The sequence below is a fragment of the Quercus robur genome, chromosome 8 (assembly GCF_932294415.1).
Source record: "Quercus robur chromosome 8, dhQueRobu3.1, whole genome shotgun sequence".
NCBI classification, from domain to species: domain Eukaryota; kingdom Viridiplantae; phylum Streptophyta; class Magnoliopsida; order Fagales; family Fagaceae; genus Quercus; species Quercus robur.
In genome coordinates, this window is record NC_065541.1 from 54,060,437 (window position 1) to 54,132,175 (window position 71,739).

Here is a 71,739-nt window from a genome sequence, read left to right on the forward strand (position 1 = left end):
TTCCACTTTTTGTGTTCTTGCTACTTGTTAGTTCTCTTTCCTCATTTAGAATTCCCGTGCTCTGAGCCCACCAAATTGATGCTCATCTCAAAATATCTTTTTGATGACATGGCTTTTGTACTAATTCGAGATCATTTGATAATGCTTTGATCACGATTAGATCATTATTTAATCATGTGATAGGAGGAAATATGTCATTATTGTACTTTGATAATATTGTTTTGTTACTCCTTTAATAATCTGGTCATAGATAGTCATAATCTTGTTCTTAGGCTTTGGCATCCAAGAAAAAGATCAATCTTGTTCGGAGGATTTGTATAATTTATAGGTCTCCCACAAATTTTAACCAACATTATCCTATTATACAGCTTGCATATATATATATATATATACACTATTTTTCTTTTTCTTTTTTTGAGACTATTTTTTGTTGTTGTTTCTCCTTTTTGTAGTCATATTAACTATTGTAGATTATTTATTTATTTTTTTTAAATCTTCTTAAGCCGACAAAAATACTGTTAGTTTTCAATCACCATTTTTTTTTGGCACGACTTAAAAAAAAAAAACCTATTATTATGGACTTGTGTAATGAAATCATCAACAGTTTTTAATATAAAATGTCAGAAAAGTAAAGTATATGTAATTAAACTACATATAATTGGAACCCACCACCAATTAAAAAAAAAAAAAAAAAAGAAGAAGAAGAAGATGAACTAATTAAAGCTTTCCATCTAAGCTGTTGGGAAATTTTTTGTATCTATAGTATTGCTAAAGAAAAAAGTTGAGTGATAAAAGTTGTAACATAAAAATTGTCTTTCTAAACATTCTCTAACTTTAATTACTCTTGTCATTTATTCTTCTCCTGAAAAATTATTAGGTAATTCTAGAATATAGTAACGTGAACCATCGCGTACCCTTGGTGCGGTGGTCACTTCAGAAGTATATATAAATATTTGTGAGGTGTGAGAGGTAAGGGTCGGAGTTCAAGTCTCCAGGAGAGAACTTTACATACATATACACTTAGATTAGGTTAGAATAAAAATTCTATCTTGTATAAAATATATATATATATATATTAACATGATGCTTTCATTTATTCTCCTCCCGAAAAAATTATTAGATAATTCTAGAATACAGTAACATGATGCTTTCTTCTTTTATATTTATGATAGTTCATATCATGAATTTAATTAGTGAGATCGGCTATAAGTATAAGAGAATAAGTATCACGTTATCATATTCTAAAAGTACTTTACTTTCTTCCCATCCACAATTTTTTTCTTTTTCTTTTCTCTCTTAGGGGAATTTTGACAAGCATGCCCCCATAAATCTAATATATATGAAGGCGATAGCTGGTTTCATACAATAAAACAAGTAGTTTCCATGGCTGTTTAATTACTGAGCTTCCCCTTGAACGGCCTTGGCTTTTCTCTCCTCTCGCGGCGCCGCCCCCCCCCCCCCCCCCCCCCCCTAAAAAACCTTCCTTTTTTAAACTCTCTTTTCCTCTTTCCTCCTCCACTACCCCTCTCTCTCAACCAAAATAGTTATCCAATTCTTGGATCATAAACTTGTTGCACTTCAAACATGCCATTAATGCTTCCTAGTAAGCTTCCCTCACCAGCAAACGAAACAAATAATGAAAATGATAAAAAAAAAGCTCTGGTTTTTGATTCATCGGTTCTTCAATATGAATCCAACATACCATCACATTTCATATGGCCTGACCATGAAAAACCATGCGCTGAGTTGCCAGAACTTCTAGTTCCCCCTATAGACTTGAAGGCCTTCCTCTCTGGAGACCCACTAGCAGTCTCAAATGCTTCTCGGCTAGTCAATGAGGCATGCAAGAAGCACGGGTTCTTTCTAGTTACAAATCATGGCGTAGATTCAAGTCTATTACTTAAAGCACACGAGTACACGGACAACTTTTTTGGCATAAAACTCTCAGAAAAGCAAAGAGCTCAAAGAAAGCATGGTGAACACTGTGGTTACGCTAGTAGCTTTACTGGCAGGTTCTCCTCCAAGCTTCCATGGAAGGAGACACTTTCTTTCCGATATTGTGACAGTGATCACTCCTCCAAAATTGTCCAAGACTATTTATTGAATGTGATGGGAGAAGATTTCAGACAGTTCGGGTAAGGAAAAAAAAAAAAAAAGAATTATATTATATAGAATACAAGAACATGTTTGATTCGTTATCAAAAATGTTTTCTCGATTTCAATTATGGTTTTCATTTCCCAGGAAAAGTGAAAAGCATCTTGCACTTTTCTTGGACCCATTTTCACATCATGAGTTTTCATGACTTTTTTTTTTTTACTCTAATTACAACTAAATACATTTTCTACGTATCTATTATCCCATGAGTTTTCCTCATCTATGGGAACAAGCAGAGGGGTACAGATGATTTTTATTCGGTTAATTAAGTTATGTACCTATTTTGCTTTTTCGTTAAACTATCGGTTTGTTTTGTTTTAGGAGGGTGTACCAGGAATATTGTGAAGCCATGAGTACTCTATCTCTGGAGATCATGGAGCTTCTGGGAATGAGTCTTGGAGTTGGCCAAAAGTACTTCAGAGAATACTTTGAAGGACATGATTCAATAATGAGATTAAACTATTACCCACTATGCCAAAAGCCAGATCTAACCCTAGGAACGGGTCCACATTGCGATCCCACATCTTTAACAGTCCTTCACGAAGATCAAGTTGGCGGACTTCAAGTGTTCGTAGATGACAAATGGCACTATATTGGTCCCAACCCAGATGCTTTTGTTGTCAACATTGGTGACACATTTATGGTGAGATTATCAAGTTAATTTTTGAAGTTAAATTACATATAGTTTGCATGTTCCATGAAAAATTAAATTTTGTGATGCCTGTGTTTTGCATGCATCAAGAACAAGTTGTGAGTTAATAGGAGCGAATCAAGAGAACAGCGATGGTAAAAAGTTTGGGTATATAAAGTCGCTCTTAGTTGACTACTTTTGATTATGTGATTCATGTTCCCTAGCCTTTCATTTTTAATAAAAAATTCTCCACCTAAGGGCCAGTTTGTACGTACCACATACTTTTTTTTTTTTTTTGGGCTACAGTACAACCACAAACTTTCATAACCGAAAGGTTATAAATATCATTTTGTTCCAAAATAGATTAGATGCTTCTTGTTTTTTTTTTTCTGGATTGTCCCAATATATATGCATTTCTAAAAATGAAAGGATTTATCTATTTATCTTTTCACATTATCATCAAATATAGATGCACCCTTTTTTACCCACCTAAGGGTATTTTAGGAAGATTGTTATTTATAAAAACAGGTAAAAATTCTCATATATATATATATATATATATGTGTGTGTGTGTGTAAAAAAAAAATGTATGAAAGATGTGAAATAAATTGTGTGAGAAAATCATTACCGATCTTATAATTTCTATTAAAAAATAAAATGACAATCTATGTGTATTGCAACTTTGAGCCTTGACAACTTAAAAGTTGAGATAGAGAGTAATAAAGGTTAAATGTGCAAACTTTCAGGCCCTTTCAAATGGGATTTACAAGAGTTGCTTGCACAGAGCAGTGGTAAACAACAGAAGTGTTAGGAAATCTCTTGCGTTCTTTTTATGCCCAAGGAGGGACCGAGTTGTGACTCCACCAGGAAGCTTGGTCAATGCTGAAAATCCAAGAGCATATCCAGACTTTACATGGCCGACTTTTCTCGAATTCACGCAGAAACATTACCGGGCCGACATGAAAACCCTTGATGCTTTCTCAAACTGGCTTCAACAGAATCATCATCACAAGGGTATCCAAGAAAACACAAAATGATAATTTTGAACTGTCCGTTACCCATTATGCTGACATGAATGGGCAGAGAGTGAGAAGTGAAGGATTTGGTGTTTTTTGGTGGGACTGTGAGGAAAAAGGTAACAGAAACTCCAAAAAGGAGGCCTTTCTTTATAATTAGCTTCTAGTGTGGTAGTGTTGGAAAGAATCATCAATCATGTATTGTGAATTAAGCAAATTATAGGAATAAAGAGCTTATAATGGGCTCCACATGCATGTTAAATTTTCGTTGTGTCAAAACAACTACGTATATGTGTATGTTAAATGCGACCTAATAGGTGCATTTTTGTTGTATTACAATTTCCTTCACTTCATGCTAATTAAAATCTAACAAATTGTACGGATATAGTTCCTTTTAAGGGCATTTTTGCAATTCAATTTATGTATATTTTATTTTTTTAGTCTCTTGTACAGAGAGAATTAAAGTTAAAAATCTTCATTCCCACTTATTATAACTATTGAATAATAATAATAAAATCTCTCAAAAAGAACATTAGGGCTACCTTTTCAACCCATGAAAGGATAAGCCCGTTTCATTTGCATGGACTTAATTAATTTAATACAACAAAATATGTTCAAGTGAGATATATATATATATATATATATATTGTGTTAGCATATTTGACTTTGAAATTTGCATAACTTTCCATTTTCCGTACAAAAGAAAAGGGAATAAATAAAAAGGTGCTTCAAGAACCAACAGGGGACTATTATTTGTTCTTCCAACCACAGTCACTTATCTTCACAGCTAAGATAATTTCCATCAAGGCCACAATGAAATTCTTATTTGATTAAATTAAGAGGAAAACAAAAATTGGTAATAATGGACCTGCAAGTACTAGTTTAATAAGAAAAGACAGGCTCTATTGATGTAAATACAACTCAACATTTATACATTCGAATATGATTATATACAACCTTTATGCAACACTATTGGTCTTCTTCATGCACTTACCTCAAGTTGCTATTCTGCTTTGATTGTGAGGGGGATAAATGTGCCATCAACTTGCAGCTAAAATTTATCCAAAAAAACACTTAAAACGAAAGTCTTTATTTACTAACTTGCAGCTTCAGTTAGTTTCAATCAAAAGAAACTAATTATTATTAATTTATAATAAATGAATATAATATATATTAGTGGATGTCTTATATTGTGAGGTTTTAATAAACTGTACATAAAAATTTGAAAATTTAAAACTAATCAAATAAGCCAACTGATACATAGATTAATGCTTAGTTTAGCTTAAAAAAATTTAAGATAATTTATCTACTTATAATAGACACACATCCTCAGAAGTAGCCCTTTATGATTATTAATTGGATGAAACCTTGTAAAAGTAACCCTTAAATTTTTAGTTGAATTTTGTCTTCTGGCTAAGAGAGAGAGAGAGAGATGCTATGTTTTGAAAGCAAACTGGCTTTTTCTACAAATAAAGTTGCTTGAAGATTAAATGGTCCAAAATCCAAATCAATCAACATCATAAACAGAAATCTTCAACTGTGTAAAAACTAAAAACTTCACGTTTCATCTTTTCACGTGGAAATAAAAGCTTATGAGTTCATTGCTATTCTTGATCAAATTAAATATTGTTTTCTAGTCCACCAACTTGGGTCCCCAAAGGCCCAAACTCAAATACAAGTTCCTTTTATAGACACTCTCCAACACTTCTTATAGTCAAATATTTTTCATGTTGTTATTAAAAGAATATATATATAAGAGTTTTTCCAGAATTATGATCAAGGTCTAAAAGCCTGTGTCTTAATATTTCAATTTTTGAAACGCTCAAATATCGACATAAACAATTGGATTTTAAGTTTAACTAGCAATATAGAGTTAAAACAATCAAGAACAAAAGTCAATTTGGTAGGTATGATTAGTACTCCAAATATATAGGAAGATCTCATATATGACAGATTGATAGTTAATTTTCATATTTGTTGATTGACTCCAATAGCAAGCTAGTTTTTCTGTTTCTGTTAAATTTATCATATATGCTCCTCATCTGTATACTATTTTTTTCACCTATACTATCTTTTGTATTCTGTCCTAAGTTTAATATAGTTTTCTTAGTTTGGTATGCACACGATGTTTGCCTTCTGTGGCTAATTAAAGATGAGATAGGCTATTACCGCGTACCCTTGGCTTCTGTGGCTAATTAAAGATAAGATAGGCTATTACCGCGTACCCTTGGCGTGATGGACTGATAGTCACTCTATAAGTACAAAGTTCTTGTGGAGTGTACGGAGCAAAGGTTAGAGTTCAAGTCTTTAGAAATAAGTTTCACACACATATACACTTAAATTAGGTTAGAGTAGAATTTCTATTTTGTATAAAAAAAAAGAAAAAAGAAAAAAGAAAAAAAAAGGAAGATGAGATAGACTTAGTCTGGCAGTGTCAACTTGCTGTACTACAATGCAATTTAACACAATTCTCAAGTGGAAGAGTATCTGACCAACCCTTCTGAAAAGAAATGGTGAAAGAGTGTAGATACGACACTAATTGTTTAATGAATGGTTACTTTCAATAATAAACTTGGCAGAGATCGGTCCAAAAAACTTGTGCGCACTGGACCCGTTAAGATATGGACATGAGATAACTTGTTCATATCTCAACTGATATAAAGCATTGGATACAAGAGGATTCCACAGTACACTTCTCAATAACATAAATATCCACGTCTTTGTCATGACTCATGCAGAATCATCATCAACTTACTATGAAATGATTGCCTTGTATTGGTTAAAGTTATCCTAATATAATATTGATGTCAAGAAGCAACGAAAAAAATAAGGGACTGTGGCACCTTGATTAATGGTCCCATCACTTGAGCTAATTAACATTTTATTTGTCTTAATTGGACAAGAAGCTGATTTGTTTTCAGAAAACAGTTCTAACAAGAATGCGACTACTATGACCATGAGAATATACTATAATATATGTTTGGCATTGCTTTATCACTCACATGAACCGCCAATCCACAAAAGTCACTGCAACTTCCATGTGTCTTTTTCATCCGACTAGGCAAACTTTGTTTCATTTAGAGAGAAAATGATGGATTTAGCCTATCACTAATTAGAGGCAGCTTCGTCAGTTTTCTCTCTGATAATGACCCAAATGTTAAAAACCAGGAAGTGATAACACCATGACTGAAAAGCAACATAAAAAATAAGTAAGAAGCGTCGTTCAAGAATTCACCTATATAACTTTGGACCTGCTCCGATCGTTTTAATTGAAAACCTTGTATAAAGATTTTTTTTTTTTTTTTTTGGGTGTATTTTCTAGTGTTTAATAGCATCATAAATTATTTTTAGAGATTGTGGGTTTTAGTTATCTCAACTAGTAAAGTTTTTTATGGTTATATAAGAGATTTGGAATTTATCAGGAGTGGACGCCATAAATTTAAACTCTCTAAAAAAAAATTATTTTCAGAGATTGTTTTCAACAATTTTTTTTTTCAAAAAACAACTTTATCTCATAGTAAACTAAATAAGGGAAATTATGAGATTGTTTTTCAATTCATTTAAGGTTATTACCAAACATAGGAAAATAAGACAGTTTTATAAGAAATATAATGACTCATAAAGATGTGCATGCTTTACATCATCGCTGGAACAAATAGAGTCATAAGATATTAAAATGTACATGCGTCACATAATTATGAATGAATTTCATAAAGGGCAAATATGTACATCAAATGCATAAGATTTTATTCTGAATGCCACAACAATTTCTTATTGCCTCGTGACATAATCAGAAATGGCTAAAGATAATCCGAACCGCTCGCATTGTGCATATATATTTAATCGATAGCGATTTTCACAAAGGTTTTATTTTTTATCCCTGAAACAGCAGAAAGACTAAACTACTCTAATGGCTGTCCAATTAGATTGGCACTGGCTTGATTCAACTCTTTTCTTCTATAGGACCAGGGTTTGATAGGAACTCTAATAATATTTAATTAGGTACGGTAATATAGTCTTTATTTGTTTGTTTGTTGGTTGGTTTGTTTGTTTGTTTGTTTTGTTTTTTTTTTTTTTTTTTTTTTTTTAATTTTTTATATATGAGAAAACATAGTCTTTATTTTATATTATATGATATATTCCCTATCAATGTATAAACAAAAGTGTACATACACTTCCCCCATAAAAAATAATATTAATAATAAAAAATTATTAAAAAAAAAAAAAAAAAGTGTACACACACACTTGCATGCCAAACAGCCAAAGGATCTCTTGACCTAGTGGACTGGCGCCTCCAGCTTCTCCCAAAGGAATTTGACTTCTCAGAGCAAATTAAAGTCGTATCTATATATCGGTACTTGAATTACTTGGCCTTTCGATCGTTTCATTAAGCAGAGTATATATGAAAGAGGACAAAACTCACTTTATAAAACTATATATAGATATAACATATGTTATGATAATAACAGTAACAATAACAATAATTACTTCTCTCGAAATTTAAAGGAATGAAACTTTTTCCCAAAATTTAAAGGGAATGACACTTTCCTTATTTGAGATTTGAAGAAATTCGACATATTAATTAGTCACTCAGTTAACAACAGTAACAGAATATTCCAAGTTAAAAAAAAAAAAAAAAAAAAAAAAAAAAAAAAAAAAAAAAAAATTGATCAAGCCCTAATTACCATGGTTAGTGAAAGCTTTTTGGATTAAATATATCAATTCCTTTTCTCCAAAATTCTATATTAAAAAAAAAAAAAAAAAAAAAAAAGAGAGAGAGAGAGAGAATGAAAATTTATTTTGCACAATCCCAGTACTAGTAGCAATTAGCAACTCCAAGCAGGTATATATGGTGAACTGCTTTGGGTTTAAAGTTGATACACTAGTGTAATTTTTTTTTTTTTGGTTTATTCCATTAGGAATTAAGGGGGTGTTTTATGCTTTTTTTTCCTGACTTATTTAATAAATTTGAGTGTTTTCTCTGATTTTTCTATTTTTTTCAAAAGCTTCATTCGGTTACTGTTCACCATAAATGCCTAGAGTTGCTTATTACTCGTGTTGTGCAAATAATTTACTAGTAGAAGTATTTTTTGTGGGTAAGTTTGTTGATAAGGAATGGTAATATTTAGCCCAAAAAACTCTTATGGGTCATATATAACTATAGGGCTTGGTCAAGGAATGTTTTCAAATTTTGGAATATTTAGTTATTAATTTACAATAGAATGATAAATTAATGCGTAGATTTTCTTCAAATCTCAAGGGAATGGAATGTTATTTCCCTTAAGTTTTGGAGCGAAGTATCATTCCTTCAAATATTATGGAAGATTTTTGTAATATATCTTAATAATAATAATAATAATAAATATTCTTTAATTTTCAAAGTTATAAAGAGTATTAAATTATTATATGTTACTCAAAACCAATTATAACTCACCCTTTTATAGGATTAAATGAATCCAACAATAAACAAATTCTATGTATAGTCTTTTTTACAATTCTCTTATTTGGAGTTTTTCTTAATATATTAAGTAAAAAAGATGGGTTCAAATTATACCTGGTGTAACTCTAAAGAGTAACATTTTTTTTAAAATCATTGAATTTAAGTAGATCCAACGGTCAAAAAAAGACCTTAATTAATGCTAATATTTTGATTAGGATCTTATTAATTATCCCTCATTTGTTATATTTTATATCTATCTCTAAACCCAAAAAAAGTGTTATATTTGACTCTCTCTCTACGTTTCTCTCACTGTCTATCATAGCAAACCTTGAAGCTTGTTCATCCACAGATTCTTCAATACCCTATGAAATTTCAGATAGAGATGTAGAGTTCTTATCACTCACAGGACCACTAACATAGCTTGTAGTCACTCCAAAATCAACACCAAAACTTCCAAAATTCAACTTGGTTATTTCAGATTCTCCATGGATTGTAAAATTGGTTGTTGCTGCCTGTATTCCTTAAATTGGTAAGTCAGTCCGTATGTAATCCAAGGTAGATGATTTTTATTCTTATTTGGGGCATGTGTACTTTTAAATAAGAGTTTGTTGATTTGGTTATCCAATTAATTTTAAAAAAATAATAATAATAAAAAAGAAAAAAGAAGAGTTTGCTGATTTGTAAGCTAAGTTATGGTTGTAATAATTATTTGATGTTTTCTGAACATTGTATATGTGTTTTGCTACTTGAAAACTATAGATTTTGTCATTTTTTGTCTCTATTGCCTAGTTGATTTTCTTATGAATGAATTATTGCCATTGTAGGCATGTGTTTTTGTCAATCTTCTTGTTGGAGGAGTTACATCTTCCACAACGTCAGCTTGTTATTCTTCCAAACCATATCCATGTCCCTGAGTTTGAAAGAACCAAGTTGATTTTTGGAAGTTTTGGTGCTGATTTTGGAGTGACTACAAGTTGTGTTAGTGGTCCTGAGAGTGACAAGAGCTCTACATCTCTATCTGAAATTTCACAGGGTATTAAAGAATCTGTGGATGAAGAGGCTTCAAGATTTGCTATGATAGACAGTGAGAGAAACGTTGAGAGAGAGAGAGTCAGAAGTAACACTTTTTTAGGGTTTAAAGATAGGTATAAAATATAATAAATGAGGGATAATTAATGAGATCTTAATCAAAATATTAGCATTAATGAGGGTCTTTTTTGACCGTTGGATCTATTTAAATCCAATGGTTTAAAAAATGTGTAACTTGAACCCATCTCTAATTAAAAATATGCATTTTATAAATACTTTTTCATGAAATTTATTGCACATTGTAAGGATTAGCGAATAGTAATAATAAAAGAGCAAGACTTAGGTACAGTATTTATGTGATGTTTCTTAAGTTCTCATCTTAAGATTTTGTCATGTGACTTTTTTCTCATGGGATGAAAATGTATTTTTTAGTTAAGTCCCCACATGATAAAATCTTGAAAGGAGAATCTAAAGAATAACACATAAAGTACTGTACATAAGTTTTGTCCATAATGAAAATAGAATCTTTTGAACTTTTCTTTAAATCCTCCTTATGATACCACATAGCCTTTTGAAGGCTCATATTTTCCACACCAATCATCACTATATATAAAATAGGCAGTAACTCGTGTATTGCATGAGAAACTTGAACAATTTTTTTTTTTTTTTTTTCATTTTATATTCGCTAAATATGGAATTTAATAACTATATTACTTATTAATTAGCATTTATTATAATTGGGTTTATATATCAAACTATCTATTCCACAATTTAAAGAAAGTATAATGTGAGAGGATTTTATTGAAGGGTGTAAGTATAGGAAGTTTTCTTGGTATCCTTATAGAATTTTAAACTTGTTATATGTCAGTTCACACACCAATCAGAACTTATTGTTGTATTAGACTAAAATGATTGAACACTAATATTTTTTTTATTTAATTGGTTTTTAGTTTTCAAAGATATATAAAGATTGTTGGAGGTAAACCCGTTAGAATTCACCAATATTCTGTTAGTTCTATTAGTCTAAAGCAACTCATCCTAAACATATACTAAAAACTCATCGCTAGCTAAATTATTTATTCTCTTATATTTATTTACAAGGCCATGTTCAAGTTACATACAGTATTACCCATTAGAATTCACCATTATTCTATTATTTCACCTCCATCACCTTGAACCTGAATTGGTTGAGAGAGAACCCACAACATATTTTAAAACCCTTGAACCAAAGTGGTATAATGCTAGCAAAAATTTTACCAAAAACAAAAATGAAAATAATATTAGCAAAATTACACTAAGGAGAACAGAATCTATCAAGCAGATGTAGGTATTATTTCTGCTAGAAAATTTAGTCACACTTCAAAATCAGTGGGTAATGCACGTCAGTAAATTATATAGAGATATATTTGTGTGTACATTTATCATTTTATGAATTATAAATTATTTTTTTTCCTACATATTAGTTAGAACTGTGCATGATGCACCTTGCTATGTTCTAATCATAGAAAGGTCCCATCTGTTCATGTTAAGAATTAGTCTCAAAATTGGTTGCGACACCTAACTACCCAAGCGTAGCATGTGAACCTAGAATTGTCACTCAAGTAAATAGTATATACATTATGGTGCAAAAAATATAAGATTCATAAACTCTCTGCATTTAGAAAATGTCTCACATCAATGCGTTCCTATAGAAAATGCCAAACCTCTTTCTATGATGAGAGTCACATTCAGTTCTAATCAAGTTGACAGCTGAACCATGTTAAGTATGAAGTATGAACAGATTAGTGTCGTGGGTATTCATATTTGCTTTTGTAAACAAAGGCTAAAAAGCCACAAGCTGCGTATCTAATTGAAACTGGTTTTCTATAAATTTCCCTTAACCCCGCAAAGTCAGATACTGCCAATATTGCAATAGTCTAAAGATGGAGAGCTTCCCACGTGGTACTCTCTTAATAAATTTCTCTTTATAATGATTAATGAACATAACCGTTCTAAGATTTTTTTTTTTTTTTTTTTTTTTTTTTTTTAGGGGGGTGGCAACTAGAAGTTATTAAAAGCCATACATTTGTCAATATGTGAACGAAACAAAACATCAAATTAATACGAACATATAACAAAATAAGATGTCTATGTAGTATCTAAAGAGCACCAAGTTTATAAATTTAAAACTATCCAAATTTATAAGCATTTAAAAATATTTTAGTTTTTCAAATTTATTAATAATTATATGATGGTTCTTTATCAAAATTTCAAAACTATCAGCACTGAAATTTGCAAAAAGCTACAAACCCTGGGCACCCATACCTACCAATATGAATCAACAAAAATGACTAACATATGCTAAATTTGCAATACATTGAAGTTTGAGATTCAAAACTTAATGAGAAATTCAAATTCATGTGAAGTCTAAACTACACCTTAGAGACTTGTTTTCATGACATATTGGCAAAAAATAAAACGCGAAAAAAAAGAGACTTAATTATCTAATGCATACTAGATATTTATTGCACTCTTTTAAAAAAAAAAAAAAATTATTACTTATCAATATAGATATTTATTGCACTCTTTTAAAAAAAAATTATTACTTGTCAAAATAACTATAACTACATATAATATAAATATATATTCAAAAATGTAAAAAGTTTACTCATATAGTAGAACATATATTTTTTTATAAAACGTGAGATGCATATATAAATTTTCTGGAAATGTAGATGTAAAAGAAAGATTAGTGAAGCCGTGAATTAATCCAAATACTGTAATTCTTTAGTTGTTTTTGTGGGATCCTCGGCAACAACCGGCCATTAACCTTTATCAAAAACCATGAATATATATATATATATATATATATATGAAATCATTGAAGATATTTTTTTAGTAGAAGATCGATAAATACATACCTATAACGTTGCTAGGTATGGTAGTTAGAAGAAGAGGATTTGTCTTGAGAATTTGGGGATGGTGAATTTGACCACACCAAGAAAAATGTATAAAAATTTCATTGGATAGAATTTAAAATTGTATTGAAATTAGATTTTTAATCAATTTAAGAATTATAAGAAAGGGCTAATTATTGATGGTGGTGGGAAGAAAAAGTTGATAAGAATTGTGGGAAGAGGAAGCCCGAAGAGAGGGAATCACCAAGTGGAATCCACCCGAGGGGCAATTGGGCCAAAGTTATTCATTAAATCAGGCTCAACTCAATCAGGACCATTAAGTCAGGGAAATAGAGGAGGACAATCCGCCCGAGGGGCCTGAAGAGCAGACACTTCTCGAGAGGCCAGAGGCAAGCCACCAAGGCCATAAGGTTGAAGGCCGAGGAGAGGATCCTAGTGAAGTATAAGTAAGGACAGGAGGAAAATTCCAAATCAAGCATCCAACACCTCCACATTCGATACACTATACTAACTCAGCTTACCACATTAATGGCAAAATGACCCTTGAATTGTGCCCCCATAGCCTACAGCCTACTCTACCACCACCTGCAAGGCAAGGATTAGACAGATATCTTAGGAAAGGTTGATAGCCCTCTAAATGGAAGGCTGAGATGCAATCCAAACAACTATATATAGGAAGGGAGGTCCTCCTTGAAGGAGGATCAAAAAAAGTTCAAAGAGAGAAAGTAATCATTGTGAAACCGAGAAGTGTATTTCTAAAGAACCCTTGCTTCTCAAATAGCCCAAGGAAGAACTTAAATAAGAATTTATCTCTCCCTGTTATATATAATTCTTTACAGAAATTGTTATCCTTGCCACTTTTTTTGCTCTAATTACAAAATTGTGGCTATAAGAACTTGACCAACCACTTTTACAAATTAGTTGTATTAGGCCTTCATCGTAACCCAGACTCATCCAAGTTGGGCCAGGTTGCTAGTTTTCCCCCTTATAGGAATAATAAAGGTGGGGGTTTATTAAAAAAACATTTAAAAGAAGAAGAGCTGCGTATTAAAACAAGTTGTCACATTTCTACGTATTACAGTAGTCGAAATAAAATAAAAAGGAACAAAAATCGATAAACTTCAGTTATAGATATAACCCTTAATAGAAAAAGAAAAAAAGTGATAGAAAAAAAATGTTGAAAATTTTCACAATGTGATATAGTAACCAAAATAAATTAAAATTAAAATAAAATAAAAAGCAAAGGAAAGGAAAAAAAAAAAGATAAAATTCATTAATAAATTAACCTTAATAGAAAAAAAAATGTTGATAATAACAACAATTAAGTTTGTGTCATTCTAAAAAATTGATAAGGCAATACAGGAAAGCTTGACAACTAAATAATAATTTGGCACTAATAGTTTTTAAGCCCAACTTTTATTATATAATATATGATATTTATCATTATTTGTAATTTCAATTTTTATTTTTATTTTTATTTATAGCTATATTTGTATTTTTTTTTTTTTTTTTTGTGTAAGCTATATTTGTAAATTTAATTCTACTATTGTTTATTATTTTTACTTTTATTTTCCTAGGGCTCTCAATTTCAACATGTAGTTTAAGAAAAACCAATTCACTTTTGCTCTCAATTTTACTTTGTGCTCGATTGTCTCATTTCTCTATGAGAATTGTAGTCCAACGGTTAGAAACGGGCCTTGGGAAATTAAATGAGAATTTGGATGTGGAAACAGGCCTGGGGCAGAGCCGCAGATAGAATGTTTTAACATTGGGTTTGGTCGAGTTCAACCTCATATGGGCTTTGTTTGGTTGAATCTGATTGGAGTTATTATAAATATGAATTGGGCTTCAGTTTAAATTGTCATTCTACTGCTAGTGCTTACCAAAGAGACATGACCAAAATAGAGCCTATATAGGCTATAATAACATTTAAGGGCCGAAGTACCTATTGACCGTAATAAAACTTACCAAAGTTCCTAATGCTTATTATTCTATTAGACTTAAGTGATAGTCTAATGATAATAATATTTTTTATTACATCCTAGTTATCCGTTTATGTATATATTATATCTCTTTCAATTGATTTTAGTCTTTCATCAATTTTTTTCTTTAAACTATTATACTTCTTGTCTGTTTTTCCTTTTACTTTTACTACACTATCACTATTGGTCTTTTCTTTTAAATTACCATTATTATTGTTTTTCCTACCTTTGTTGACTTTTCCTATCTCATCCTTTGTTTCAAGTTTCCTACGTAGAGATTCTTTAAAAGCACTATTTTCTTTTAACATGTCATTGCTTATAACTTTCCCTACATCTTCTTTTGTCTTTAACTTTCTACATATCTTTTCACTATTCTGTCTTCCAGTCATTTCTTTTGTTTTGTCTTGTACTATAGTATTAGTCTTTTCTTGTTCTATCTCTTCTTTTAACTTCCTACGTGGAGATTCTTCAAGAGTACCATTTTCTTTCTTTAACACTTCTTTTACTCTTTTTTCATTATTTGTCGTTATTATGCTTCTATATTATTGATGTGCTCTCTCCTGGGTAGTTAATGGTATCAGAGCCATGGATGGTAGGTATATGAGTTTTATTTCTTTGCAATTAAGAAGTTACTAAGAATTTTATTACTGCATAGCCACTACTTGGTCCTTGTTAGCGTTAGTTAGCCTAAAGACTCGTTGGCAAACCATAGTTTCGAGTTGGTCAGCCCGTGATGTTAAGCCGACGGACAGGCGTTGTTTGGGTGGTCCCGCAATGGAGTTTCCCGGGGAGGTGGTCCCGATAGCAAGGATACTAATGGTTAGTAATAGTTCCGCCAGTAATTACTAATTGCTTGGAAATAGAATAAATACATTTATCAGCTCATCATCTGTTTGCTTGTTCACACTTAGGTTAGGCACACACTAATTTGAAACATGGACTATGATGATATAGATTATGATGAAGGTTATAGCATGAAAGATATAGGTTATAATTGGTCAAATAGTGATATGGATTATGGTTCGAACCTGTAGGGGCCTTTTTTGTGTATTGCGTTGGGCTGGGCTGCCTCCTGCGGTAATGGGCCCGAATGTTTCTGAGTAAGGGAGTTGAGACCGGTTCAACTGTAACTCAACTTGGGCCAGTTTGTGCACAAACTATGCCTCATCTGCCAGGAGTATGCTTACGGCAAGTAGAATTGTTTCAGATGAGTTACGACAGGCAGACATAATAATAATAACAAAACAGAGTACTCTGACTATTTAATGAAAAATGTCCAAGTAATCCCTACTTATAAAACATAATTACAGTCGTGATAATGTCATTTACAAAGAAAGTAAAGGAGAAAGAAAGTAATATGAACTAATCAAGAATGGGCATAAAGTCAAGTTTAAGTTTGGTCCGCAAAAGCAAAACCAAAGAGGGGAGAACGCCTTCTCTCAATACAAATAATCTCCCAGAAAAAGATCCTACCGTAGGGATTAATGGTTTTGAGGGAGTCGGACCTGAATGGTTAATGCCCAAAAGGAATCCTTATTATGTTTTGGAAGAGAGCAGGATTTGAAGGGGGAGAGAGGGAAATCGACTTACTGGTGCATGCCCATTGTATTATCTCTCTTTTTTCCTCTATTTCCTCTCTCCTTTCCTCTGTTTTCTCTCTTATCTTTTTCTTTTCTTTCTCTTGTTTTCTTTTACTCTGCTTTCTTTTACTCCGTGAATACCCTCTATTTTTCCATCTCCTTTTCAGGGCACGGCAAGGGTTCTTTTATAGTGCCTGCCGTGACCAGATTTTACCACTTTGCCCCTTAACCGCATTTGTCTGGTCTGGGCGTACTTGCCGACCACCAAAGGGTTCGTCTGTGTGCCACTCACCCTTGCCAGACAAAGGCAGGTTTGTTTCATTCGTCAATCCACCGTAGCACTCTTACCTGCCACGGCGTAAATGCTTTCTCTCTCTTTCCCTCAAGGTATGCACCTAACGGTTCCCCCCTCAACCTTGCCTCTTTTGGGTGGTCTATCATCCCAGCAAGACGTACCTCCCAAAAGGGCTTGGACAGGAGCCACAAAATAGGTCTTTTCCCCTCTCCCCACCACCAAACCATACCCCCTTTACCTTTTACCTCTGGCCCATGACCCCATCACGTCTCATATTGGCTGGGTACAGGCTGGTGGTGCTTGGGCCTTGCGCGTGCTTTCCTTTTAGATATGTCCAAAAATCTGCCTACTGTTCATGCGTTTGCGGTGATCTGGAGGCTCGCTGTCCGTGTTTTTTGACCTCTTATTGGGCTTTTCTTTGTTTTCCCGCTCCATTCAAAAGCTGGACTTTGTCTGATGATGGGCCTTACATTTCTTTGGCCCACTCTTTGGTTTTCTTTATTTCTTGCAATGTTGTACTATTATTCCTGCCGTAATAACTTAATCCTGCTGGGTCTCTTTTGGGCCAGCTGTTTATTCCTTATCTCAGTGGCTTGACATGACCACTGTTTGCTTTTACTTATGGGCTTCTATGTCCCTTTGGGTTTTCCTTTGGGCATCCACGGTCCGTTTACTTTCTTTGGGCTTCCTCAGCCCATTTGCTAATTCCACACTCCCATGAGTTTTTTACTAATTTCATTGGGCTTCCCTGATCCAATAACCTTATTATCATCTTTGGGGTTTATGGGCCTGCCATAAACCCCTTACTTTCTTAGTTTACATTACATTGGGTCTGCGGCGGCCCTTTCTCGCTTTTCTACCTCATACACTGCCCATGAGATGCTATTTCTTTCTTTCCGGGCTTCTTTGAGCTCACTTGCCTCTTCAAGACCCACTTGTTTATTTCTTGGGCATGTGATCCATTATTCCTACCGTTTGGGCCTAATGGTTTTGTTGCCTACTTTGTCAATTCTTCATTGCCCTTATTATTGGGCTTTCTTTCTCACAAATGGCCCTCATTAGAACCTATGTCAAACAAAAATTTACCATTCGACAATATATTTGTCCTTAGGAAAGTAACTTATGAACAAAAATTGTATAATATTATAAGATAGATAATCGAAATATGTGAATTATATAGAAAGGAAAATTCTAGCCTTCAGCACCTAAGGGCATAGAATCATCTCTTCCGAGAGTCTTTTTAATAGGTTTCAGGGATTATGTTAGGGTGCAATTACATCCCCAACAATCCTTAACTCATAATAAAACATTCAAAATCAAAATGTCTACTCATGAAATAATCTCTCCTAATACGTTCTGCATCAATTTCTTCTTACTTTCTTTCCAAATACGTGATCTAATTGAAATAGATTTTTAGGAACATCAAGCTCATTCTCAAACACATCCGAACCAGCACCTCCAACCTATCATTGTACTAGATTAAAGCCATTCCTTCTCATCGAATATAGCCCAACATCCTCTTTTTTTTTTTTTGAGAAAACCCAACATCCTCTTTTAACAATGATTTATACCTTCTCAGGCTTCCCTAGTGCTGAAAATATATTGTTATAATGCCTTGTTTGGCCATATAATGTACAATACATGAAAATAGCTACATTATCTGCCATATTTAGGTAAAGGCTATAGCTTGTTGCAATGTTGCTATCTTTTGTTTTGTCCATAACCGCTCGATACATGGAATTAAAATTACGAGAATGTCTCCCTCACGAGACATACAAATGTCCCCCAACTTTAGGTACATGCATAGATTAATAAGTCACATTTATAGCAACAGCATAAAATAGAGTGCTACATGAAAAATTGGCAATGATCCTTAGAATTTATTCCAAGAAATTTTACAGGCAATATGATGAGAATAGATTAAACATAAAGAGCTAGAGCATAATGATCTGTGAACTATTATGCTTCTTTGAAACAAATCATACTTACCTGTAGATGGTAAAAGTTTAACAAACTATGCAAGACTTAGACACAAAATAATGTTTTTAGTGAGTTTTCCACTCCATTCTTCCCCCATTTGGAACCATCAATGATCAAGTTCAATAAATATGTGTGAGAGAGAGAGAGAGAGAGCAGAATTCCAGTACTACAAACAATAATAAAGTGTCAAATTAATCAGTGGTATTACAACATTTTTTTTTTTTTTTTTTTTGGAGAAGAGTATTACAACAATATTTATATTTAGGTCCTGGCCGCATACAGGTCGAATAATTGTTTTATGGAGGCACGCACACTGACAATTGTGCTGTTTGTGAACCCTTAATAGATATAATGTGTAGCTAGAAGAGTGCTCTCTTTTTTAGTCCTGAATTAGCCTATTCTACATTACCATAACTTGCAACTCAGGCCCCTAATCATAGTCATCCTTGCCCTACCACTGACTTATTCACCATACCAATCCTTATATCCTGCATCCAGCGAATAAAGTATCAATCACCAAAAGGGATCAAACAAGCTTGGAATTTGGGATCCATTTAACATTTAACAACATGTTTCTGCATTAATCAGGATGCGGAAGACAGACAACAAAAGAAATAATATGAAGTACGATAACTGATTTGATGAATTCATTTATCTTTGTATCAGAAGAAGCAGAGAAATCGATTATGTTGAAATAATTTTACACTGAACATGACATGTTATACAAAACTTACCAATTAGAAAAGTTCACAGTGCCCATAAAGAGCACCATATTCAGAACTTGTACACTAAGTTATCCAACTCAAAGAATATACTCTCATCCAGAATTTCACTTCCACGAAATTAGAGCCTTAATCAAAATCTTTCACAAAAAGATGGAGAAACTTACCAGCAAGAGAAATCCATAACTCATTCATTCATGACTAGAGAAAGCAATGGTTTCTTTGAAAAGAAAGCTTCCAAATTCCCAATCATTAAATCACACAAATCCTTAAAAGATTCTGTTGTAAAGACAGCCATGTGCGGTGCCAACACAACATTATCCAATTCAAAGAGCTCTTTAGGAACATCAGGCTCATTCTCAAACACATCTAAGCCAGCACCTCCAATCTCCCCTTGTACCAAACACTGCACCAATTCCTTCTCATGAATAATAGCTCCACGACCAATATTGACAATGACTCCCTCCTTCCCCAATGCTAATAAAACTTCCCTATTAATCATGTGCCTGGTTTGCTCAGTCAATCCACAACATATAATAAGGACATCACTATTAGCCGCTAGTTCACATACATTTGTATAGAAAGGGTATGACACAAAGTCCTTCCTCTTCCTCGAGTTATATGAGATGTTGCAACCAAAGGCCTCAAGCCTTTTTGCCACTTGAAAGCCAATGCTTCCCAATCCAACAATCCCAATTCGCTTACCTCCTAACTGCAGTTACCAATCATCACCATTACACATGATAAAACATAACATAAAAATCAAAACATAAATAAAGCAATTCAATTGCAAGAAGTAGATTGTATACTGTAAATAAATTTTGACCCTGAAAGTTTGGGATTATTTTTATTCTAGTAATTTGAGATTTTTTCCATTTTGGCTCACAATTCTATTTCAAAATGTTCCTTCCATCCATGTCTGTGATTAATCTAACCGTTAAGAGAAAAAAAAAATTTAAAATTAATAATAAAGAAATGATGTCAGTCACAAAGTTTAATTGAGTCTAGATTGTATATCATAAACATACCATCACACTAAAAGTACTGTAATTGACAGAGGAAATCCAAGAAAAGCAAAGAGAGAGTTCAAAAGTTAGAGAGTAAGACCTTAGACCCAAGTGGGTAATCTCCCTTAGTAGCCCAAAGCCCATGTCTGACATACCGATCAGAAGCAGAGATCTTTCTGAACACATCGATCAAAAGGCCCACAGCCAGGTCCGCAACATCCTCAGAAAACACTTCTCCAGCATTGGCTATAGAGATTCCACGGTTCCGGCACTCGGTGAGGTCGATGTGGTTGAGGCCGGCACTGGTGGTGACGACGAGCCTGAGCGATGGGAGAAGCCGTATAATGTCGGCGGAGATGGGAGGGCCAGTGCCAGAGCAGAGCATGGCCTGAACTGAGTGTGCGTGGTTGGTCAAGAATTCATGTCGAGGAAGTGGTGACTCCCAAGCTTTTAGGAGGTGGAATTTTTTGGAGAAAAGGTCCTTGAAATAGTTGAAAACAGGTGGAGGGTGCAGAACTATGACTTTAGAGAGGTCATGGGATTGGATTTCTAATGGTGGTGGAGTTGAAGCCTGATCTGAAGCCATAGACCGTGGATTTTTGGCAGTATGAGAGAGAGGTGACGCTAAAGGAAGTGAGAGAGAATCACTTTGGTTTGGCAAATGAACGTGATTTGAGGGATTCGTTTAATCACTGGAAATCGTGAAAAAAGATAAAGAAAAAAAAAAGACGCGCTTGGTAGGGAATTTTATTTAGGAGTTATTGGGTTATGATTCTTATTTTAGGGGGTTTGAATACTGAATTTCGAGAATTTTTATCGATTTTTAGTTTTAAAAAATAACATTGTTCAATGATACTTTTATGAGTACTTTCTTATAGTTTGTCTACTAAAGCATTTAACTTGAAGTATTTGAATTCATGAGTTTGAGTCATGACTTTTAAGTTGTGGTGGGTAGAGGCCTCTTTACCACTTCTATTTTTTTTCTTTGGTAGTCATTGGTTCACTTTGCTTTTTCGATCTATAGTTGTTTTTTTTATGTCTCTGACAAAACTTAAAAGTCATTGTCACCATTTTTACTTCTAGGTCTGGTTAATATATGCAGGCACATATTAATTATTTATTTTTGAAAATATTTTTTTGGGAATTGATAAAATTATCAAGAAAGTTGGTAATTTTTTTTCATCTTTTCATAAAAAGTTTCATAAAATGGTTTATTAATATATGCTCTAATGACACACATTAATAAAACCCTTTACTTTTTAGATTCTAGTGTTGTCAGAGCACATGTCGTGTCAACCTCTTATAAAGGAAAATGCAGGAACACATAAAGTTCTACAATTTTTGCAATAACTCACCACATGGTGAGTTATAAATGGTAAAGGTTAAATGGTGGGTCCACACTTTCACCACTCATAACTTATTACATGACGAGTTGTAATAAAAGTTATGGAATTTTATGTGTCTTTAGCATTATTCTTTAATAAATGGGTTATATTAGAGGAATTTGACTTACCTCCATTACTTTTTTATCTGGAATTACCTTTTATTTTAATGAGAAACTATCATATTATCTACTAACTAAATAAAATATAAAGATTAAAATCCATTGCCACATCATTCTACCTCAAGTTAAAACTAACTACATGTCCAATTGAAAAAGTACTAAAGGTAAGCTAAACTCATGTTAAGGTTGAGAAATTTTTGTACAATTATTAAATGGGTCTAGTCAAGCAGGACAATCCAATAAATTTGGAGGCCTAAGACAATATATTCAAATGACCATTTTTGTTATCACTTAAATAATATTTAATTAGTGTTTACTATTTAATATCATAATTTTTTCAATAAAAAAAAATCCATTCTTTTTTATTTTTTAATATGCTTTTATTTTTATTTTTTTTTTTGTGGAAAAATGCTAAAGTTATAGTAAATTTTTCTACAAATGTACACTTCAAGAAGATAATAAACAAGTATTTGAATAAATGATATTAGGGATATTGTACATTTTACAAATATATCACCAATCACAAAAGGTAATTCAAAAATGCATTTAATAGGTTGTTGAGCTTGAAGTCCACAAATTATATTAAATGTCACATCAATTTGTAAAGACTTATGAAGTAAAATTTATAGTATTTCTAACATTTTTCTATTTAAATTATTTTTTGTAATTAGTAACAGGTATATTTGTAAGACATATTTATTTAAAGTTGTTTTATCCCTAGCATTACTAAATTCTTTGGAACTTCTCAAAAATAGAAGAAAAATTGTAAAACTGTTTTTTTTTTTGTTCTATATCGCCAAAAAAAAAAAAAAAAAAAAATCAATTTTTACCCCAAAGTTTTGGGGCCTTTCTCTAGTAGGGGGCCATAGGCGATGGCCTAGGCCTAAGGCCAACCCTAGAGTCAAGGTTTGACCTATATAGTTGAATAAATTTACGTTGCAAAAATTATCTCATGTGCCCACTACACAGAGCAAGCCCATGTGGATCCTATAGGAGTGAAATCCATACTCTTGTGAGAAGCTTAGTCTATGAAGCGGGTAAATGAAATATTTTCTCCTTATCTTGATACGATATGAATATAATTTATTTTTTATTTATTTTTTTACACATTACATGAATACAAGTTGAAAAACAAATTGCTACCCTTACTTGCACAAGTGGTATAGTTAATAAGCTTTTGGCATGCACAAGTGGTGTAGTTAATGAACTTTTTGCCAAAAACTTTGCTACCCAACTAGTACTTCTTAGTATTTCCAATAAAAGATGTTTAGGGTTCAAACCACCATCTCCTAACTATTGAATTAATAATAATAACATCTTCTTTTCTTTTCGTGAAATATCTACAGTATAATTAGTTTTATGAAATTATGGTGCAGTATAATGTCAAAACGGAATTTGTACTAAGAAAACGAAAAACAAATACAGCTCCGCAGTTGGCAGTTCATACCAGCGGTAAAGTCATGCATCGGACATTTAACTTTGGGGCAAAAATTGTGGGAATTTGCACTAATTGAACATAAAATCAAAAACTTAATTGCTATGAAATTTGAAATCAAAATATACAGATAAGAAATTAATAGTTGACTTATTTTTAAAGTCTGTAAATATGCTTATAAATACTTACCTAATTTTTTCCAAATATTTTGCCCAATTCCAAATTAAACTGCATCAGCATGTACCTCAACAAGGAATTTAACTCCTTTCATCCATATACATATATATTGAAAGAACCGTATTATACCATTATAAGATAAGATAAGATTCATACCAATTTAGAGAATCAATTTTGCTGTTGAAGAGAATCAAAATTCCAAAGAAGCAGGATGACATGCATGTTCATATATTCATGACTGGAGAAAGTAACGGTTTATTCGAGAAGAAAGCTTCCAAATTCCCTTTCACATGTTCACACATTGCTGCTAATGTTTCTGGCGTACGGACAGCCCTATGTGGTGATAACACAACATTATCCATGGTTATAAGCTCTCTTGGAACATGAGGCTCATTCTCAAACACATCCAACCCAGCTCCTGCCAGCTCTCGTTGCACCAAGCACTGCACTAACTCCTTCTCATCTATTATAGGCCCGCGTCCTATATTAATGATGACTCCTTCCTTTCCCAATGCTAACATGACATCCTTATTAATCATGTGGCGTGTTTGCTCGGTTAAACCACAACATATAATTAGCACATCGCTATCAGCTGCGAGTTCAAGAACATTGGAGTAATAAGGGTATGAAACAAATGGCTTCTTGTTCCTTGATGTGTACATGATTCTGCAACCAAAGGCCTGGAGCCTTTTTGCAACTTCTTGGCCAATGCTTCCTAAACCAACTATCCCAACTCGCTTGCTGCACAACTGGAATTACCAATCACTAACATTGAACAGAAATAGAGAAAGAAGCATTGTAACAAGTGATTTCAGCAATGGTGATGTTATACTTGCACAAGCACAACATTTTAACATTAGAACAGTTGTCATTGGTGACAAATGTTAATCATAGGAACAACATGCAGAATCATTATTGTTTCTTTACCACTATTTTTAAGGCTCCATTTACATGGCAAGCTCTTATTCTCGTAAATTGTTTTCTCAAAAAATGAAATCTAATCACTATCACTGATTCCTCAGCATAAAGCATTTTCCACTTTTTAATTTATGGTTTAAATTAAATGCAGAGCATAATTAAAATCGGATGCAGACAATATCCTATGCTATGCATGTGCCATTTCACCTGCGTCTTGAGGCAATTGAATCCAGAATCTCATCCCTACAAATAACTTAACTACTTTATTTGAGTCCATTGATATGCAGAAATTCTCAGGATAAGCATTAATAAAGTGGAAGCCACAACCTACAACTAGCAAAAACTTAAGGGTAGCTCAAAGCCGCAAACACCATAATTTCTTATACTTTTTGTGGTGAAAGGTGAAAGATATATCAAACATTGAATCATCCAAGAAATAAATAGAAATTTATTATTATAGTTGCAAGGAGTTTTCAATGAAAATGTTTGATTTAATTTATCCCAAAAGAGAGAGAGACTCAACTTGCAGGCTTGCAGCAGACCCACAAACTTTAAATGACATGACAGTAGATACATCTTTGGATTTCTATAATATTTAATCTGAACAATAAATCAAGAAAAAAAAAATTTTTGAACTATGAAATAGATCCATTTCAAACGGACAGGATCCTAACACTTAAAATTGCATAATTTTTCACTTCTATATAAGTTATATGTTTCAAGAGTCAAGACTATGAAAAGACAACATTCAAAAAGTGAATCAGAATTATTTTTCCCATTCAAAATCAAGTATATAAAAAGTACCCTATGCCAGTCACTCTACACCTGAAATTAGTATCCCACAAAAAGTATAGTACCTAGTGATCAATACAAGATGATGAAACAGAGGTGATTACCTTAGAGCCAAGAGGAAACTCTGCTTTTGTATCCCAAAGTCCCTTCCTCACATAGCGGTCAGCAGCTGATATCTTCCTCAACACATCAATCAATAATCCTACTGCCATATCAGCTACATCTTCGGAGTACACATCCCCAGCACTGGCTATAGCGATGCCCCGCCTCTGGAACTCCGGCAAGTCGATGTGATTAAGGCCAGCACTGGTGGTTACCACAAGCTGCAGTGAGGGGATCAGCTGGAGGATATTTCTGGTGAGCGGATAGCGGCCAGGAGTGAGGAGGGCTTTGACTGATTGTGCATGGATGCTCAAGAATTGGTCTAGAGGAAGTGGTGACTCCCATGCTTTCAACAATTGGAAGTCATTCAAGAACTGGTCTCCATATAATTTCATGATTGGCGGTGGTTCAAGGACTAGGACTTGTGAGAGCTCTTTTGACCGGTGGTCATGATTTCCCAGATGATTAGGAGTTGCCATTGCTATTTTGGGAATTCTAAGATCTGGAATTGAAGGAAGATGAGAGTAAGTTCCACCAACCACAACTCGTCCACGCGAGTTGTGGCACCAAAATTATCCTAATTTATATTCATTTATAAATGAAAAAGTTGTCATATGACAAACACAACACTGCACGCAACAATTAACTCTTATTGCCATTGATGTTTTGTAATTTTTTTTTTTTTTTTTTTTTTTTTTTTTTTTTTTTTTTTTTTTGTATTTAGTAATAGCTTGTGATGTTTTGTGATATTTTTTGTAGTTTTGTCTATTAGTTAGTGTTTTTTAAAACATTAAAGTTGAGTAAATAATTAAAGAGATTATTTGCAATTTTTAAATTTATTGGTTAGTTGTTGAATGTTTGTGTGCATAGTATTTGTCTATTGTGCGTAATAATTGTAGATTATTGACTATATAATAACATAATAATTTCAAATTATATTTTATTTGTAGATTATGAAAAAGTTAACTACCATATTTGATTTTTTCAAAAGAAAAACTTTAAATGATTTAGAAGCTAATACTAGTGGTGCAACATTGTCAACCACTAATGTTGAGGAAAATCCTGATGTCCCAATTGAGGAAAATCTCGATGTCCCAATCGATGAAAATCCTGATGAACCTGTTGAGGAAAATCTTGATGTCCCTGTTGAGGAAAATTCTTAAACAAAATTTTGAAATGTTGATATGAGTTCGTTGCAATTAGAATGTGATCTTGGATTGTATAGACAAATATATACTTATCATGTTGATCAACGAGATGAGATCTAGCGACATTACATTAAGTTGGATCCATACCAACCTTGTTTTAAAAAAATTTTAAAAACTGAGAAGGGTCGAAACTTTCAAGGTTCGTTGTAATGATTGCTTTAAGTTATGGCTTGAATATTCTCCTAAAAAGGATGCCACTTTTTGTCTACCATGCTTTCTCTTTCATAAGCCAAATAGGCATGACGAAAAAAATGCATTCATAGTTAACGGATTTAAGAGTTGGAAGAAAATTAGAAATGGTGAAAGTTGTTCTTTTAATCTTCATATGGGGAAAGATCTTAACTCCACTAATAGATTTTCCCATAAAGTGTGTCAAGATTTGATGAACCAGTCTCAACACATAGACATCTTGCCTTGCAAGCTATTGCTTTTAGAGGTCGAGATGAAAGCTCTACTTCAACCAATTGGGGAAACTTTCTTATGACATTGGATTTGATGGTGGGCTATAATAATAATGCTGTTAAAATAATGGCGAAAGCTCCAAAGAATGCCACCTACACATAGACATGGCAATACAGGTCAGAATTTTCTGACCCAACTCGACCTAACCTGAAAAATACCTAACCCGAACCCGATTTTTTTGACCCGAAGTAAAAATGGGTTGACCCGTGACTTGACCCGATTTTTTTGCAGGTCAACCCGACCCAACTCGAATAACTAGTGACCCAACCCGTTAAAAAAATTCACTAAAAAAAAATTTAAATTACGTCTTGATACTAAGTGCATAAAACACAAAGTATCAAAACTAATAATTGAAAATGACTATTTAATTCGTCAAAATCAATAAAAGCTAGCAAGCCTAGTTTTTTTTTTTTTTTTGAGAAGCTAGTTGCTAGCCTAGCTTCAGTGCTTGCTAAATCAATTGCCATCAGACAAGACAAAAGGTCCTCCACACGTTACACAATAGTCAACACAAAGGCAAGGCTGTCAAGTGACTCAAGAGTCAAGACAAGTAGACCACCATTAAAAAAAAAAAAAAAAACTCATTCAGCTAAGCAATGTTACAATGCACAAACAAATCAAGCAATGTTACAATGCACAAAGCCACAAATGGCAAACATGAAAAAGTTGAGTCAAACCAAACCAGTGAACCACAAAGCTTCATTTCCCAGTTCGGTAGTACTGAATCTGTTACCAACGTTGAGTAGATTGAGATTAAGGTGTAATTCTTATAAATATTAACTTATTCTTCTTTACTTAATATGTTATTTTTATTTTTAAATATTTTTTTGTTTAGTTTATCTTTCTAAGTAATCTAACTTTACTATTATTTTAAATGCAACAAGAACATGTGCACTTAAGAAGACCGATAACTTGCTACTTTGCTGGCTTACTTGTTTTGTTTGTTTTAATATATATCTCTTTTTGAAGATGTAAACTTGTAATTATATACATTTTGGCAGTGAACTATTAACATTGAAGACTTTTTCTATCATGAATTTATGACTATAAATAATTTTTATCATGCTCAAAACTATCAGAATTGGAAGGATATTAACAAGTGGCATTAAGTGCAATTCATTTGCTTGATTGATTTTATTCATTCTCTCTAAACAGATTGTCATTGATTTGTTTTTGTAATTGAAGAAAAAAAAAAAAAAGCTTGTTTGAAAAATACAGGTAAACCCGACCCGACTCGACCCACAACCCGTTTAAAAATGACCCGTTTGACCTGCAAACCTGATTGACCCAACCCGCCCGTTTTGCCACGTCTACCTACACATTACCTCAGATTCAAAAAGAAATTCTACATGTTATTTTAACCAAAGTGAAGAAGACAATTAGGGAAGAAATTGGTGATGCAAAGTTTTGCATATTGGTTGATGAAGCTCGTGATGAGTCCATGAAAGAGCAAATGGCCGTGGTTTTAAGATATGTTGATATAGATGGCTTTATGCAAGAACGATTTTATGGGATTGTTCATGTTGTTAACACTGCAGCAGTGACCCTTAAAAATGAGATATATTATTTGTTCTCTAATCATTGCTTAGATATCCAAAACATTTAAGGGCAAGGATATGATGGTGCAAGCAACATGCGGGGTGAGTGGAATGGATTACAAGCTTTGATTTTAAGTGATTGTCCATATGCTTACTACATTCATTGTTTTGCACATCGCCTACAATTGGCATTAGTAGGTGCATCAAAAGCAATTGTCCTTCTTAATAGATTTTTCACTAAATTGATTTTGGTTATCAATAATATTCGTGCTTCATGTAAACATATTAAGCAATTAAAAATTGCTAGAGCTTCTGACATTGCATATTTAATTGATATTGAAGAGCTTGAGATTGAGAAAAGACTTAATCAGATGATCACTTTACAGTGACCTGGAGATACTCGTTGGGGTTCGCATTATAAATCGGTTTCTAACTTGATAAAGTTGTTTAGCCCAACATGTGAAGTTCTACTGAAAATCATGGATGAAGGAAATTCTTCACAAAAAGTAGAAGCAAAGTCCACTTATGAGGTATGAATTTCATTTGAATTTGTCTTCATTTTGCATTTTGTTAATAAAACTATGTGAATCACTGATAAACTTTGTCAAGTTTTGCAAAACCAATCACAAGACATTTTAAATGCTACGCATTTAGTTTCATCCACTAAAAAACTTATTCAATAATTTAGAGATGAGAAATGGGATGACTTACTAGTTACTATGATATCATTTTGTAAGGATCATGGTATAGATGTTCTTGATATGAATGTTCGTTATGTTACAAGATTTGGTCGATCTCGTCATCAACAAGAGGACTTTAGAAATGAGCATTATTATAAAGTAGATATTTTTAATGCATGAATAGATTCTCAATTATAGGAACTAAATCATCGATTTAGTGAGCATGCCATGGAGTTACTTACGCTTAGCTTAGCTCTAGACCTTCGAGAGGCATATGAATTTTTTCGAATCAGTAATATTTGTTCATTGGTAGATAATTTTTATCCAATAGACTTCACAGATGATGAAAAGAATGATTTGAAAAAGGATCTTAATCTTTATAAGTATGATGTAGTTTAGCATTTAGGGTTCAAGAATTTGAAAAATATTTCTGAATTGTGCCAATGAATGGTGAGAACTAGAAAATTAGAATACTATCTACTTATTTATAGAGTGGTCAAGCTTGTGCTTACTCTTCCCGTTTTTACTGCAACTGCAGAGCGAGCATTTTCAGTTATGAATGTTATCAAAACTAACCTTCACAACAAAATGGAAGATGAGTTTTTGTCAGACGCTATGATATTATTCACTGAAAGGGACATTGCTGTGACAATTAGTATGGATTCAATCATAGATGATTTCAAAAATTTAAAAAGATGGTGAGTTTCATTTTCATAAATAATTGCATTGTAATATCTTAAAAAACAATAATTTTGTGTATTTTTCTTTGTTGATGGTTTATTAAATGAATGTTTATTTGGAGTTTCAAATTTTTTTTATTTTTTTATTGTTTGTTTATACTTTTGCCCCCTAACTCCAAATTCTGACTCCATCCCTAATCTAAATTATAACTATTTACAACTTGCTACTTAAGATTTATTGTAAAAATATTTAAAAAATGTTGTGAATGTAACATTACTCATTCTCTGGGTTGTCACTACCTAAGCACTGTGTATGCCAAAGCCTTGGCTGCATGCCCAGGGCATGCCAGGGCCTTGGCTGCGTGCCCACATTGGGCTGCCATGGCCTAGGCAGCGTGCACTCCATAGCCTTGGCTGCATGATTAATGAAAGAAAAAATGCAATAGTTAAAAGATGGTGTTACCAAAATATATATAGCTTTATTTTTAAGGGAAAATCAGTTTGCCCAAAACACACAGCTTTCGACAGAACCTTTTGAAAACAATGAAAAAACTACCCGCAAACAAAATCCATTCAATCATTCATGACTGGAGATATCAGGGGTTTATTTGAAAAGAATGCTTCCAAATTAGCCACCAAAAGTTCACATAAAGCCTTGGAAGATTCAGAAGTAAGGGATGCTTGGTGGGGTGACAGCACAACATTATCCAATGCAAAGAGCTCTTTAGGAACATCAGGCTCATTCTCAAACACATCCAAGCCAGCACCTCCTATCTCACCTTGCACCAAACACCACACCATTACCTTCTCATCGAGAATAGCCCCTCTTCCAACATTGATTAGGACTCCCTTTTTACCCAATGCCAACATGACTTCCTTGTCAATCATGTGGCGGGTTTGATCATTTAATTCACAACAAATGACAAGGGCATCACTGTTGGCTGCAAGCTCAACAACATTGGAATAGAAAGGGTATGAAACAAATGGTTTTTCCTTCCTTGAGTTGTACAAAATTATACACCCAAATGCCTCAAGCCTTTTCGCAACTTCTAAGCCAATGCTTCCCAGTCCAACAATCCCAACTCGCTTGCCTCCCAACTGGAATCATCAATTATATCATTAAATATTAGATTATATAATTAAAAGGAATCATATAATCATTAATAAGTTGTTAATTTTTACAGATTTGTAAGTGCTAAAAAAAATTATAAATAATTGCTTCAACTTTCAACATGCACAGCAAATTATGATTTTGTAGCCTCCAATATATATCTCTTTCCAAACCCAACACCCAAAAAATCATTTTAAATTTTACTTTTTCATAATTCAATAGTTACAATAATATGGGATTTAAACCGTCAAGTAGTTATAAGTAACGCTTTTGGCCCAAAAAATAAATTTAGAATTACAATAGAAAATTTTCAAATTTTACCATGAAAATTTTATAGACAATAATCTCACTAATAGTAAAAAAAGTAATTTAACATTTATTTGTACTACCAATCATCATAATTTGTAGGAAGTCAAACAATTTTCATAAAATAAATAAATCGTGTAGAGAATAAAAAGAAAGATACTTATAAAAATAAAAAGAGTAAAAAGAAAGATGACCTTGGAACCAAGAGGATAATCGCCTGTGCTAGCCCAAAGGCCTTGCCTAACATACCGATCAGCAGCCGAAATCTTTCTAAGCAAATCAATCAACAAGCCCACGGCCACATCGGCCACATCTTCAGAATTCAAGTTCCCAGCATTAGCTACACGGATTCCACGGCTGCGGCACTCGTCAAAGTCAATGTGATTGAGGCCTGCGCTGGGTGTGACGATGAGACGCAGCGAGGGAAGCAAACAGAGGACACAAGCGGTGACTGGGTAGCTGACGGTGGAGAGCATGGCTTGGACAGAGTTTGCACGGGTGGTCAAGAACTGGTCTAGAGGAAGTGGCGACTCCCATGCTTTCAAGAACTGGAACTTGTGGGAGTATTGAGATTGGAAGTTTGAGAAGGATAGAGGTGGGCGGATGACCAATACTTGGGGTAAGTCTTGAGGTTGGTGATGAAGATGAGCATGAGCATGAGCATGAACATCATCACCATCATTATGTGCCATATGTATGTATTTTTGTAGGATTTTGATCCTCTGTAGTCTGTGTGATTGATCTTGATCTTGCCTAATTTATATTTCAAAGGGTAATTTGCTTTTACTTTACAGAACCCAAAAAATATACTAAACAATAAAAAGCACCATTCATTAAATTAATCAATCAAAAGAGAATAACCTTAACGTTATTCTCTTTTGATATCTCCTCCTTAAAAGTTGAAACACAAGTTACACACCTTTAACAAGCTATCCGAAAACAACACTCTACCAGCAAACAACTTCTTATCAAAATTCTTATTAAAAAAAATCTTCTTACAAAAATTACACCTCATACAAATTTCAGATGTTACTAGAACAAAACCAGAACATATAATCAATAAAAAAAATTATGACTTTAATATTTTTTAAAAAGAAATCAATATGGGTTTTAAATACTTGTGAATCTCGGCGCCGGAACTTCAGAGCTGAACAACTATCTGTTGCCGACGACAGGAGGGGCCTTGAAATGGGTGAGTCAGCCAGGCGTGGTTCATGATCGGGTGTTCCTTGAAGCCATCCCCATTTCATGCTTGAGTTCTCTTTGATTTCAATGGTCTCTGTCTGTTGAGGGAATGAAAGAAAGAAAGAAAAAATACAGAGAAAGAGATGGGATCTGAGAGAAAATGAAGGAAAGAAAGAAAAAAAAAACTGTAGTGAAACTGAAAGAGAAGAAACATTTACCACTTGAAGACCAAGTTCTACCTTGGCTGAAACAAGACTTTCTGAAACAAGCTTTAGAGCATCTCCAACAGGGCTGGCCATTTCCAAATTTTGGAGAGAAAAGCCACTGTTCACACAAAATCACTCCTCTAGCAGCCTCTCTATCTCCAAAAATAATTTTAGATTTGCTACAGTAGCTCTCCAGGCCTGGAGAGTACTGTAGCAATCACTGTAGATTTTGCAAATAATATTTCTCATTAAACTAATACCGGTTGAATTAAAAAAATATTTTTTTCTCTTTCCTTCCTTTCTCTTTCTTCTTCACTCCGTCTCTCTCTTGCTTCTGTTTAAAAAAAAACTCTCTCTTTGCTTCTCATTAGAAAACGACGGTGAAGCTTAAAATCGACGAAGCTGTCTCTCACAAAACGATCTGCCCAGATATTTTGAAGCCCAAATCGTGGCTCAACCACCAGTGAGGAAGAACGGAAATCTGAGAACATCGGTCAACAATGGAAATCTGAGAATATCGGTCAACAACGGAAATCGGTACCCAAAATTTGATTTCATGGTTTTTTTTTAATAATGTTTGAATTTATTGGTGGTTTTGCATGATTTGCTATTGCTACTGTCTGGATTTAGTTTTGGATTTATGGGTTTTTTCTATGTATCTCTGATTTGTGTTTTTCTTTTTCACTCTGTTTCTTGATCTCATCTATAGCTATTTAATCAATCTTATTTAGAGTCAATAAGCTAATCTGATTCCTTTTAGTTTCTTATTTTTTAATAAATTTTTTGGCTTCATCTCTATTTTTGCATGCCAACTGTTCGACTTAAGGCCTTCCCTGATACAGAGCTTAATCCCTTTCTTTCTTCCTTCCTTATTCTTGTTCTTTTATTTTTTTTCAATGCATTTTGATTCATGTGTTACAGTAATATGGTTGAAATCTTGCTCTGAGGAAAACAGAGAAGGCAGGGGGAACTTGGGAAATTTTTTCTTAGACAGTAGTTGTTGAATATATATATATATATATATATAGACACACACCAACAGAGAGGTTTCTGAGAGAAGCAATGGACGGGAATAAGAAAACGGCATCATCTTCTTCCTTGACTTCTGAACTTTTTAGGTCCAATTAAAGAATCTTCTTCGTCATCTGGGATTTTTGGGTCTATCTTTGTGCCTTCAACCAAAGTATTGGCTTTAATCTCAGTTCAATTTTGTTGTTTTGAGCTAATGTTTAGAATCTATAAATATGTGATGTATTTTCTTTGATTGTTTCAATTTGATTTTCATTGATTTTATTTTGTTATGTTCGTCTGTTTTCAATAAATCTCCTCTCAAGTAACAAATGTGTCATGCCCAACAAAAAAACAAGTGCATATCTTTGTGTGGAGCAATGAAATTGTTCGTTCAGTATTAGGTTCGAGTGGCTTGAGGGCAAGCTTTTTGGGTTAAGACTAAAGATAGCCCCAAAATGGAAGTACCCAGCCTAGGGTAGTTGAGAGCAGGCCAAGGACAGGGCCTAAAATAACCAACCAACATGAATGCAAGAAGTTATTTAGGTTTCAGTGGAGAGGATCTTTCTAAAACCAGAACTCAATTTCTAAACTGTAGGGAAGCCATTGTTTTTTGCAGTGTGAGTATCCTGGATGCCATATAAGGGAGTTCTTAATCTTCTACAAAGAACTCCCTGTGGTAAAAACATTTATTTAGACCTAGGCTTGAAGTATGGTGTTGATTTGTGATTTATCATTCATTCCTCTGGAGTTTGTTTCTTATTTTGCTAGAGATTAAAAGTTTAAATGCTTTGCTAAGTAAACCTTTTGAATGCTTTTTTAGATACTTGTGCTCATATCATGGTTAATTACTTGCCTAAATAATATTTCCTCCTTCAGTATAACTTAATAGATGTTCAAGCTACATGTATCAAGAGGCTGTATTGTCCAAAATTTTTTTTTTTTTTCCTACAGGACTAGTAACAACATGCCTTTTCATGATGTATTCTTTGCTTTTAAGTATCAATATGTGAATTATTCACACAGGCTGCAATAATTGTGTGTTTTTTTGGTGGCAGCAACTTGGGAAATTTTGTCCATGGGTCGTAATACAAATTATGCACGTAATATGCTTCTAAATGACTCTGATTCCGATGATGATTTTGAGATAATTGCGCTTCTTGCATTGAAATTTATCATATCTATGTTAATTTTGAAATTTATCATATCTATGTTAATTTTGAAATTTATCAAGTCTTTTTGAAAAGTATGACTATTGAAAAATATTACCATTTGAAAAAAATAACCCTTAAAAAAAAAATGCTATTGAGAAAATATAATTGTTGGAAAATTTGAAAATGTTACCGTTGGGAAATTTAAAAATATAGCTGTTAGGAATTTGAAAAATATAGTTGTTGGGAATGAATAAAAAAATAATAAAGAAATATTAAAGAAATAATAAAGAAAGAATAAAGAAATAATATTTAAATGAGATAGAGAAAGAATAGAGAGTCTGTTGGAAAGTGTATTTTAAAAAGTGGGTAGCTAAAAGCTAAATGTCACTGCTCATTCTCCAAACAGGCAAAAATTCGGCAAAAATTTGGAGATGCTCTTACCTTGGCTGAAACAAGTTCCCTTACACAACAATTTCTGAAAAGTAATGTTGTCCTCACGTGGATACGTGGTAAAAAAAGAGCTACACAACCTTTTTTTTTTTTTTTTTTTTTTTTTTTTTTTTTTTTTTTTTTTTCTTCGTAAAGGCCTTTTTTTTTTTTTTTTTTTTTTTTTTTTTTTTTCGTAAAGGCTTACACAGTATAGTGAATAACTTTTTTTGACTCTTGGCTGCTTTTTTTTTTTTGTTAAACTTACTCTCTGGCTGCTTGCTACAAACAATTATATAAGTTTAATGAATAAATAATGGTAACAATGCAACTTTTTATAAGTATTTGTGAAATTATTTAAGTGTTTAATTGTTTTAACTATAATGAAATTTATTATAAGTTTTTGTGAAAAACTAAATTTATTGTGAAATTTATTATAAGTATCTATTGTGTCTATGATTCACGTCATTTTTAGTCTGTCACGTGACATTATTTTATTGGACAAAATAAACACATATAACATTATTTTGTGACACTTAGGGTATGTTTGGTACACTAAACAAGGATTACGATAGGAATTGTAATCTTTATTACTAGTAATAAGTGTGTTGTAATGTAATAACTAAACATATTCATTAGTTTGGTGGTAAGTTATAACATTAGAACGAAACTTAACATTTATTTTTAGGAAATATCTTACTCATACAATTATATCTTCATTAGTTTACTAGTGATGCAAAAGAGAAATTGGGGGTCATATGTCCCTCGTTTTCTTCCCCATTGTATGTTTTGCTTCTTAATTAATAAAGACTATCGTTTTTGCTCAAAAAAAATGTAAATAATATACATCTTCAAGAGGTAAAATCAAAATTTTAAAACTCTAGGAAAAATAAAGATCACATCAATAAAATCTTTAAATTTCAAGTTTTTATTGAGTGTGAATTTTGACAAATACACATTCGTACTACATTTTCTTCTTATAACCTCTATGCTTGTAACCTTTCAAGATGATATGAGGTCATTAAGTATCAAGAAAATAAAATCTTGTTTCTTGCAACAATGACCAATTCCTTTTGAGCCTACAATTTCTATTTGTATATGTGATGGAACGAGCTTAAGTCATTGCATTTTTTTTTCCTGGTCCTATACCACTAGCCTTATCATAGTAAGTATGTGAGAGGCCCCACCCTTAGTCCACCAACTTTTTGTTGGGACAAACCTGCGTGAATTAGTGGGGTTGTGTTGGTGCCCCGTTATATTTCCCTATAGATTTAGGGTCTTATATGGAGTTGACATATATTTTATTTAAATAGTAAAAATAATAAAATCCAAAATGAAAGAAATAAAAATATTTTATTGATCAATAGTGGGTTAGAGGTGTTAGAGATTTAGTGTCCTAAGACAATAAAACATAAATAGTAATTTTTAAAATTATTTTAAGTTTAAAAATAGTATCTCACTATTTTGTGTTTCAAATGTGGTAAGAAGACCGGTTTGCTTTGGATTGAAAAAGCGTCATGATACATGATATGATATGGGACATTAGATTTCAATTTTAGTGAAACACTATTATTTCTATGGAAAAAATTTCTATTTTTTCAAGAATGCATGATATTCATTGGCATAATATCGTCAAAATGATAATATAACACCGACAAAAATAAAAAGTTGACAAACATCATATTGGTGATTTTTTAAGCAAAAGACCTAACATTTCAAATAAAATATTGGGTTCAATCCCATATCTATTGAAGTACAATTTTTCATTTTCTTTGCACCATTTGAGGAAGTTGAGTTTTCCTTCTCCTTCTCCTTTTCCGGACATGTAGAGATGTTATGGCCAACATGCTTACAAAACCCACAAGTTCTCTTTTGCTTTCCCAATTCTTTTCCACCTTTCATTCTTTTTTGCTTTGGGCGACCTTTCGTCTTTGAGAGCGGAGGACAATGAACAAAACAATCTCCATCAATAGCATCATTAGCATTAACATCAACCATATTTTCCTTGTCCACTAAATTTTCATCACTCAACACTATCAATTCTTTTCCACCTAATGATGTTTCGTGACACCAACGTGGTGGAAGATACAAAGATGGAATTTTGTAACAATCTTTGTGAATGAATACACTAAGTGTGTGACGACAAAGTATACCCCAAAATTCAAAATTCTTGCAACTACAACTAGTCATCTCACCATCCCATAAGACCAAGTGCTTTTGACTAGTTTTTTCTTCATAATATTGCAACACAAATTCAATACCATTTTCTTGAAGCATCGAATATTGTGTGGCTCTTCCAAATTCCTCTTGAAAAATTTTGAAAGCATAGGGTGTCAACACACTATGTGCTTGTTCTTCTATTGGTGACAATGTTCTTAAAGAAGAACCTCTATATTTCTCCAACATTGTATCATGTGATTGTGTTTGCTCAATATCTTCAATGGCAAGGTCAACCTAAAATTACAAATTGTAAATAATTTAAAGACACATAAAGACTACAAATATTAACAAATAAAAAATAAATCAAATTCTACAATAAAAGGAAGCAACGATAAATAATGACTTACTTGTTCAATAAATTGCGTCAAGTATATGTGGGAACTAACAAACCATTTGATAAATGCATTTATACTTTCGGATCTTCCGGTTGTTGTCATTCCCCCAAAAAAATAGTCACGAAGGTAATATGATACCCAAAAAAGCTTGATTTAAAATAAACCACTTACATGCTTGTTAGTAAGCATGTCATATTTTGCCATTACTTGAGACCATTGATGCTCAAATTCTTCACATGAGTCTAACTTATATAGCTTGTAGAAATCCATGCACCAATTTGAATATTGACTACGAAGAATTACTGTAAACCAACCACTAAATTTAGCAGTAATGTGCCCTATACAAAAAGCATGTTTTGTGGATGACAATTCTTTTGATATTGCCTCTGTAATCCATGGATCTTGGTCTGTTAAAATTGTCTTAGGTGACTTCTTCATTAAATTTGCAAAAGTCTATTAATCAAATACAAAGTTATTAGCACATGAAAAAATATAGTAGGATATATACTATTAAACTACTAATTAATCAAATAAAATAGAAAAATAATTGCATAAGCTTACAAGATAATTAAATAATTTACGTACCTTCATTAACCATTGAAATGCACTAGTTGTTTCATTTCGAAAAAGTGCACAACCAAAGATAATTGTCTTTCCATGATTGTTGATACCAACAAAAATACCAAAAGGCATGTCATATGCATTTACTTTGTAAGTAGTATAAAAAACAACTACATCCCCATATTTTTGGTACCAATCAAAACAAGGAGTAGGCGCCCAAAAAATGGAGTAGGCGCCCAAAAAATATGCTCCAACCTACTTTCTTCATCAGTTGTATATGCATATTGAAATTTAGAATTCTTTTCCTTAGCAACTTTGCACAATTGTAAGAGACCCATAGCATCATTCATTGCATGCATTCTTCTCATTTTCACATAAAGGTTATGGATATCTCTTTTAAAAAATGGAAGATCTCCATGCTTCACACCTTTCTCAAGCTCCATAACACGTATTATTTGCCTAACCGAAAGTCCACCCTTTTTCAACAAGAGAATGCGATCTTATCTTCTTTAGTGATAACTCGATTGGCCGGAAGAAATCTTACTTCCGAAGGGGACAACAATTCAAGATTGTGATCTATAACAAACTTAGTGACATGCCATTCTCGTGGAAAAATGTCAAATGACTTTCGCAATGTGATTCTTAGATGAGCTTTGCATTCACATCTTGTAGATATCCTATTTCGTTGCTCCTTAGATGAATCCACTCTTTTTAATTGTTGTCTACCTTCTCGATGACAAAAGAAATCACGTCTTACATTTTCTCCATTTTTTGTGACAAAACGACCTTTTCAAATTGTAAAACCATATCGATTTGCATAATTTTTATAGAAAATGAAAGCCTCTTCTTCACTAAGAAAACATTAACCAACAAAAGGTTCAAACTCATTTTCTATTGAGTTAATATCTTCATTTTCTTCAATAACTCCTATTTCTTCCATTGGGTATTCATTCCAAACCACTAATTCCTCCCCACAAATGTCATTATTTTCTCCATCATTTGGAAGCTCATTTAAGTCAATACAATTCCTTGAAACACTTTGATAAATCTCACTTACAATTACAATATCATTCATTTGTTCTATGTTGTAACAAGGATAATAAAAAATTAAAATTAAAATCATATTCAACTATAAATGAAATATAAAATATAAATAAAAAAATAAATAAAATGGTATACCTTCTTGAGGTAATTCATTTAAGTCAAAACAACTCATTGGAACTAATTGGTGAATCTCACTTGCAACAAAATTCTCATCCATTGATTCTACAATAATTTAACAAAAATGATAAATAAATATTAACATCATATTTCAATATATTTGAAAAATAAATTAAGAACAAAAGAAATATATGTGCCTTATTTATAATTTCTTGAACACTATATTCTTGTAGACATTCTTTGATCATTCATTGAACTCTTCTCAACAAAAACTCTCATCCATTGATTCTACAATAATTTAACAAAAATGATAAATAAATATTAACATCATATTTCAATATATTTGAAATATAAATTAAGAACAAAAGAAATATATGTACCTTATTTATAATTTCTTGAACACTATATTTTTGTAGACATTCTTTGATCATTCATTGAACTCTTCTTTCTTTCTTGTGTTTTTGTTGAACATTGAAATCTTCTTTTAGTTTTTTCTATAATCTTGGTAAAGTGAAGTAGAGGAAAAAGTAAATATTGGTAAAGTAAGTATTGGTGGGAGATGAAATAGAAAATGGAGGGAAATGGTAAAAAGAACATTTTTGTCTTGTTAAAAAAATTTGAGGACAATTGGTCATTTTGTTTGGTTTGATCCGGCTTGTTAAAAAAATTGGAGGACAGATCCGGCTGACAGCAAAAAATTGGAGGACAGATCCGGGCTTATACAAAAAAATTGGAGACCATATTTGTCATTTTGTTTTGTAAGACAAAAAAAAAAGTACTCCTTGTACAAAATATTTCAATTTCCTAGGTAAAAGGCCACAACATCATTGGCATTACCGTGCACACGGTAACAAATGCTTCATCACCATCATTATGTGCCATATGTATGTATTTTTGTAGGATTTTGATCCTCTGTAGTCTGTGTGATTGATCTTGATCTTGCCTAATCTATATTTCAAAGGGTAATTTGCTTTTACTTTACAGAACCCAAAAAATATACTAAACAATAGAAAGCATTATTCATTAAATTAATCAATCAAAAGAGAATAACCTTAACGTTATTCTCTTTTGGTATCTTCCCATCTGATGTGATTTCTTCTTTTGTGTATTAAGATAAATGGGGAGAGCTTTTGTAGTCTTATTGCCACTAATTTAGCCATTTTGGTCTAGTTTAATGAAATTTCCCTTTATCCAAATAAAATAAAATAAATAACCTTAACGTTGTTTGTTGGGCGCTTTTTTTTTTTTTTTTCCCTAGTATCTTGGTCACTTAAAAACGATACCATGCATTGAAAATTTTCTCCTTCTCACATGGGTTGGATTCCCTATGCATTGGACCATATATATAAAGTCAACTTCCGTATAAGAGGGAAGAAACATACATTGATGCACGGTATACTTCCTTAAAAACCCCAACCATCTTGTCCCTCCATGTTTGAAGATGTTAATGGGCTAGTTTCCCTTAGGCCTCTACCTCCTTTTGTAATAAAGTCTCACTTTTACTTACCCAAAATAACAATAATAATAATAATACAACAAAACTACTAGCCTACTACACGAGAAATTATTGGTTCCTTCGGGAGGACCTCTAGCCAGCCAATAGAAAAGTGTCACGTGGCCATTTTTTTCTAATTCAGCTCCACATCAGCACTAACCCATTACCTTAACTCTAGTTAGCAACTAAAACCAAGGTTAAAACTAAAACAAACTCAGCAACCCAAACCTTCTCACCGTGTTAACCCAAAATCAATTTTGCAGCATCAATAACAACATTCAAATGCAAAACCATGAAACCCAACAACTAAAAGCCTCACAATCACAATCTAGAGTTAAAAACTAGGACTCAGGATATTAACCTCCCCACATTACAAATTCAAAAAAACTTAAAATATCTGTATGCCTTCATCTCATCAACCACATCCCTGTTAAGATTGAATGGGCATGAGTCTTAAAACCAAAACCCAAAATTCCCATGACCAACAAATTCGATACCAAAATTGATCGGAGCTTGTGGGCTTTGGGTCCTATCTTTGCTTCTCAGCAAAGATGCTGGTTGAGAGAGATTTCGACCTTATTGGGATGAAGGTAGACCTTGTCGCGAAAGAGAAGAATGACACTGGCTTCATCAAGAACCTGAGCGAAAGCGGCGGCCTCTTCGTTCAATCTAGCGACGCCCATGCTCTCGCACACTTGAATGAGCTTAGAGTATCCGATAACCTCTTTGCCTTCCATACCAAGCTTTCTCTTCAACGCTTCCACGTTCACCAATCTCATCAACCTTCTCACCTCCACGAACGACATTGCACTATTTTTATCTTTATCTTTATCATTATTGTTGTTGTTGCTGTCGCTATCGCTGATGTAGTAGCCACGGCTTAACACTTCTTTGAATTTCAATTTCATACAGAAAGAGGGGGAATTTCTTCTCTAGAGAGATATTAGGGAAATAGAGCTAGAGAGTCTTAGGGAGAGAGAAAGAAAGAGGCAGATGTGTTTGAGAGAAATTTTGATTTTGGCTTTGATTTTGTGTTTCCGGTTGTGGGTAGGTGGAGCTGAGTTTTAACCTTGGTTTGGTTAGTGCAATGGGTATATGTTACTTGTGTCTCACATATACCCGTTGTAGGGTGTAACTTCTCCTACTACACAAGCTGCAATGCAACATAATAATTAAAGTGTATTGATTCTCTCACACATGATATTAATGTACATTATGTAAATATCACTCATTTCATAATTTAAATGTGGATAATACAGACGTTGTGTGTGAGAACAATTACCGATTATTTAATCATCCATGACCTGAGAAAGTAAGAGTTTGTTGGAGAAGAATGCTTCCAAATTCCCTACCGCAATTTCACGCATACTCGTGAGGGTCTCATGAGTAAATGCATCTCTATGTGGCGACAACACGACATTATCCAAGGCAAAGAGCTCTTTAGGAACATTAGGCTCATTCTCAAATACATCCAAACCAGCACCTCCAATGTCGCCCTGCACCAAACACTGCACCATTTCCTTCTCATCAATAATAGCTCCTCGTCCAACGTTGATGATGACTCCCTCTTTTCCCAATGCCAATAAGACCTCCTTGTTAATCAGGTGGTGGGTTTGATCACTTAAGCAGTTAAGCCACCACAAATGACAAGGGCATCGCTGTTAGCTGAGAGTTCAACAACATTGGAATAGAAAGGGTATGAAAATGACTGTTTCTGCTTCCTTGAGTTGTACGAGATACTGCAGCCAAAAGCCTCAAGCCTTTTAGCAACTTCTTGGCCAATGCTCCAACAATCCCAATTCGTTTGCCTTTCAACTGTAATCATCAACATTTATTCTTGCATTAGACTACGTACAGATATATATCAATAATCGGAAAGATGATTGACATTATACTATGCACATCCCTAACACTGGCCCATTGCAAGCCAAAATCATAAGAAACGCAAAGCAAGGTTTCCAATGTGATCTTTTCATGATTTGTTTGTATTACAGACGTAATAGGAAATAAAATATAGTCCTTCTATTGGATTACTTGTAATACTAGCCGCATTATGTGTGTTTAAAGGGTGTTTTTATTATTATTATTATAATAAAAATAACATTTTTATTGTCAGCAGTTTTAGTTTAAGTATAAAATGAGTAGATTTCATTTAAGTACTATTGGTAAAACCTCTTGTTATTAAATAAAGGATTTGGTTTCCACTAATACTAAAAACCAATTGGTATTTCATTGTTTCAATGTTCTTTTATACCCAACGGCATGCCACCATTACCTTTAAACTGTCTTGGTCACTTCATTCACTTTTGAGTGTTAACAAATGCTTAGTTACTTTATTAATTACAAGTACCATGCATTCAAATATGAACTGTTAACAAATTAAGGAACAACTTGTTTTGCTAGCCCAAAGTCCTTGCATAACATATCGATCAGCAGCCGAAATTTTCCTAAGCACGTCAATGAACAATCCAACAGCCAAATCGGCGACGTCGCAAGAAGCCACACTTCCGACATTGGCCACCGCAACTCCCCAGCTGCGACACTCGGACAAGTCAATGTGGTTGAGGCCGGCAGTGGGGGTGACAACAAGGCGCAGTGAGGGAAGGAGGCAGAGGAGGTCAACGTTGATAGGGAAACGGCCACAGCTTAGCATGGTTTGTACGTTACGTGCATGGGCGCTCAAGAATTGGTCTAGTGGGAGTGGTGACTCCATGTTTTCAAGAAATGGAACTTGTGTGAGTATTGGGATTGGTAAAGAGAGAAAGAATCTGGTGGACGAACAACCAAGACTTGTGGGAGATCGAGGTGAATCAGGTGATTATAAATAATTCCATGTGCCATTAATTGGTGGTTTAGAGCCTTGAGTTAGGGAGTAAAGAAAAAGAAATAATAAGACGGTGTTTGGTTTAGAGATAACTCAGATTTCAGTTCTCAATATTCATTTCTCATCCCTCAAAACTCTAATCCATTTCTATCTCTATTTTTCTCATAACTCACAAAGGGCATGTGTTTGGTTCTTCAGATGCAAATGAAGATATGTTCAGAGGAGGAAGTAAAGAAAGAGTAAATGAAAAGTATAAATGGAAAGTCAGATTGGTGAGGTTTGGGTCCATGGAGTAATGACAGGTTTTTTTTTACTTTGGTGTAAACTCTTAGTCAAAAAGCCAACAGTGTAGTAAGCAATTTGCCAGTCATCTTAGAGCACTCATAATAAGGTTGATAAATAGTCATTTTAGCAACCAAAACACCAAAAACATACACTATAGTAAAAAAGCTAAAGCTAAAAAATTTTGAGTGATTGCTACAGAGATAGCAGCCCACTGTAGCTGGATGGTATAACAAAAACTATTTTTTTGTTTCCCACATGCTCACAAAGCACTTCACACACACGTAGGTTTGTTTTCTCTCTTTTCTTTTTCTTTCTCCTTTGTCACTTCTCCTCTACTCTCTCCTCTCAGCTCCGACCCCGGCCCATGTGAAATTGGATTGTGGACATCGGCGTTGAGGTGGCATCGGCGTGGAGATCGGATTTGTGGGTTTGGGTTGCCTATTTTGTGATTTGTGAGGTGTCGTCGTGCTCAGATTCATGGGTTTGGCTTGGCCGTGCTCTAATGGCTTGATTGTGGGTCTACTTGTGGCTTGTTGCTAGTGGGTTTTGGTTGTGTTTGTATCGGTGGTGCCAGTTTTAATGGTGGATTTTGTCTTAGTGGTGTTTTTCAGCGGCAGTGGGTTGCTAGGTTTCTCAATGTCAGTGGGTTGCTGGGTTTTGTCTCAGTGGATCTTGGCAGTTTGGGTTTTGTTGTGGTGGGTTGTTGATAACGTGGTTGTCGTTGTGGTTGTAACTGTGGACTTGTTTTGGGTTTTTTTTTTTTTTTTTTTTTTTTTTGCTGTGGGTTGTGCTGCCACGGTGATGGTGGTGGTGGAAGGGTTGCGGTGACTGGTTGCTTTGAATATTTATGGAGGAAGTTTTAATTTATTTTAATAAGTTGTTTATATTATTTTAATGAAATGACTGTCAAAATAGAGTCTTTTTTGTTGGGTGTGTGTTGTTAAAATAAATAAAGGCGAAAACATTATTTTAGTTCCTACATTTTGTAGTCACAATTAATTTGATCCCTACATTTTAAGAACAGTCAATTTGGTCCATGTTATTTTCAACTTACAATCAATTTGGTCCCTACCGTTAAATCACTAACGGAAAATGCCTAAGTGGCAAACCGTTAACACAATTGACATGTCTAATATTAAAAAATTAAATGAAATACTGATGTGCCTTAATTTCAACAGCCAACCAGCGCTTAGTTGGCAAACAAAAGCCAAGTCAACGTTTAAAAATACTTTTCTTTTATTGTACGAATTTCTTTCCTTTCTTAATTTCGGCCTTTAATATTCTTACAATTTTTTTAACCAATCAAAATTTTATTTTTATTTTCTCAATTTTATTTCTCCTTTTACAATTGCTAACCAAATAGAATTTCCTTTTAATTCCCTTCTTGCAATTTCTTTGTAACCGAACACTAATCTAGTCCAAAAATCATAGACCTAGATTTACTACAACCAAATTGTCCAGCACCACAAATCTACTACAGAGCTCAAATGCCACTATGGCAGCTTGCAAGTGCATGTTAAAAATACCCATTTTACAACTTTGATCACTCAACACAAACAAACCTAAAGTCAAGCCATTGTAGTGTAATGGAGACCCAAAGACATAGACATAATGAGAAAGATTTGAAAAGCAAACCCACATAGCCATGGAAGTGGAGGGGTCATCGAAGAAGAAGATAGCAACGCAGACTTTGAGCTCAAAAAACATACCCAATCCCTTTAGCTTTTCGAACCCGACCACAGAATGGTTCACCAACTAATTGCCTTCGTATGGCGTGGAGCTCAAAACCCATATCGAGACCACTGATCGGAGATGTCAGAGAAGTCGTGATCGATCTGTGTTGAATCTGGGTTTGGAGAAGCTGGGCCTAGTGGATCTAGATTTCGGGTTTTGTATGAATATGGGATTTGGCTTCTTCAGCCATGAATCAGAGAGAACAAAAGATTAATGAGAGAGAGATAAGCTTAGAGATGAGAAGAAGGAAAATCAAGATAAAAGAAAAATGCATGAAGGAAAAACAAGATAAGCTTAGATGGGATGTGGCATATTCTAATTTCCAAGGAAAGGAATTCATACGATAAAAGAAAAAAAAAAATTAAGCGTTGATGTGGGTTTTATTTGCCAACTAAGTTGAGTTGGCTGTTGAAATTAAGACACGTCAGTATTTCATTTAATTTTTTAATATTAGACTTGTCAATTGTGTTAACGGTTTGTCACGTAGGTATTTTTCATTAGTGATTTAACGGTAGGGACCAAATTGATTGTAAGTTGAAAATAATAGGAATCAAATTTGTAAAATGTAGGGACCAAATTAATTGTGACCTCAAAATATAAGAACTAAAATAGTGTTTTTTTTCTTGGGGGGGGGGGCGGGGGGGAGGCGGGGGGGGGCCCTCAGTTTGCCAATATGATCGATTCCTATATGACTCAAGAGTCAAGACTTAGTGGGGCGGCTACCTTTTACTGTATGTTTGGTTTAAGGGTTGGGAATGGAAGAGAAGAGAAAAAGGGTAAAGGAAAAGGAAAAATGTGGGCCTACGTAATAAGTTTTAAAAAAATTTAGCTTTTTTTTTTTTTTTTTTTGAGCTATCCAAATAGCGGATTTTTTTTATTTAATTTTTTTTTTAGAAAGAAGTAAGTCAATTTTATTCAACTAAATTTGATTGGAATACAACATCTAAATCACTAGGTAGATCAGCAGCGGAAAAAAAAATTTAATTTCTCTTTCTTTCTCTCATCTTCCTCTCAAACCAAACAGTGTTAGTCCCGTGTTTAAATGAACCTTGAGTAGGCATTTTTTTTAATATAATATATATATATATATATATTTTAAGTTTTGATGTCTTGCTAAAATAAACTTTTGAACATCTAAACTTTTTTTTTTTTTAAGTCTAACTAAAATGAGCTTGAATATGGCCCTCTTTGACAATCTATTCTTATGGATAAAATTATAATTAATTTATAATTTATTATTAAATTTGTGAGTGGTGTAGCAGAATTTGAATTTGCTTTTAATTATTTATTTGTTAAGTGAGGGGGCATGGGCTAGTCAGTTAGTGGGTAGTAGATGTTAACATTAAAAGACAATTAAATAATATTTAGATAACGGATGATTCTATAAATAAATAGACAAGGTGCGTGGGATAGGAGAGTGATCGAGTGAAGACAAAAGCAAATGCTAACACAATAATTTTTTTAATACAATTATAAAAACCAATAGTTGTTAAAGTTAAATTGAATTATTATTAAAGATTGTAAAGAGTAAAGGCATAAACTAATAGATAAAAGAATTATAAGCAGTAATAATTAAATTTCACTTAGCTTTTACTTTAGAGAACCCAAAAATAAAAATACTAAAAAAATAAAAACTTAAATTCATAAAATTATTCAATTAAAATACAACAAGATTCTCAAAAAGAAAAAAATCAATCAAAATACAACGTTGTATTTTGTTAACAAAGCCTCCGTGACTACTAGGCCTTTTTTTTTTTTTTTTTTTTTTTTTTTTTTTTTTTTTTGTATGACTTGGCCTCTTAGTAATCATCCATTTCATCTCTCCCTTCCTATGTTTTTTTATGATGTTAATGGCCCGGTTCTCCTTAGGCTTCTGCCTCCTTCGAGCCCCCTTTAATAAAATTAAAATCTCACTCCTACTTGCCGAACAAAATAAATATATTTACAAAGCCAACTAGCAACAAAAACATCTAAAAAAATGCCTACTATAGATAGGCTACAATGAAACATAATTATTTAAGTGTATACACCCTGGATTGTACATTACATAAATATCACTTATTTTATAATTTAAATGTGAACATCATAAAAATGTGGACACTATAGCCATTGTATGTGAGAATAATTACCGATTATTTAATTATCCATGACTTGAGAAAGTAAGGGTTTGTTCAAGAAGAATGCTTCCAAATTCCCTACCGCAAGTTCACGCATACTTGCGAGAGTCTCATGAGTAAATGCAGCTCTATGTGGCGACAGTACAACATTATCCAAGGCAAAGAGCTCTTTAGGAACATTAGGCTCGTTCTCAAACACATCCAAACCAGCACCTCCTATGTCGCCTTGCACCAAACACTGCACCATTTCCTTCTCATCAATAATGGCTCCTCGCCCAACATTGATGATGACTCCCTCTTTTCCCAGTGCCAATAAGACCTCCTTGTTAATTAGGTGGTGGGTTTGATCACTTAAACCACAGCAAATGACAAGGGCATCGCTGTTAGTTGCAAGTTCAAAAACACTGGAATAGAAAGGATATGAAAATGACGGTTTCTGCTTTCTTGAGTTGTACGAGATACTGCAGCCAAAAGCCTCAAGCCTTGTAGCAACTTCTTGGCCAATGCTTCCTAGTCCAATAATCCCAATTCGCTTGCCTTTCAACTGTAATCATCAGCATTTATTCTTGCATTAGACTATAGATAACAGTAAACGGAAAGGTGATTGACATTATACCATGCACATCCTAGTTGGAAATTTTTTAGTGAATAAATAAGTTTATACAACAAATAATAACTCGAATAATTTAAAAAAAAAAAACATAAAATAAAAAGAGAAGTTTAGAACGATCTCACAATGCCATAGAATCATGTTGTGAAAGCGTTATCTTTAAAAGTTGATTTGTACCACCCAAAGTAAAACTTAATGCGATTAGTTCTCTTGGCCAAACAATCCACCAGAATTAGATTATAGCGTCAACCTTCATGATAGACGTATTTCCACTCACGGAGGTTCAAGAACAACCTTCTAATACTGCCTTTCCTTTTCTTTTTCTTTTTTTTTTCTTTTTTTTTTTATAAATAATATTGTCTTTCCTTAAAACAAATAAAACTATAGAAAAATATACGAGAGAGAAAGAGAATAGAATCGAAATTGTATATTTGGAAAATATAAAGTAAAACAAAGGACTTATAGGAAAGGGTGTTGTAATGGTATTATATAAGTTATTCATAACAATAATGGTCTACAGTTATTGGTTACTAATAAACCATAAAGTCCCAACGGCTAGTTTACTCATAATTGCACAACAACTATTTTATTCTTTATTGCCAAACAACTAGAAAATAAATTATAATAATAATAAAAATATTTGAAATAGAGACTCACACCAACATCCCTAGCTAACACCGGCATGTTATAGGTCGAAATCATAAGAAAGGAAGGTTTCCAATGTGATCTTTTCATGATTTGTTTGTATTACAGACGTAATAGGAAATAAAATATAGTCCTTCTATTGGATTAATTGCAATACTAGCCCCTTCAACTGCATCGAAAGTGAGTTTAGTGGGTGTTATTATTTTTTATAAAAATAAAATTTCTATTGTCAATAGTTCTATTTTAAGTATGAAATGTGTGAATTACATTTAACTCAATTTGATAAAGTCTCATATTAATTGAATAAAAGATTTAAAATTCACTGACACCAAAAATTTATTGGTATTTTCAAAAGTTCAAAACCTATGACTTTTATACCAAACAACATGCCACCACTTATCTTTAAACAGTCCCGTTGGTCACTCCACTCACTTTCGAGTTTTTTTTTTTTTTTTTGATAATCCACTTTCGAGTTAGTTAACAAATGTTTAGTTACTTTATTAATTACAAGTTCCATGTATTCAAATATGAACAGTTAATAAATTAAAGAACAATTTGTGTTTTGAGATTAGCTTCTTGACCTCTCCTATTTTTCAAAGGGTCGTTGAGACCCCTGAAGTTCTCCAAGATAGGGGGGGTTGGAGTGAAAAGCCTACAAGAGTGTTTTTGTGTTCTTCAACCTGCTTTGACCTAGCACTTTTTCGGCTTAAGAGATAAATGGCTAAAAGAAAAAAATTCCCTCGCCCCCCCCCCCCCCCCCCCCCAAAAAAAGTCCCCTGATCATGTTTTTGTTTATTTTATTTCTTTTTTGTAAAATTCGTTCTTATATTTGATAAAATTTTGGATCATTTATTGTTTTGAAAACTTCATTGATTTCATTGTGGTTTTTTTTTTTTTTTTTTTTTTTGAAAATGAAAATTTTAATAATTTCATACCAAATATGCATGAAAATAGCTAAAATTTACGCTAAGAAATATCATTACCAAGTTATAGCTTTTTATAAGAGAAAAAAAAGTTATTTTTTGATATTTTTGTACATATCTAATATCAAACTAACTAGACAACTATAATATATTTATAAAAGTTTTCAAAATGACTATATATCTAATATCAAACAAACTCTGCATATGTATACACACGTGTGTGTATATATATATATCACTAATACAAATAGAGAAACCCTTGCACATGTAAACTGTAAAGCCCTACGAATTAGATAGGTGTCTTAAGCCATCGAATCAAGTTCGAGTTCAATTTTTGCCATATCACTAAAGCTGGAGAAATCATAAAACGAGCATCAAAATTGTGACATCTTAAAATATAGAGATCAAATAGAGACAAATGAACACCTTAGAACCGAGAGGAATAGGATAACTTGTTTTGCTAGCCCCAAGCCCTTGCTTAACATATCGATCAGCAACTGAAATTTTCCTAAGCACGTCAATGAGCAATCCAACAGCCAAATCGGCGACGTCGCAAGAAGCCACGCTTCCGGCATAGGCCACCGCAACTCCCCGGCGGCGACACTCGGACAAGTCAATGTGGTTGAGGCCGGAACTGGGGGTGACAACAAGGCGCAGTGAGGGAAGGTGGCAGAGGAGGTCAGCTTTGATAGGGGAAATGCCACAGCTTAGCATGGCTTGCACATTACGCGCGTGGGTGCTCAAGAATTGGTCTAGCGTTAGTGATGTCTCCCACGCTTTCAAGAAATGGAACTTGTGTGAGTATTGTGATTGGTAAAGAGAGAAAGATTCCGGTGGACGAACAACCAAGACTCGTGGGAGGTGACTATGAATAATTCCATGAGCCATTGGCGGTTTAGAGCTTTGAGATAGGAAAGAATGAAAAGAAGAATAGGAAATAAAAAGTACAAGTTCTTTGCCACACAAGCGTAAGTACAGGACTTCCGGAAGATCTAAATGTTTCGGGTAATATCCGATTCTTCATGGGTAGAGCTTAATCGGGTAGGGTATGAATATTACCCAAATTGTTCGGATAGGGTAGAGCTTAATCGGGTAGGGTATGGATATTACCCGAATTGTTCGGATAGGGTATGGATATTATTCAAACCCAACCCGTAAAAAAAAAAAAAAAAAAAAAAAAAAAAAAAAAACCCAAAACCTCTCTCACCATCACTCACACTCTCTCTGCCTCTCCAGACCAGAGCTATTAACCTACTTTCTTATCTTCCCAACCCATCCAAGCACATCTCTTGGTCAGTCATAGCAGCACTGATCCACCACGTCTGTAAATCGCTGATCTTGGTCGCCATCGACAACTCGTCGTTCTTGTTGTTGCGGAGTGCCGAATCGGCTTCTTCTACTTCTATTTCCACACAACACTCATCGTCTTTTCTCGATCTTTTCGGATCTGACCTGGACCCGTCTCGATCGGTAATCTCGTTCTCGTCCGCCTCCACGACCATCAGGTCCTGGTTTGGGTCAAGATTCGGATCCGTCATTTTGAACAACGATCCCTTCGCTGTCGAGTGGTTGACCCCACAGAGAGTCGAAAACGTTGTTTGCGACGCGCGGTTGACTTCCACGGAGAGTGGTTGAACGTTGTTTGCGCTGTCGAGTGGTTCTCTGAATTTGTAAATTCCATATTTGGATCTAAAAGAAAGAGAAAGAGAGATATTCAGAGCTTTGTTTTTTCTTTTTTAAGATTGGTTTGTTTTTCCTTTTTTTAAGGATCGGTTAGTTTTTAGTTTTTACGTTAAAATGTTTTGGATTAAAAAAAAAAATTAAATGGGTTTTGGGTAGGATATGGATATTCATGGATAATATATTCGGGTAAGATTCGGGTATGGATACTAATGGGTATTGATAATTGGATATCCATGGGCAAACTTTTCGGGTAGGGTATGGGTATACCCGATCCATACCCTACCCATGGCCATCCCTGATCTGTATTATTGAAACAGACAACGTTTTACAGCTCAGAGTGTATTTTGCATCTTTCTGAGCTACATAATTGCTCTACAACGACGTTTTATTTCTTTTTTTTTTTTTTTTTTTTTCCGAATTTCTTTTCAATCATTTTTTGTAGAAATTGTCGGTGGTGGACAATAAATAATAGAGTTTTACTAACTTAAGGGCATGTAAAAGTATACCATTTTAAGAAATTTTTTATGAAAAAAAAAAAAAAATAACTAACTTATTAGACAGTTTTTTTCAATTTTTCATATAAAGTTTCATAAAATAGATGATTAACCGGACCCAAAATAATACAATAGGTTTATATCTCCACCATTCACAACTCTCTCCATAGCAAATTATTACAAAAGTTGTGATATTTTTTGTGACATTATCATTTTTCATAATTTTTCTTCCATAAGAGGATAAAAAGCCGCTGTCATAATTATAATTATTTTACCAAGTGTTATCTCATCACAATATATAGCATCTACTTTCTTCATTTTTAATACTAAAAATAAAAATATAGAATGAATAATATTAGTATAAATTTACAAGTAGCAACAATGCATATTTACACAATTTTAGCTTATTTGATATGGGTAATTTTTGGATAAAAATATGTAAATTTGACAATTTTTTTTAATTATAAACCTTCTGATGTTTATCCTTTTCTTTTTTCCATATCTAAATAATTTTAGCTTATTTGATATGGGTGATTTTTGAATGAAAATGTGTAAATTTGACATTTTTTTATATTATAAACCTATTGATGTTTACCCTTTTTTTTTTTGGCTCAATATGCTAATATAATTGATTCCTATGTGGCTCAAGACTTACTGAATTTATCTCTTCTCAATCAAATTACAGGAGTAATGTGCTCGTTTGGAATTAAGATCATGTGCAATATTCTAAGTATTCAATGGCTAAAATTGAGAGTTGAAAAAAATGCCTAAGATTGAAAATTGAAAAAAAAAAAAACCTTAAATCTTACTATTGAATAAAAATAAATAAAGAATAAAAAAGAAGTAAAAAATTGAAAATGTAAAAAAGTTTTGTAGAAGGTAGAGAGGTATTGCCTAGATCTCAATCCTCTACCACCTCATATGTGAAAGGGATTGGAATCCGTTTCAAAATTATAAACTTTTTTTTTACTCAAATTTTTTTTTTTTTTAACTTTTTTGAGTTCTTTAATTCAATGATATCAAAAAGTTCACTTTGTAATATCAAAAAAAAAAAAAAAGTTAACTTTGTTAAGATAATGAGGTGATGGCTTAGTGTGTGGGCTTAGTAGTGTAGCTGATGTGCTAACAGCTGGCTCGGCAGCTGGTGTGTGCATGTGCCTAACAGCTGTGTGTGATGTGCTAACAATTGGCTCGGCAACTGGTGTGTGCATGTGCCTAAAAGCTGTGTGTGACGTGCCTACAGTGTGATGAGGTGTGCCTATTGTGGTGATGAGGCATGCATGCAGTGGTGCTACATAGAGGCATGTGCAGAGGCGTGTGCAATCAAAATGAGCTGTTAGTGACAGTTAGTTAGGAAATTGTTAGAGATAGTTACATATAGTTACAATGGTAGTTACTGAAATGTAATGGATTGTAATTGTATATAAGCCCAATTTTGGAATAAGAAAAGTAAGCTTGGAATTACTCAGTACTCTCTTTGCCTTGTCTGACTCTTCTTGGAGGTGGTCCCCTCGAAGTGACCCATATTTGTGCTTAATGTGTGCCCTCATTAACCGAATCTTTCTCTATTCCCTTCCTTACTTCCTTCCACATTTTCGTACATAACAATCAATATCTCTGCTTCCCCATTTCTCTATTTCCTTTATTACTTCCTTCCATATTTCAGTACATAACATTTTTTTAATTTTGATTTGAATGGTTGAGAAGGTATTGCACATCTTAATCCATAAAGCTGGATAGATCTAAAGCACTGTACTAATTTCTGATCAATTCCTAAAATGATATTTGAGAACACGAACACCCCACATGGGCCACATCCCTCATGATCTTTCAGCCACTCCACAAACCGTATCTTCAAGTACTGTGCGTTGACATGTATAAGAGCATTCCCATTAAGAGCATCCACATCCAGATCTTAAATCCCATCTTATTTTACCATCCCAAAAACCTACTTTATCAATTATACAATACCATTTTACAATACACCCAACATCCCAACTTTTATTTTCCTATTCTACTCATTAAAATAATATTTTCACATAATAAAATAATATATCCCTAAACCCAAATAAAAACAAAAACCCAAAACCCAAGACCCAAATTACAACCACCTGCTACTACTAGAACATTCCCAAACTGTTGCTTGAAACCCCGGCCACAAACTCCGGCAACCACGGCAACCCACAATCAAAATCAAAATCAAACCAAACCATGGCAACCCCCAACTCCACCACCATGAACCCACCAAAAAAAAAAAATCATACCAATTCCTTTAAGCACCGATCACAGCAACAACAAAAAAAAAAAAAAAAAAAACCAATCCAGAACTCAGAGAAGACGATCCAAGTCCCAAATAAAAACAAAAACCCAAAACTCAAGACCCAAATCACAAGCACCTGCTACTAGAACATACCCAAACTGTTGCTTGAAACCCCAGCCACAAACTCCGGCAAGCACGGCAACCCACAAAATCAAAATCAAAATCAAACCAATCCACGGCAACCCCCAACTCCACCACCATGAACCCACAAAAAAAAAAAAAATCAAACCAATGGCAACACAGCACAGCCAAATCCAGCCAAATCAAAATCAAAACCAAAATCAAAATCCAAAATCAAAATCAACCTAACCCTCCACGTCCTCTCGCGCCCTGAGGTCACGCGCCTCCCTCAGATCGTCCAAACCTTAAGTCTCAAGTACGACGAGAAGGTCCTCCCTTCGATCGGCAACGAGGTCTTGAAGGCCGTCGTGGCTCAGTTCAACGTCGATCAGCTCCTCATCGAGCGCTCGCAGGTCTCGGCGCTCATGGAGACCTGGCTCACCGAGCGCACCAGGAACTTCAACATCATGCTCGATCACATGGCGATCACGCACCTGTCGTACGGTGCGGATCTCTCGCGCGCCGTGGAGCAGAAGCAGGTGGCGCAGCAAGAGGCGGAGAGGTCGAAGTTTGTGGTGGCGAAGGCGGAGCAGGAGAGGCGCGCTGCCATCATTAGGGCCGAGGGAGAGAGCGAGTCAGTCGGTGAAGATGATATCGAGCCTCACGCCGTTGCCCCCATTCCGTTGAAGAAGAGAGAGCAGGAAGAAAGAGAGAGAAAAGAAACTGAAAAAATGAGAGAGGAGAGAGAAATTTACCGGGATAAATGAAAGAAGAGAGAGAAATGAGAGTATTAAAAAATTATTTTTTTTTATACCATTCAGCTACAGTACCATCTTACATTTGAGATGGTACTGTAGCTAAATCCCAAATTTGGAATTGGCATATGGCATATAGCCTTCCCATTGTTGAGTAGTTTTGGGGCTTGAATGCCAAATGTTCCTAACATTTGGTATTTAGAAGCCCCACTGCTGATGCTCTAAGTGGGTCAAATGCCAAATATTTGGTATTTGGCACACCAAATATCAAAAAACTACTTTTATCAAGTGTTTTAAATGCAAAAATATTTGGTATGGATGAATAGTATAATCTCAATTTTTTTTTTTTTTTTTTTTTTGTCTAAAGGAAATTAAATTAAACTAACTGGAAGAAAAAGAACCAGGACAAAGCCTGTTACAGCAAAAACCCAACGAATCAACCTCAATCAGAGGGATCAACTCTACAGGAGGATAAGAATGAACAGAAAAATCCAAAGATTGAACCAGTCCTAACTTAGCTAAACGATCCACACATTCGTAGTGGGCCAAACAGATGTGGGAAATTTTTTTTTTCTTTTTTTAATCAACTCTTCCCTCTCTCCTCTCTCCTCTCACACCTCTGAAACTCTCTCTCCTATTTGCCTTCGTCTCTTCCTCTTCCTCTCTCATTCTCAATCTACTCTGCCGACCTCGAGCCGCTACCATGCCGACGATCTCGCCTGAAGCCGCTTCGCCTGGAGTTGTCTCGCCTGAAGCCGCCGATCTCGCTTGAAGTCGCCAATCTCGCCTGGAACCACCGATCTTGCCTAGAGCTGCCTTGCCTAGAGCCGCCGACCTCTCCTTTCTCCACCTCGCCGATCTCTCTTTCTCTTGGTGCTTGTGGCAATGTTTGTAATATCGGTTGGTTGATTTTGGTTGGTGGTGATGGTTTGTAACAATGGTGAGATGTGGTGGTGGGTTTGTAACAATGGTTGGTTGTGGTGGGGTGGGCTTAGGTGGGAGTGGCAATGGTTGGTTTTTTTTTAATGTTATTTTAATATTTCTATATATTATTTTAATGTATAGAATTGAAAGATAAAATATGTGATGTACAGTAAATTGTAAAATGATATGTTAAAATAAAAAGTAGTCTTTTTGATGTGTTAAAATGACAATTTTTTTACAAGAATGTTCTAGTATATTCAATTTTGCGGCTGTCTTTAGCTAACTTTTTTTTTTTTTTTGAGAAAGAGTCTTCAGCTAACTTAATCCTTAATTTGTATACCTTATAATATATAATATGATACAATAAGATACATGACATTAAAATAATAATAATAAATTGATTCATAACACTATTCAATTATGGAGAGTCGGACACAAGAAACTGACATGAATCCTGGGCAAAGCTAAGAAGATTAAGAAGTAAGTACACTCTCCCTTGGTTGTGTGCGGGAGATTTTACTGAAATCACGAGAATAGATGAAAAGTTGGGAGGAAGGTTCAGACCAAGAAGCCAAATGGAAGCCTTTAGGGATGTACTTGATGAATGTGAGTTTAAAGATTTGGGTTTTGTGGGAGGGAAGTACACATGGTATAGGGGGACAGGAGGGGGTACCACTATTTGGGAAAGAATTGATCGTGCAGTTGCTACAACGGATTGGCTAGATATGTTTTCGGCAACAAAGGTGATACATTTGGAATGTGGGTCCTTTGACCATAAGCCCTTGATTATTAGGCTAAAAGGAATTCAGATAAAGCAGCGAAGACCATGGAGGTTTGAGCAGATGTGGCTTGAGGATACAAGATGTAGTGAGGTTGTGGATTTGGCTTGGAGAAGAAATTTTTCAGGCAACCCGGTTGTTCAAGTGGAAGGAAAAATAAAGGAGTGTCAAGTAAAATTGAAGCAGTGGAGCCGTGTGTCCTTTGGGAGTATTAATCGGTCCTTGAAGGAAAAAAAAACAACAATTAAGGCAAGCGGAACAAAGGGCCATTAGAGGTGGGACAATGGATGCAGTTAAACAGTTGAAATGGGAAATAAATGGGTTGTTAATCAAGGAGGAAAAGATGTGGAAGTAAAGATCAAGAGCTTTGTGGCTCAAGGAGGGGGACGAGAATACAAAATTTTTCCACAATCGGGCATCCCATAGATAAAAGAGGAATAGGATTGAGGAGTTGAAAAATGAAGCAGGGGTGGTATGCACCAACGAAGAGGAGATTTCAGATATTTTGATTGACTACTACCACCAATTATTTACAACGGCCTCACCAACACACATGGAGGAAGTTCTAAAGGTAGTTCCTTCTATCATCACAGAGAAACAAAATGCCATGCTAGTTGCTGAATATGTTAGGGCTGAAATTGATGAAGCACTACAACAGATGGAACCACTAAAGGCACCAGGACCCGATGGCTTACCCCCTTTGTTTTATCAAAAGTTCTGGAATTCTATTGGAGATGATGTCTCAGCAGCTATCCTAAATTGCCTAAACTCAGGTTTTATTCCTCCATCTATTAATCACACTTTCATTACTTTAATCCCCAAAGTAAAAAGCCCTACTGTTGGTTCTGAATTTTGTCCCATATCCCTTTGCAATGTCATATATAAATTAGCTTCAAAGGTTATTGCAAATAGACTTAAAAAAGTCCTGCCACATCTGATCTCTGAGTCACAAAGTGCATTCCAATCCAATAAGGCTATTTTAGATAATATTTTGGTGGCCTTTGAGTTGTTACATCATATGAAGACACAGAAGTCAAAGAAAGCAGATTTCATGACCTTAAAGTTAGACATGAGTAAAGCATATGATAGTGTGGAGTGGAGATTTTTGATTGAAATCATGAAAAAAATGGGTTTTTGTGATGCTTGGGTGAATCTCATTTATGAATGTATCAACACGGTGTCTTATTTAATCTTAGTTAATGGGGAACCTAAAGGCGAAATCTCTCCAACTAGGGGAATTCATCAGGGGGACCCATTATCACCATACCTTTTTTTATTGTGCTCGGAGGGGTTGAATAGATTGATCCAACATGCTGCAAGGGATAATGTTATTCGGGGTTTTTCCTTATGTAAAAATGGCCCAAAGATTACTAACCTATTTTTTGCAAATGATACTTTGTTGTTTTGCCGAGCAAGGATGGAGGATTTGCAAGCCATTCAACACATCCTATCGCTATATGAAGGGGCATCTGGTCAACAAATAAACCGGGAGAAGACAACCCTTTTCTTTAGCAAAGCAGTGCCTGAAGAAAAGAAAAGAGACATTCTAAGTTTCCTAGGAGTTCCAGAAATCAAGGAATATGAAAAATACCTTGGTTTGCCCGCTGTGGTTGGTAGAAATAAAAGGGCAAGTCTCAATTATATCAAATAGAGGGTGTGGGCAAAGCTTCAAGGTTGGAAGGAAAAGCTCCTATCTCAAGCGGGGAGAGAGATCTTGCTCAAGTCGGTGGTGCAAGCTATTCCCACATTTGCAATGAGTTGTTTCAAGTTGCCGGTGGGTTTATGCAAGGAGATTGAAACGCAAATCAGAAAATTTTGGTGGGATGAATGTGGTAGTCAAAGAAAAATTCATTGGAAGAGCTGGGAGGTTTTATGTAAATCGAAAGAGGAGGGAGGTATGGGTTTCAAGGATTTGGTGAGATTCAATGAGGCTATGCTTGCTAAACAAATATGGAGACTACAAACAGATAGAAATTCTCTTCTGTTTAAGGTTTTCGGCACAAAATACTTTCCCACAGGTTCGGGATTGGAGGCGAAAAGCAAGAATGGCTCCTTTGCATGGCAAAGTATCCTTAAAGCTAGGCATGTCATTGAGAAGGGGATGTTATGGAGGGTTGGTGATGGATCACAGATTAGGGTGTTCAAGGATAGTTGGATTCTGGGCTGCCTTCCAACCAAAGCAGTACCACTTACGTAAGAATGTAAGGATGACTCCACGGTTAGCTCATTAATAGACCAAACAACAATGGAATGGAATGGTCAGTTGATTGACCAGAAAATTTCTCCATACCTGGCTCAAAGAATTAAGGTTATCCCACTTTGCAGAACACCACAAGCAGATTGCACCGTTTGGCCACGAAGCCGGGATGGAAATTATTCGGTAAAGACAGGGTATCAACTATTAGGTGAGCTGGAAAACAGGGAGGTTGCGTTGGGGTCAAACACTGATGATTCAAGGAATTTTTGGAAGTGGATGTGGAGTTTGCAAATCCCCAACAAGATAAAACACTTTGGCTGGCGAGCATGCACCGAATCACTCCCAACGCTGGCAAATTTGCATCGGCGAAAAGTGTTGCAGTCACCGTTATGCAGCAACTATAACAGAGCAAGGGAAACGGTCCTTCATGCTCTTTGGGATTGTGATCATGTGCTGGGTTGCTGGGGGCACAGGTTCAAGAAACTAAGAAGCCCAAAACAGAGTATGGGTTCTTTTGCAGACCTGGTTTTCTAGGCAAGGTAGCAGGAAGAAAACATGGAGTTATTCATGGTGGTCGCATGGATGATATGGACCAGGCGTAACAAGATGCACTTTAACGAGCAGCACCTACCCCCTGAGAAGATCATTGATGCGGCAACTGCACTGTTGACTGAGTTACACGGAAATTCTGCTAGTAGGTCCGAGAGAAAATTGACCCAGACACAACGTTGGGTACCACCAGCTGTAGGAATGTATAAGGTGAATTATGACGGGGCTTGTTTTGTGGATGAAGAGAAAGCAGGGATTGGTGTTGTGGTGCAGAATGATAGGGGTCAAGTTATGGGATCACTAGCAGAGAAAATTGAAATGCTGCCGACTGTGGAAGTCCTGGAGGCAATGGCAGCAAGGAGAGCGATGATATTCATGGAAGAGTTGGGCTTAAGACATGCAGTATTTAAGGGAGACTCCGAGCTTGTGGTAAAAGCACTAGTAGGCCTCTACCCAAACCAGTCTAGTATTGGTCATATTATAAAAGATTGTAAGTCTTTAAGGGGTTTGTTCCAAACTTGTTCTTTCTCTCATGTTAGACGACAGGGCAACGATGTTGCACATGCTTTAGCTAGAAGAGCTAGAATGTCGTTTCCTTTATCTGTTTGGATGGAATCTATTCCAGCCGAAATTACTCATCTAGTTTATCTTGATGTAACTTCCTAATTTTTCCATACATTAATAAAGTGGTTCCTTTACTTCTCCAAAAAACAAAAAAAAAAAAAATATTTTGACAACTATTAATTGCTCATAATAACTTTTTCTAATATTACATTACTTGATTTCATCTTGTTTAATCAAACGGAGATATCAAATAATTTTTTTTAGTAAATGTCCCGAACCTTATGGAGTGAATGGAACCTTATGGAGTGAATGGAAGATGTTCCGCTACAATTCCAGTGTATTTTTTAGGCTGATGTAGCCGGTCTTTCTTAATAGAAGTCTTAAAAGTCTTTCTTCTAAAAAAAATTTAATTTCTTTCATGTATACTTCCAAGTTCCAATTCATGTACACAATTTTTGAAATCAACAATCCCATCCACTTTCTTCAAAACTCCACACACCACATGCACGTTGCAACTCAGCCCCAAAAGGGTAATGAAGTTACAGTGGGTTCACTCAATGACCTCTGATCTTGAAAAGGAAGAGCAAAGACCAGAGGTCTATTGACAGAAAGTTCTTTACATTTAAATAAAAGCCTGACAGACTAAATACATTCTAAGAAAATAACGCAGGGACTAAAATGAGAAAGATAAGGAAAAAGATAGGGACTTTACACTGTTTATTTTACCATAATTACATCTAAATTATGATCAAACAAGACAAATCAACTTGAAACATAGGGTTCAAAGAGCTTCACACACGGATTTGGATCATACTGCATAATGTAGGCAGCACGTTCAAACTCCTCTCTCAGAACTTTTATGCTGTGCTTATCCACCACTCGACCCAGGTCGTGAGATGTCTGAAAGGGATCCTCTATGCATATCAAATGACGATCGTTCCCAATCCTCCTTGTCCAGTCTTTTGCGTGCTTGCTGAACACATTTACATAGTGAAAGAACACTTGGTGAGTCAGAGGAACAGTCCCAACTAAAGTTTTTTAACTTCAATGAAATTAGACATGATGTTAGATTCAATAAATTTAGACAGCTCTATTAACAAGCCATTTCAAAATGTTCAGCCTTTGAAAAATCTATCAGTTATCTTTATATACAAACCACCCCATTGACAGTAACTGGACCAGCATCATTAATGCCAAAATGGCAAAAACTGAAACTTAATTCCTTAACATATCAAGTATACTTTTCCAACGTTAATTGAGTGACTGCAAAAGCAATCAATAGTATATATATCATAGATAAACACTCAAAGCATATATATGAGTCACACCTTCACATGTAAGAAAGAACTCGAGGAAAGAATTAAATTTAAGGGCAACATGCTACAAGAGCTTTTGGGAAATGGTGGAGGAATAAATGTAATGATTCTTGTTTATAAACACAGAGCCACAACAAGATTAAAAAAATAATAATAAAAAAATAAAAATAAAAATAAAAATAAAATATACAAGATCTAACCTGAGTATGCTTCCTGTACGAACAGATATGACAGAATTTGCATAATCATGACGATACGCCCAATAATTAAAAAACGCCCACACCAGCTGAGAAATAGTTTCCTTGTTACAAGATCCAAAATTGCGTAGTACTTCAACTTGATCAAAGAAAGCACATTCAATATCATCTACGATTGCAGAGTATGTAGTCTCCATTTCCTGAAAGTGTATAAACCAAGCAACATATTAGAGAATTGGATGACTTAAGTCCACGATAGAAAGTACTTTTGACATAGGAGGAGCCAACATGTCAAATACCATATAGTTTATGTCCCTTTTTGTAGCTACCATATGGTTTACTGAGTTATTGAACAAAAAAAGGTTGTAGCAAGTTACAAATGAGCAACAAAAATGTTCAAAACCAGTTCTCGGATACCCTATTTGGTCATATGGAAGCCTAAAATATTTTAAAGAAATGCAATACAACAAAATATACAAAATGATGCAGCAACCACCAATTGCACAAAGAAATGCACATGAGGGGAGCTTTTTTTTTCTGTGGCATGATAATAAAGGTTTCATGTTGAAAATTCTGACAAAATCTTAGTCTAAAGTAAAATTCTTTCGGTTTGAGTAAAAAACAAAAAGACATTATTTTAGCAATGTAATTGAATATAAAATAACAGTGGTATACCAGATAGAAAAGCAATTATTATTTAAAACAGAGAAGCATAAGCTCATATATAGCAAAAACTTTATTTTGCACAAGACAATCTTTACAGGGGATTGTTCATTACATGGAAGCAATGTCCCGCAAACATAGAAGATTGTCTGAACAGAACACAGCAGTATGAGTTGAGAAGGTTCACAGGTTTCAGCCTCTACTTGACATCATGTGGTTTAGTTTCTCATAATTACATTTGTTGCTAAGCAGTCAAAGTCTCCTTTTTCTTGTATTAAGATTGAATCAACACATGATAAGGCCAAAAAAGGAGTTTAGCAAATGATTGGCAACATTTGTAAGTAAAACCTCCACTGAAGTCCAAAAACTAATTATAGAATGACAAAGAAACCAAAAAAGAATCAGTTTATGTTTATTATTTGGTAACATGATAATAAATTCTTAAAACATAAAGCACGCTAATAGAAACAAGTCAGTAAATAAATATGGTATAACATATGCGTTGAGTACTTGAAGTAATTAAGAATACACACCTGTAAGCAGGGAAGGATAGCAGGCCTGCGCTGTTGTAAGAAATGAATGCACATTACGACATACCTGAAATGAAAACAGCATAAGAGTTTTTCTTTAAAAATTTAGCAAAGGGCACATAAAAATAAGAATAATTTTCATCACAGCTGGGTCTATTGACTCTGATTTAAAAAAGAAAATGTGATCTAGATCCTACCTAAATAGGTAAGTTCTTGTGCTTTTCATCATACTAAAAGAGGGCCAACTAGTCTCACGATGACCAATGGGCTTGGAACCATCTATGTATATATCTACCCACTAAAAAAAAAATAATAAAACTGATTGAGGTGGAGAAAACCTTAGGGAATCCACCAAGAGCTGATATACATGTGGGGCACTATTCCAACACAAAAGCTTAAACCAATGGGTTTTGATACAACTATGTATATCAACTATTCATTTTAAAACTTCCTTGATGTGGGACTCAACACTCAAGTGCGCCCACAACAAATCCCTTACTCACGTGTGAGTTTCTACTCCCCCCTTTGCACAAGAGTCCTTGACACAATCAAGAGTTGCACCAAATGCAAGGCCAATAAAGGCAACGTGCTGTAACTGCCCAAACATGTCAGGACCAAGACACTTGTGGAACATGAAGATGAACCATAAATTCTAATACCAATTTGTTAGGAGAGAGAGATCACCAGAAAGTCCACCAAGAATCTGTTGATATACATGTTGGGACATTACTCCAACCCAAAAGCTTAATCTAATGGGTTTGGCCCCAACTTTGAATATCAATTAGTCTCTTTACTTTACCTCGTGGGAATCAACACCCACACCCACACTCGCACTCACAACACAACAGTTGCTCAATTTTTAAGTGGTAAATTTCAGAAATACATGTAAATCTTACAGCTAACTTACGCATAGCTAGATAGGGTTCCTTGGTATGTTTCATTGACTCCCCTTGACTTTGCCCAATGTTTCACAATAAAAGCCAACTGCCGTAATCTCACATCTATTTGAGCGTAATCTCGAAGAAGTTTAGTATTTATGACGGCCAAAATGTTGTTAATGCATATGTCACAGGAAATTCCAGTCACTGGATCCATAAGCTTTACTATGGGGACCCTAGCACGGGTCAGTGCCTGTAAACAAAACCTGAATTAAGCACCCACAAAGATATTTGCTTTAAATTGAAAACAAATGCGATCATGATTCCAACAAATAATGTATTAAATTTGATTTCACCAGACACCCTGCACTTGAGACAAATATATTGTTATAATCTGCTTTTCTAGTCCATTTTGTATTAGCTAATCTCAATCAGTGGTATTGTCCAAGCTAGAGTTTTTTGGAAAAATCATAAAATAAAAAATAAAATAAAAAAAGATTTTGATGGACAAGACCATGCCAAAGAAGAGGAATTTTTTAAGGAAATATAGCATAAAACAGTTTACATACTATTGTGTTTACACTACCATCACTGAAAAGATGAAAATGAATCTTATTTTAATGATGCAATAGGATGTAGGCTTGAAACCAAAAACTAAACAATTTTGTAGAATAAACAAGAAAAACTAGACAATGAGTGACACAGGGCATTAAAGAGTCACTTCATTGGTGAGCCAAAGCCCATATACTCTAATGCACCCTGCATCTGCATATAGTGTCAATGCCTAATGGGCTCATCTAAAAACATCAAAAATTGAAGAAAAATTGATTGATGCAACCTAACCCGAATGGCCAATGTGGTATTTTATCAACGCCTCAATGCAATAAAGATTCCCAATAATGAAATGATGCGGGAGATACAGATTTTTATTTTAATTTAGTATTATTCATTTTTGCAAGTCAATTGTATTTTTATGTTTTAGGTCCTAGTAGTTTATTAGGCTATTAGTATTTTAATATTTGGAAGCAAGGTTAATATTGTAGTAAGGAAATTAGGGTTTCCTATGCCAATTAGAACTAGGGTTCAATTTTTCTATATAAGCAAACTATTGTGCTCCTTTGGGAGATGAATTAGAGATTAATGAGAAGTTGCATCTTTGGTTTGGTGCCGACTCCAGACTCCAGCCAACCCTAAGTGCTGACTCCTAGTGGTTTTCTTCGCTTAGTGTTGTGTTATGATCCTAACATTTGGTATCAGAGCCAACCACCACATCACCAAGAAGCTAGATTAAAATTACTGATAGGTGAGTGGAGCCGCCAAAAAAAGAGAAAGGGCTACCATCGGGTTAGTGTCGTTAGAGTGAGCCGTCGTGGACGTCGGCTGCAAAGCATGGTGGTATGTTATGATCCTAGTGTCCTACATGGATTAAGTATAAACTTGACCATGTGTTTATAAGCACTTAGGCACCCTCCCCTTGCAAGCCGGTTTTCAAGGGTGAGTTCTACCCATGGGTTCCGAACATGTTGACTACTAGTGGTTTTCCTCGCTTAGTGCTAACTCCTAGGTTCCTATCCTTTTATTTTTCTTTGTCTTTCAACTTTACTGTTCAATGTTTTTGGTTGTCCTGCATCATAATAGCAGCATCTTCAACATTTCATGCAATGTCATGCCACCAACACCTTATGGCAGTTTATATATTCAGAGTTCAGCCATCACTTAGCTCATCACTATAACCAGTTTTCTCCCCAAGCATCTACATGTCTTGTAGATGTTTCCACATCAAGATAAACTGTGTTCATTAAGACATGACAAAAACATCTACACGTCTTGTAGACGTTTCCACAGTTGGCCTTGGAAATTATGAGTTACTTTGAGAAGCTACATATGGCTTGTGTTTGGGCACTGCATATAGAGTCTAGGTTGGATAGAATTATACATATCCATTGTTCGGCATGACCATTAGGATTGGATATAACAATCCCTTTGGATCTTTTAGTTCCCCAAAGGGATCTTTTAATCCTTGCTTTAGCATTCTATTCCCTGAAACAATCACATAGAAAACTCAATTCCCAAAAAGCAGCAGCAGTTACCAAACAAAAATCAAAATCAAGTGCAGCCAAGAGAATAAAGGGAAAAGTCCCAAGATTGGTCAAGTATGAAAGTAACAAAGTTGTCATGTCTATGAAACAATACCAAAATAAGCATTTTATGGAATTTAAAAGCCTTAAGGGCAGGCGGAATGAGTTGAAATTTTAAAAAACTATATCACTCATAGCCAGAAAAAAATTTCTTTAAGCAAGTTGGTCAAGTAGGAGTCAAGCAAGTTGCAGCTACTATGGAAACATTGTCATGATAATTATTGACCACCAAGAGTATAAGACCATTGCCCCCAGTTAAGTTATGTTGCGAAAGCAAATAATGTAAGATTGAACTTTTATCAAAACTGAAAGTTATAATGCATAAATACTTTAAAATAAATAATGAAACTTGTTTCTAATTTCTTGAAACTTTTCGAAACTGAGTTGGTAGTATTAACTTAGATTAAACTTTTTTTTTTTTGATAAGTAACTTAGATTAAAATTTTTTAATAATTTTAATGTAACTAATGGCGTGCTACATGGCGAAAGTATGATGTGTAATATTTACATTCAACCACATATGCAAGGAAAGGGTTTTACACCAACTTTTAGTACATAGTACATGACTTTTAGTGTGCATTAAATTATATAAAATTTTATTACATATATTCAAAAGAAAAAACTTGAAACACCATTCAAAACTCTAGAAGTAAGTAATTACAGCAATTATGTACTTATTCTAAACATTCAAATTTGTACACAGAAATGCAAGAGTTTAGACATGCAAGGAAATCCAAAAGTCGCATATGTATCTTAAGAGTCACAGCTCATGTAGCAAATAAAATCTATCCAAAAAAAGGCTACAAATCTATATCTAATTTTCACACTTGCGTTTATCCAGTCCACCATGGAGTTGAATGGCCAAACAATATTCATGACGTAATTGCCAAAGGTCCAAGAAGAGTGAATTGGTCATCAGAATTAATCAATTCTAATATAAGAAAGCACTAAAAAGATATACTTTATTCATTTTTGCCCAGAAAGAAATGAACAATGAAAATAGGGTATGAAGAATTTTACTTTAGAAGGAGATATTAAATTCAGGTTCTTTTACCACACGCGAAGAGCATTTTCATTATCTAAGTTAAAAATCAAGGCCTATGTAGCAAACTAATTTAACTAAGTTACCTAAAAACTGGGCTACAAATGTAACACCACATACAATGACAAACACACTGCAAAATAGTTTCCGTTATGTAGAACTTAAAAGCCCCTATTCTTTAATAATCAGAAAGACAGCAATCTGAAATACCTGCACATTCTGGAGATTATCTGACTGCAAAATATCTGCCAACCTTAATAAGATCTCGGACTTGTTAATATCTGCATCCTCAATTGCAAGACACACATCAATATCACTTTTAGAAACTCCAAATGAGTTTGCACACGATCCATAAAGATAGAGGCGAGCTTTAGGCCATTCTTTGCAAACTAATTTCTCCAATAACGTTAACAATTGCTTCTGCTTCGCCTTCTCTTCCTCTGCAGGTATTAGTGAGTCATAAATTGCAAGAAAAGGAGCATTTAATCTGTCTATGTCATTACGACATAGCATCTGTCTTTTTAATATTCTCATCCTTTGGCTAAGTAGCCGTTGACCTCTGCTATCTGACCTGACATCCTGATAAAAAAAAAACTGCAAGTCAATTCCACATTTAAACCCTTTAATTCTTTTAATCAACTTCCCACACAAAATGTAATTTTCAGGCACTAACAACTTCAACTTCTTTTCCCTTAAAGATGTCTCATGTGAAATATGCCATGATTTACATTTTTATCACTAGCAGTTGCTAACTTGCAGAACAAAGTTATATGGAAGCCAAAAATTCAAAACCTTAATCATTCATAAACCATGTTTATATCATTGATCTCTATTCAAATATCAGTTTCTTCAAATATACAATGATTTACAATGAAATATGCTATGATTTACAATTTTTGTCACTAAAAATTGCAAATTTGCACAACAGTAAAAATTCCACAGAAGTTAATGGAAGCTAAAAATTCAAAACCTTAGTCATTCATACACCAAATTTATATCATTGATCTCTATTCAAATATCAGTTTCTTCAAACTTAACCTGTAAATTCCACAAAATCTTAAAACCTACATTACCAATAGAAAGATACAGAAGGAAAAACAAATAGTCAACCTTCTCACGAGAACTGCGAAGTGGGGTTGATTCATTCTTGTCATCAGATTCATCCTCAAGCAACAAAGAATCCACAAGCTTTTCGCCAAAATCGTCAACTTCATGACTTCCCTCCTCCTTCAACTTATTTCGACCCCGATAACTATTGCCCTCCCTAAATTCACCAATCTCACTATGCAAATTGGACATGGACTCTTCAACATCCGAAACAGATACAGAATGAAGCTTGCTCCCCGTTGGCGGCCCCGGGTGATCAAGCTGTCTACTGATCCCCAATTCTTCAAATGACAATGTCCTTATTCTCTCATTATTAGCTTCTAAAGAAAGATCACTACTACTCATATCACTGTGATTAGCCCTTTCCTTACCCACATTGTGCTCTAACTCTACCCCTCTCATCCTATTCCCTGAATCCCAATTCCCTTTTCCCCTCGGATTGCTTGGAAACCCCGGTGGAGGCGTAGACCTATAGTTCCCACTCTGGAACTGCTTTCCCAACTCACCCCCTCGAGCATCATGATTCCCAAGCCGAAAAGAACTCGAATTTGGATTGGAATTCACCTGGGGCTCGAATTGCCAATTCCTTTCCAACCCATTATAGGTCCTGGTCCCCAAACCCGGTTCCCGGTCGTTGAAAGCAGTGAGCTTTGAATTATGGAAAGAATTCTGAGAATTCCCAGATAATAATAAACCCTCAGGGCTTAGAATATCGCTGGGCAAAGTACCAAACTTGAGCTTGGGTTCTTGCTGATTCTGTTTTTGCTGTTGCTGTTGCTGTTGCTGTTGCTGGTGCTGGTGGAGAATGAAATTCTCGATTCCTAATCTTCTGGAATCGTCGCCGAAGAGATTGTGGTTTCCGGGAAACTGATTTCGAGGAGGAGGGAAAGGGTTTTGTGCGAACCCTGGGAAGTTCGAGAGGAAAGGTTGGGGAGGAGGAGGAGAGAAAGAGTGGGGCCAAGGTGGTGGAAGAGGATACGGAAGATCGGGACCGTTGGAATTCGACGGCCATGATGGTGGCACCAAAGGGAGGGTGGGACCCACCGCTGCCACGGCCGGATCAACGGTCAGAGACCTTTGCTGCTGCTGTGGCGGAGCTTGGGGTTGCTGTTGTTGTTGGGTGATGTGGTGGTGCTGCTTTTGGAGGAGGGAGAGTAGGAATTCACCGCCGTTCGCTGCCGGAGGAGGCGGCGCGTCACCTCCAGCGCTGGACATTGCGCGTGGACTTTAGTGAAGCCTCTACACTGGACACAGAGAGAGAGAGAGAGAAAAGAGAGACCAGAGTAGAGACTTCAAAGATTGAGAGAGAGTTTATTAAGAAATGGAATACTTTTGTTTTTTCGAGGTTTTTTTTTTTTTTTTTTTTTTTTTGCTAAAACTTTTTCGAGTTGTACTTTGAAGGTTTTTTTTTTCTTCTTCCCTTAGCAAAGAAGTCTATAACATGAACGGTGATTTCCAATGAATTAATAGATTTGCAATTATTAAAAAAATGGTAGGGGAATCTTTGGTGTAAGTATTCCGATCCCATGTAGGGTGTAAGTGTTCTAATTGGAAACTTGTTGGTTGCTGTTTCTAATACCCATTTAGACCTGACAAACGGGTTGGATTTATTAGGTTCGGGTTAGATTGAATTTGGATATAAAAATTTCTCTAAAAAAAATTTGGATATAAAAAAAAAAATCCTCCGAAACGGGTTATAAAATCCTTGTGAACCTGATTTTTTTCAAAATAACCCATATTTTTGAAATAATTTTGTTAATTAATAAGGTTTCCAAACTATTTAGTAAACTAGCATATTAAGTCTAATAAACTTGAGTTTATATAGCAAATCGATTCTCTAATACTTGAGTTTGGGGTGGAACTCGAGTTTTAAAGGCTTGAGTTCCAGTTCTTGCAAAAAGACATGTTCCCATTCTTCATTCTTTTTTCTTTTTCCAGACCAAATCAAGGATTTATAATATACGTACCCAAACCTAAAGGCTCGGCTATGGAAGTTCAGAGAGCAGATGGTGGCCATGGAAGTTGAGATCGGGCCACCGCTGATGGTGGTGATGATTGTCAGAGCCTTCACCACAATCCGAACGGAGGGATCTAGGCTCGTGGGGTTGCAGATCTGGGTTTTTTGTCTTTCTGGGTTGTTGTCTTTAGTTTTCTAGTTTGCTTCTTGCTTTGTTCTGGTTTGCTTGCTTCGTTCTGGTTTTGGTGTTTTAGGTGTTATCGTGTTTGTTTCAAGGAAATTGAGTCGTTTAGGCTCGAGTTCTAACATCAAAATTGAGATTTTTAGACTCGAGATGTTAGTTTCCAAAATAATTTGGAAACATTACTAACTAACGAAATTTTATGGAAATTGGTGTTAGTTTGTAATTTTTCCCTTGTGAACCTCTCATTGCCTTTACCTGACTATTGACCTGCATTTCTTCACATGTAAAAACGTAGTACATAGGGTCGAGTCAAACTAATTCAATTTCACCTCTTTTTTTTTTTTTTTACAATGCAAATGATTTAATAAAAATATTGATATTTCTGTTAAAAAGTAAAAAGTTGTTACATTTTAATTGTAAAATTGTGACTTTCTCACTATTTGCCACGATAGTTTTGAAAGGAAAGAAGAAGAAGATCTAGTTTATGTCAAAATTGAAATTATTAATACACTGTTTACTATTTATCCCAATGCATGTGTCCTACGTAATTTACTATTGTTACATTTTTAATTTATGCTTGGCAATGGCTTCACATATTTTAATGTGACTCAAAGCCCCAAATACTAATAATTTAGGTTAATAATAACTATTTTGTGGTATTAATTAAGCACAAAATTAAGCCAATGCATGAAAATCTCTATGTTTATTGTTTAGTAGGGGTGCATTTTGTGTAGTCTCTCAAACCATTGGATTTCCTCTTGTTGATACCCATTTTTGAAAAAAAAAAAGGTCCAACAGCAAAAATGCCCAATAGCAAGCAAAAAATGAAGAAGAAGAAGTAAAAGTAAAGCAAAATAAAAACAAAT

The 71,739-nt window shown here is 34.5% G+C and overlaps 6 protein-coding genes and 3 pseudogenes across 7 annotated transcripts; 2 read left to right on the forward strand and 7 right to left on the reverse strand.

Annotated features, from left to right (window-relative positions):
* Positions 1–1,285: 1,285 nt before the first annotated feature.
* LOC126697049 (gibberellin 20 oxidase 1-like) lies at positions 1,286–4,198 on the forward strand (annotated as a pseudogene).
* A 14,974-nt stretch (positions 4,199–19,172) lies between these two features.
* On the reverse strand, positions 19,173–22,557 carry LOC126697050 (glyoxylate/hydroxypyruvate reductase HPR3-like). Its single transcript, XM_050393873.1, has 3 exons — positions 20,835–22,557; positions 19,895–20,439; positions 19,173–19,493 (listed from the first exon to the last, which is right to left on the reverse strand). Exons 1-2 carry the CDS (start codon positions 21,318–21,320, stop codon positions 19,915–19,917), a joined length of 1,011 nt encoding a protein of 336 aa, XP_050249830.1. The 5' UTR covers positions 21,321–22,557; the 3' UTR covers positions 19,173–19,493; positions 19,895–19,914.
* Positions 22,558–23,748: 1,191 nt separating this feature from the next.
* On the reverse strand, positions 23,749–26,244 carry LOC126697051 (glyoxylate/hydroxypyruvate reductase HPR3-like). Its single transcript, XM_050393874.1, has 2 exons — positions 25,665–26,244; positions 23,749–24,599 (listed from the first exon to the last, which is right to left on the reverse strand). The coding sequence occupies exons 1-2, from the start codon at positions 26,139–26,141 to the stop codon at positions 24,075–24,077; spliced, it is 1,002 nt and encodes a 333-aa protein (XP_050249831.1). The 5' UTR covers positions 26,142–26,244; the 3' UTR covers positions 23,749–24,074.
* Positions 26,245–30,689: 4,445 nt separating this feature from the next.
* LOC126697052 (glyoxylate/hydroxypyruvate reductase HPR3-like) lies at positions 30,690–33,124 on the reverse strand. Of its 2 annotated transcripts, none has more exons than XM_050393875.1 (4): positions 33,051–33,124; positions 32,766–32,930; positions 31,842–32,400; positions 30,690–31,328 (listed from the first exon to the last, which is right to left on the reverse strand). In XM_050393875.1, exons 3-4 carry the CDS (start codon positions 32,337–32,339, stop codon positions 30,804–30,806), a joined length of 1,023 nt encoding a protein of 340 aa, XP_050249832.1. In that variant the 5' UTR covers positions 32,340–32,400; positions 32,766–32,930; positions 33,051–33,124; the 3' UTR covers positions 30,690–30,803. The 2 variants fall into 2 exon arrangements, with proteins under 2 accessions (XP_050249832.1, XP_050249833.1); XM_050393876.1 differs by having other exon boundaries at positions 33,072–33,106.
* Positions 33,125–37,333: 4,209 nt separating this feature from the next.
* On the reverse strand, positions 37,334–39,817 carry LOC126696487 (protein FAR1-RELATED SEQUENCE 11-like; annotated as a pseudogene).
* Positions 39,818–42,687: 2,870 nt separating this feature from the next.
* On the reverse strand, positions 42,688–44,111 carry LOC126696488 (glyoxylate/hydroxypyruvate reductase HPR3-like; annotated as a pseudogene).
* Positions 44,112–48,338: 4,227 nt separating this feature from the next.
* Positions 48,339–51,428, reverse strand: LOC126694040 (glyoxylate/hydroxypyruvate reductase HPR3-like). Its single transcript, XM_050390067.1, has 2 exons — positions 50,963–51,428; positions 48,339–48,902 (listed from the first exon to the last, which is right to left on the reverse strand). The coding sequence occupies exons 1-2, from the start codon at positions 51,422–51,424 to the stop codon at positions 48,378–48,380; spliced, it is 987 nt and encodes a 328-aa protein (XP_050246024.1). The 5' UTR covers positions 51,425–51,428; the 3' UTR covers positions 48,339–48,377.
* Positions 51,429–60,354: 8,926 nt separating this feature from the next.
* On the forward strand, positions 60,355–60,963 carry LOC126696489 (uncharacterized). Its single transcript, XM_050393221.1, has one exon. The coding sequence runs from the start codon at positions 60,355–60,357 to the stop codon at positions 60,961–60,963; it is 609 nt and encodes a 202-aa protein (XP_050249178.1).
* Positions 60,964–61,313: 350 nt separating this feature from the next.
* LOC126697053 (UTP:RNA uridylyltransferase 1) lies at positions 61,314–70,106 on the reverse strand. Its single transcript, XM_050393877.1, has 6 exons — positions 68,736–70,106; positions 67,836–68,204; positions 64,475–64,698; positions 63,571–63,634; positions 62,378–62,574; positions 61,314–61,834 (listed from the first exon to the last, which is right to left on the reverse strand). The coding sequence occupies exons 1-6, from the start codon at positions 69,945–69,947 to the stop codon at positions 61,624–61,626; spliced, it is 2,277 nt and encodes a 758-aa protein (XP_050249834.1). The 5' UTR covers positions 69,948–70,106; the 3' UTR covers positions 61,314–61,623.
* Positions 70,107–71,739: the final 1,633 nt, after the last annotated feature.

Excerpts from the sequence above, each read along its gene's own strand:
- LOC126697050 (XM_050393873.1), bottom strand. The coding sequence starts at position 21,320 with ATGGCTTCAGATCAGGCTTCAACTCCACCACCATTAGAAATCCAATCC. Across the intron at positions 20,440-20,834 it reads ATTACCCACTTGGGTCTAAG|TTAGGAGGTAAGCGAATTGG; the intron begins GTCTTACTCTCT and ends TGGTAACTGCAG.
- LOC126697051 (XM_050393874.1), bottom strand. The coding sequence starts at position 26,141 with ATGGCAACTCCTAATCATCTGGGAAATCATGACCACCGGTCAAAAGAG. Across the intron at positions 24,600-25,664 it reads AGTTTCCTCTTGGCTCTAAG|TTGTGCAGCAAGCGAGTTGG; the intron begins GTAATCACCTCT and ends TGGTAATTCCAG.
- LOC126697052 (XM_050393875.1), bottom strand. The coding sequence starts at position 32,339 with ATGGCACATAATGATGGTGATGATGTTCATGCTCATGCTCATGCTCAT. Across the intron at positions 31,329-31,841 it reads ATTATCCTCTTGGTTCCAAG|TTGGGAGGCAAGCGAGTTGG; the intron begins GTCATCTTTCTT and ends TGATGATTCCAG.
- LOC126694040 (XM_050390067.1), bottom strand. The coding sequence starts at position 51,424 with ATGGCTCATGGAATTATTCATAGTCACCTCCCACGAGTCTTGGTTGTT. Across the intron at positions 48,903-50,962 it reads CTATTCCTCTCGGTTCTAAG|TTGAAAGGCAAGCGAATTGG; the intron begins GTGTTCATTTGT and ends TGATGATTACAG.
- LOC126696489 (XM_050393221.1), top strand. The coding sequence starts at position 60,355 with ATGCACTTTAACGAGCAGCACCTACCCCCTGAGAAGATCATTGATGCG.
- LOC126697053 (XM_050393877.1), bottom strand. The coding sequence starts at position 69,947 with ATGTCCAGCGCTGGAGGTGACGCGCCGCCTCCTCCGGCAGCGAACGGC. Across the intron at positions 63,635-64,474 it reads GGAACCCTATCTAGCTATGC|GTATGTCGTAATGTGCATTC; the intron begins GTAAGTTAGCTG and ends TTTTCATTTCAG. Across the intron at positions 61,835-62,377 it reads CGTACAGGAAGCATACTCAG|CAAGCACGCAAAAGACTGGA; the intron begins GTTAGATCTTGT and ends AAATGTGTTCAG.